This window comes from Camellia sinensis, chromosome 14 (genome assembly GCF_055761805.1).
Source record: "Camellia sinensis isolate YWXY chromosome 14, ASM5576180v1, whole genome shotgun sequence".
NCBI lineage: Eukaryota > Viridiplantae > Streptophyta > Magnoliopsida > Ericales > Theaceae > Camellia > Camellia sinensis.
Genome location: NC_138974.1, coordinates 10,075,163 through 10,136,110, shown reverse-complemented (window position 1 = coordinate 10,136,110; position 60,948 = coordinate 10,075,163). Strand labels below are relative to the sequence as shown.

Below are 60,948 nucleotides of genomic sequence, written 5' to 3'. Positions count from 1 at the left end.
CAAATTGCTTAAATTGGGATAATGCGTTAAAGCTATATTTGTTTTAAGCCCACCGGATAGTGGCAAAACCGTCTTCTCCAAAAACCCACTTGAGGGTGGCAAAATCTGCGTTTTAGCCTACTTGCGAGTAGCAAACCATTTTCAAAACGAACATGGAATGTTTTGTTCCAATTTGGGCAATTTGGTCTATACTTGTTTGCTGCGCGCATAATATAGTAATTCTAGGCTAATAAATGGAATAAGAACACATAAAGTTTTCAAATATGGATATCACGGTTAGTAGAGGCCGGTCTTCGGACCGGGCGAAAGGGGGTGCTCATAGCTGACCTTCCCCGATCGTACCCAAGCTCCCGAGCCGAGACAACTCCGGTGATGACGGACATGTGGCCTTCGGCACCGAGTCAGGGTTTCCTAAATTTTCCCATTTTAAAAATATTTAGGTGGCGACTCTGTATCTGGCAAAGCAGTCCATGTTTGGCACTACTTTTTCAAAAATCTGTTTCTCAAAACGATTTGCCAGATTTGGACTCTTTGGTTCAGATTAAGAACCGTGACAAAAAAAAATCGAGAGTCCGAACTGTAGCGAGGTCCCCCCGCGGGCGCGTCTACAGCCGAGTTAGGGCGTGGATGTATATGTGAGAGCACAAGACTCGTATTTTTTTGTTGTGGTATTTTGCTAGCCATGGGCTATAACTGTATGGATTCGAGAAACCATTTTTGTGTAATCGGGTTTAAGCTTTAGAATTTGTAAGCCCTTGAGGGCATTTATTTACTTTTGGATTCGATGTTCTAAATGCTATAGATTCATGCATTAGGAATTATTGAATGTATAATTCGCATGCGGAACTATTTTGTACAAACCTCATGATCAAGAAATGTAAAGGTTAGAGAATTACTTATTCTCTTATAATGAACGTTGGTTGATGTACTTAATAGGTGTTATAAATTTTGGGGCGTTACAGATATCTATAAACACATCCCAAATCCGACCCATGACTATCTTTAATTGCACTACCTCCCTCTGCCTTTGCCTAGACCCATCACGGGTTCCATTTTAATAATGTGAATTGTTCATTTTGTAAGGTCATTTGTGTATATCATTCATAAAAAAAAATTAAATTGATTTGATAATTGTAACTTTTTATTTTATTACGTTTGTCTCCAAAAAAGTAGATGACAAGCATTTTTTGAAATAAACGATCTATTCTTTTGAGACAAACGTTCTAAAATGAAAAATATATGTATATATATATGTAATTATCAGATCAATTTGGATCATCAAAATAAGACTTACAATGGCTCTCACAAACCTGAGCACAATGATTAACTTCAAATTTAAATTTAAAATGAGTCAAACCGATTTGAAAATACAAAATTGAAACCCTTCACTATCAATATCTAAATTGTTTTCTACATTTTTTTTAACAACATCAACCTGCATAAGCTGACACGGGGAGGAAATATTTATCGTCTTCTGTACTCCTTGTGTCCAAGCTCTGTGTCGCTCCGAACAATGTCTTTCAGCTTGTAAGCACAACGACAGTGAGCTATCCGGCGGGTGTGTTGCCAGAAAACCCCTCCGATGGTCAAGTTAGTACCCTTAGAGAGAGCAGAAAGACTAAGCAAGGATAGCTCTAAGTAAAGAGAAATTGCAAACCTTTTGCATAAAGGCGTTGCAGGGCTTATAACGCCCTCAAAATAATACGTAAAACCCATCATTTTAGACATGCAAGGATATAAGAAAATAACCATCTTTCCATTAATCAGGGTAGTTCTTATAAAAGTATTACATGTTAACAACAAAAGCAAATGCCCTACAGGCTTACAGCTTTCCAAGTTAACACTTGGTTACAAAAAAGAAGAGTGCTAACTCAATACATATCAAGCCATTAGCTTGAATTTACATGTAATACATCAAAAGAAAGCAAACAACAAAAGCAGTCTGTCTGCCTCTAGCCTCCCAAGCTATGTCCTTGGAGGTGGCATGCTACCTGTACCTGAAAATGATGTCCCATAAAGGGTGAGCCACAGCCTAGCAAAAATACACTAAACCAGCTATGAACAATGACTAAAAGATTAGCAGTTTATAGATGGTCAACACCGATACATCCACTTATATCACATTCATGTTTCATGACATTTAAGTCCATGTTACATTTCCTTTCTCATTTCTTTTTCAACCTTGAGTTTGACAACAAGGCTCAAACATACCAAATAACTTAATGAGGATAAGACTCATCTTTAAAACACTTTTGAAGTTCATGATGGATACACATTTTGATGCTGTATCAATAACACATAGACCACTTCCATACTGTGCGAACGATACACATTTTGGTGCTGTATCAACATAACATAGAAATACTTCTATACTTCACAATTGATAATGATATACATTTTAGTGCTATATCAAATCAATTTAAACACTTCCATAATCAACACTTGATACAATTGTAGTGTTGTATCAATGTCACACACAATCCGGTTTAAAGGTCCATCCCCTATCTTCTCCTAAACCGTGGAATACATCCCATATCTCCTCCCACACACACCATGCATATAAATATAGATTATATACATAAACAACCAATACATAAAGTTGATGTATTATTCGGACCGCTATGTTCGATAGCATACTCAATCAATTAGTTTTAGTTTGCCTAATCATGATGCATTGTCTACAACAATCAAGATTATCCTCCACCGATAGCCCAAAATAGTTATTTCTAAACAGAAAATAAATGCATTAAAAGGATATATCATCAACATTCAACCTAGGTGAGTGATTAAATGAATCCAACTACACCCTTTAATCCCATAATCTTTCAATTTGAATATTCTCAATTCAATTCCTCATTTCTCAAAATTAATTATACAAATTAATTTATCCAACTAATTAGGGCATTTTCCCATAATTAACATAACGACCTCAAGGTTCCATTTTCATCCATAATTCATTATCTATCTCGTTTCTCTATGCTAAACATGCATGTAGGTTTAATTATAAATAAAACTCCATCTTTTGTAAAATTACACGAAGACCTAAACTTTCTCAAAATTACCCAACAACCCCCAACATATCAAAATGCTAAAATTCAAAGACAAAGCTTATAAAGAGGAGTAAGGTATCCCTACCTCGAAGTTAGAGCTTAAACGGGGAAGTTGAAGAAAACCAAAATGCTCCAAATACCAAGATCCACGGATCAAAATGAAGCCCTCGACGATCAACACCCTTTTTACAAAGGCCGAAGGATAGGGGGGCACTCTAACTAGATCAAACTCTAGAGAGAAGGGAGATCCTAGAGAGAGAAGTTCTCAAAAAGTGTTTTTAGAAAGTAAGAGAGAGAGAGAGAGAGAGAGAGAGAATGAAAAAAGTAATTTTAAAACGCCCAGCTGCCAACTGATATATGACATTCTCGCTTGAGCGGAGAATAGAACGCTCGAGCGTTAAGAACAAAAATCTGGACATGCTTGAGTGCAAGGAGGCCCACTCGAGCGCCAAGAAACAAAAGCAAAACACATCCGCATGAGCGCGAAGAACCAGTCCGCTCGAGCGTAGATTTTTACCTCTCAGAACTTTTTCAGAAAAGAAATACCCGCTCGAGCGCCAACAAGCCCGCTCGAGCGCAAGAAACCCGCTCAAGCGTAGAAAACACACCTACAGAAGTTTTGCAGGGACACGAAATGCTGGAAGGGTATAAACCCCGCTCGAGCGCAAAATGATCCGCCCGAGCGGACCATTCAAAAAAAACTGGGCAACAACAATGGGAGCCAAAGCTCTACCAACCTGTAACAACCAAGCCCAACACATTCTAAAACTCAAACAAATGGATTTAAAGGACGACAACAAGATAGATACAACTACCAACTCCACGGAACCGAGTCCGGAATACAACTGAACAGTAAAGGGACAACCGAGATCGTTATATAGCTTGTGCGAGCACACCTCTGCTGTCCTATTTTGGACAAGTGACAATACTGTCATCTCTCTTGTTTACATGTGTGTGCGTCAATACTGCCAAAGCGTTGGCCAAACTGCCAAACGGTATTGACGTGTATGGATGGCGGAATCCGTTCTTTGCATTCCCATTGGACCACGTGGTACTACTGCTGTACTGCCTTTAGCCCGGTGCGACGCCACAATCCAAGATCAGCTACTACCAATCGGCTTAAACACAAAATGCCCAACCGAACATTTTCAACTCAGTCGAACTCGGTGAGGTCTTTTAAGCTGACTTCATCTGGCTTCGAATCACGGCCAACACAATCGGTCCGTTCGCAGCGTAGTTGTCGGCCTCGACTATTCCTTAGCTCGGTTGTATTGGTTCATCCAGGCAAATTTCGCCTAGTTCTTCGGCTCGGTCGAGATCACAAGCCATCCCTTTGCCCGGTTGAAAGTCATGCTATCATTTGATTGGGCCGTGACTTGATCCAAGTCGATTAAGCATCTCGGTCCAACACTTGGCCTTCTCTCTAGCCCGGCTATAAGATCTAGGCCAGTGGCCTAGATTTCGATTATGCTTGGCATATTTGCTCGTCACAAATCTCCCTCTCAAATACCGTTATTTGATGTTGCTTTCATATTCCCAACAAATATTAGAGCGTTAATGGGCCATTGATTAAAAAAAAAAAATTCAAATTGTTTTAGAATAATGTTATATGCACTAATTAGTGTACTAACTAGTGTACTAATTGATAATGTGGAATAATTTAAAAAGTTTTTGGTATTTATAATTTGTGTAATGAGTGGGGTTAATAATAATATCATAACTAGTGTTGATACATTAGTTAGTATATTAATTGGTACATGTACCATCATCGATTGTTTTAAGGGCAAATTACAAACACCCCCCTTGAGGTTTGGTAAAAATAAAGATTCTTTCCTAAGGTTTGAGAAATTACAAATTGCCTCATGAGGGTCAAATTTTCATAACAAATTAGGAGAAATTAGGAGGAAATCTGTATGAAAATAGAAACCTCAGCGGGCAATTTATTATGAAAATATAAACCTCAGGGGGCGGATGTAATTTCTCAAACCTCAGGGGAGAATCTGTATTTTCACCAAATCTCGAGGGGGTGTTTGTATTTGCCCTTGTTTTAATATTATAACAGCTCAATCCATCAATATTTTAATTGTGTTTTTCAAAAAAATTAGTTTAAGAATTATGTATGTATTAGAATCTTATATGTTTTTTTTCCCCAAATGAAATAAGCTTTTATTTTTATAATCCAAATAAAAAAAAATGTATGTAGACAAATATATTAAAAAGTTATTAGTCTATTCGATTTAATTTTTAAAATTGTTGTTAAATTTTCTTATATATTTTTTTAATTAGTAGTACTTTTTTTTATTTATTTATAAAATGCATATAATTTAGATGTACCTAAAACATAAAATATTTGAAAATTTATTGAAGACAAAAAAAAAAAAATGTGAAAATGTGCCAATTTTTTTATTTATTTTTTATTTTTTTAATTTTATTTTGAAGGCAGCTTGTCTATAGTCTTTCAAAGAGTACTGAACCATACAATTTGGGCAAGTGGGCTAACCATGGGTAATATTTTAATGATCATTTCTGTTGATACTTTAGATTCCTCTGTCTAGATCATTCATATCACCTACTGCTTTGGGAGTAAATTTCAGGCAACCTTGAGGCCTATTCATATGTTGTTTTGGGCTGCTGTCTTGAGCTTCAGGTTCTTCTCAATACAATGTCAGGATGGGGTTGGTTCTGGTGGTTGTTGGTCTGCATCTGCCTGTGTTCTACTCTTGGTTTTAAGATGTGGGTATGCATCTGCATCTGTCATGGCCTGCTGAATCTCTTGCTACTGCCCCTGGAAGTGTTCTGATGGTGTGTGAGGAGCTGTGTGCAGGTCCTTGTTCTGCTTGTTCTCTTCTTTGTTTTTTCTTTTCCAGTTTGGGTTTGGTTCCTCTCTAAACCCCTTGCTCTCCTTTTTTTTGATGTAATCTCATCTTGTATGGTTTGATCATCAATCAAGGTTTCTTTTTGCTGTTTCAAAAAAAAAAAAAAAAGATCATTCATACAAAAAATAAATCGATTTGACAATTGTATCAAAATAATTTCATCAAAAAGTGAATACTAAAGTGTTACTATATAAAGGAAAAATTTCACTTTACTTCCTATGATTTGAGTTATGTATGATTTACCATCTTAACGTTTGAAAATGACCACATAAATCCTTCGTAATTTGTGGACTTTTTTTTTTTTTTTGATCGGCAAAGAAAATCTTTATTGATGAAAGTAACCAAAAAAGATAGACTACATCAATAAAGAGGAGCTTGGAGCTAACACAAAGCTCCAAGCGCCAGTTGTTGAGAAACCAACAGAAAGAGAACAAAAGAAGCAGAAGAAAAAAAAACACAAAAACCAGAAAGAAAACAACTAAAAAATAGCACACCCAGCCAAACAACTTCACCACAAGGCCACCTACAGCCAGCAAAACAGCACTTTACAGCCCAATCAACTAGCAGACCACCTTGCCTTCAGCCCGGACAACCAGGATACTTGCAATACGGCCCGTACAACCAGAACCCAGCATTAAAGCCCATACAACTAGCAGACCATCTTGCCTTCAACCTGGACAGCCAGAAGACCTGCACTACAACCCATTCAACCATCCAATACATCAACATTCAACCCATACAGCCAGCAGGCCAGCAGACCAGCATAACAGACACTCAACCACCACAGACAATCTGCCACCCAGACACTCAAACTCAGCAAAGCATACCAGCATCACAGCAAATATCCACTATACTTTCCAGATTGAATCTTCATATAAACAAATTATACACTAATGGTCCCTTGACAGCAATAGCCTAGTTGGCATCCCCAACCCGTGTTCTAACTTTCTCCAAGTCATTGGCTTCTAACTGCAGCAGTTTGCTAATAACCTCCTCATCCTTGCCTTCAAAATCAATGCCGAGAGATTTACCCAATTCCAAAGTTACTTCCGCCTCAGACAGATCAATCCTCCCTCTACTGGATTTATTTGCCATGGAGAGTGAAGTGGCAGCTGCTGCTGATCTGAAGACAGCTCCCTTTCGCAGGTTCAATGTTGATTTCCCGAATCTAGAAGGTCCAAACTGTAAACTTTTCATCTGCCGATGCTTTTTGCTTGCTGCTTTCCTCTGTAAGCTTAAAGGAGTGAAACTATTTGGGGGTGAGCTAGTGACACTCAACCCCCCTATATGTCGGGGATGAAGATGACCCAGAACCCCATCACTTTGGAGGATCGGAGCAGAAGGTAAACTTAGGTTGCATACATCCAAAGGGGCCAACCCAACATTGAGAGGAGCTAGCTTACTTGGGCCGACAACCGAATGGTCCAAAACTAAGCCCACACCAGATCCATTAGACTCATTGGTTGATTTCAGATCCACTACTAAATTAATCCCTCGGCCCATAATTTCAGTCCCACACAAGGTTTTGATCACTCCAGAAGTTTGAATTTGAATTTCACCTTCGAAACTCCCACCGCCATCAACGGCTCTCACCTTGGGACTCACCAGCAGTCTTGCAGAGCTATCCTGGCATGCGTAGAGTCCGAATCCTCTGCCGTGTTTGTCTGCGGCACTTCCTGCGGCGCTACCAAAACGACGTCGTTTTGGTTTTTTTTTCCTCTTGCTTTCTTTTCTGTTCCTTTCCCTTGGTTTCTTCTCTCACAGGTTGAGAACCCTAACCCACCTAACATAGCAAGAACAGAGACAGAATTTGTTTGCTTCACTAGGCGTTTTGGAGTTCAAGCTTCACTAGTGGGCCCAAATTTGTTTGCTTTCCGAGAAAATGTAGAATTCCTTTCCAACTCAACTCAACTTTGGGGAAATGGGTATGAACTTGAAAAAAAAAAAAATCATCACCAAACCATTTCTTATTTTTCTGGTGAAGTAATTCTCTTTTGCAATAGCCTGAAAACATATTAACATATATTTTTTCTGGTGAAGTAATTCCCATCACTCGCAATATAATATTGGAAATCTTACCAGATGAGTCAAGATTAGACCCATTGAGAAAATTAATAAAAGGAACACATGAGAAATCATACACAAAAAATCAAACCCAAGAAATCTTTTTTTTTAACAGAAAACCCAAGAAATCAAACATATGAGAAATCAAACCCAAGAAGAAATCAAACCCAAACCACCACCACCTCCCCCAAAACCAGTAATTTTGAGCTCACACCTTGAATTCCTCAAAATCACTTCATGGGTTATTGGGTTGAGGAACTCACTGCTCCCTATAGATCTTGGGCTACAACTTGGGGGCTTTTCAATGTGCCTCTTGCTTCAATGTACCAGAGATATCCTCAAAGAAAACCACACAATGGGAATTTTTTCTTCTCTCAATCTCGTTTGCAAGTTTCAAAGATTCATACCCATCAAAGCAAGCCCTAGCTTTTTCTTGCTCACAACTTTCTTTAACTCAAGAAATCTTTTTTTTGAACAGAAAACCCAAGAAATCAAACACATGAGAAATCAAACCCAAAGGTTTGCCGACTCACCGACTGATGTCGTTTCACCTCCGTCCGATCACCTGTCTCCTCTTCGCCTCTCTATTGTGGTCTCTCAAACAAACCTTTGAGACCTTTCATAGCAAACAATAAAGGAGGAAAGGAAAGGAAAAGAAAAAAAATAAAAAATACCAAAACGACATCGTTTTGGTAACACCGCAGGAAGCGCTGCAGACAAACACGGCAGAGGATCCGGACTCGCATGCGTAGCCGTTATCTTCTGACATACCTATTTGCAGACCTGATTCAGCCACCACCGAAGTGTCCCTGAGCTGGTCATCCTCCACCATGACGTTACTGCTCTCACGTGCTTCCACAGCTGCTATTCGTTCCACCTCAGCACTCGGGTCCACCTCATTGCCATCAAGGATAGCCACATGGTCATCATCTTCCTCATGCTTGCTCCCTCTATCAGCAATCTGATTGTCCTTTTTTACAAGAGTAGCATTTCGATTTCCACCAAAATACCCTTCAGATGAATTGCTGAGACCAGACAACTTTGTGTCTTTGATGAAGATGACTTGCTCCTCACACACCCTAACTGGGTAGAGAACACCCTTGCATTCTAAATTGAGGATTTGATTAATGGGTTCCATAAAGCTTGTCGTAATCTTCACTTTTCCATATTGAAAATGGTTTAAGTTACGAGTGTCCTCATCTAAAGCAGACACAACACCCCACACCTTGCCAATGTTAATGAAAGTGTTACAATTCCAAAGATTTAGTGGAACTCCATAGCAACTAAGCCAAACATGCCGTTCTTGAGCCAAGGACATCCCCTGTTTCCATTCGAGGACTGAATCGCACCATTCATTGAGCCAGCTCTTCATAGACATAAGTTTTTCCCTCATGACCTCCGTTGATGGGAAAGATAGGACCAGATCTCGTCCACTACCGACTCTAACTTGAACCTCCTCAACATAAGTTTTTCCATATTTAATTTATGGACTTAAGTCATTCTATTTAACAACATAATTGGCTTGAATGCTACGATCACCCAAATATATAAAGAACTGATTTATATTACGATAAAAAATATCAGAAATAAGCCGTAGCTCGAATCCAATGGCTCGAATTGGCTCGAAAGAGGGAGAGAAGAGAGGAGGAAGAAGCAGAGGAGAAAGAGGGAGAGAAGAGAGGAAGAAGAGACGAGGAAGAACAGAGGAGAAAGAGGGAGAGAGGATCGTCGCTGCTCGCCTCGCCATCGCCACCGTCGTCGCCTCGCTGCCGCCGATCGTCGCAGCACCAACGATCGCCGGCTCTGCCTCGCCTCCGCCCCTCGGCCCCCGCTTCCAGCCCCAAATGTTGGGCCCCCTCCAGTCCCTCCTCCTCCTCCTCCCCCTCTAGTCCCTCCTCCTTCCTCCTCCTCCTCCTCCCTCCCCTGCTTCTGGTTCTGCTTCACCTTCATCTAAAAAACGAGGCCGTTTTTGAATTCGAGCCATTTCGAGCCGCTCGGTTTCGAGGTACCTATCACTGCCGAAAAAATATTCATTTAATATGTTGCGTCATTACATAACATACATATTTTAAAGACAAGGGAGTGACTATAATACACATGAAATAGTCTAGATATTATGCGAATTCTGTAATTAATACACGCTTAGATAACTAACAACTCACACATTGGAATGCTAAGAGACACATATTGGCACGTACTTGACAATGGACTAGATCTTTTTCATACCAAATTGTTTTTTGCATGAAAAATTTCCAATTATTTCCGATAACAGACTTCTCCATGGGCTTTATTTGTGACTCGACTTCAATGACTCAAATCAAAGTGATTTTAAATTTATTTTGTAAACTCAAACTGTTTTAAATTTTTTAAAGCCATGTTTTGAAAATATGATTCAAAACATGACTTCAGAAAAATAAAACAAGTTTAGAAAATAAATTTAAAATTACTTAGGTTTGAGGAAAAAAACATTTTAAGAAAAGCTTGATAACCAATAATACTACAGATTAAGAATTCAAACACAGAAAAATAACAAAGAAAACAGTGTGTCATCCAAACTCAAATTTTATATTGGAGCTTATATTTAGAATGAGTATGAACCCTACACTGTTTTTCTTAGTATTTTTTTTGTATCTGAATTCATGATCTGTAGCATTAAACAGGCCCTTAAGCTGCAACATACAAACTAGCTGGAAGCCAGGGATTCACCATAGCCGAAAGAGGCACAGCCTTCTGCAGTGCAAGACCAAAAGCTTCATCCATGTTGAGCTCAGCAGCCCCATGAGCTAGTTTCCAATCAAAAGAGTGCACCAATGTGCCCAAAATGTACTCAACAAACACAACCCCCATTCTAGCACCGGCACAGATCCTCCTTCCAGATCCAAATGGTATAAGCTCGAAATGGTTTCCAAGCGGATCTATCTTTGTATTCTTTCCGCTCAAAAATCTTTCAGGGATAAAATCTAGTGGGTTTTCCCACACATCCGGGTCTCGCCCTATTGCCCATATGTTCACAGCAAGTCTAGTGTTCTTCGGAATGTAGCAGCCATTCACTTCACAAGCTTCGGCCGAGACTCTAGGAAGATTGAGAGGTGTTGAGGGGTGCTTTCGAAATGTTTCCTTGCATATGGCTTGTAAGTATGGGAGTTTGGGTATGTCGGATTCCTCTAGCCTTCGGTTTCGGCCTATAACTCGATCCATCTCTTCCTGAGCTTGGTTTAGGATTTTTGGGTTTTTCAACATCTCCGCTAGTGCCCATTCAATAATGCTCGATGATGTATCTGTGCCTGCAGTAAATATATTCTGGCAAAGGAAATGAAACTGTATTTATAGCATGGAATGTGAAAATTAAGTACATGCATACAAATGTAACAATTTGATATCAATAAAGTTAGGATTAAGCCGACAAAGCAATCAAACTATTTATAAACAATTTGGATTCGACTCATTTAAAACTCGTTGAAGTTCAGTTTGTTTTATAAATGGACAAACTTGAACTCAATTTTTAAGCTCCTTTAATAATTGAGTTGAGCTCGAATTAACGCAAGCTCGGTTCAATAAGGTAAGTAAACCTCAAGAGAACAAATTAATATTTATTTATAATAATATATTAAATCTATTTTGAGTATTTATTTTATTTTATTATTTATGTTTGCGTATATTAATATAAGCATTAATTTACATTTTGTTCATAATTTTGTCTTTTTTATTTAATAAACAAATTAATTTAAGTGTTTTTTTTTTTTTTTTGAAGTCCAAGTTTAAGTTGAAATTCAACTCATTTATATAATTTAGTTGACTAAGTAGAGTTCGAGTTTCTCGAATACTTAACAAGCTGAGCTCAAGTTTGATTATTAAGATCGACTAATTCTTAGCAAAGAGGCATCAACACCCAAAATTTCTGTCCAACTTTGCTCATTTGTAGCCGTAGGATAAAATACTTTTATCATGTATAGTGAATAGAGTATTGTTAGGAATTCCAAATGTTTTACTAACATCTTTACTAAATATCTTATATGAGTGTGAGATTGACATGATGTAAGACTTACATATAAAAAATTTAGTAGAAATATTAGTAAAACATTAGGAATCCCTAATTGAATATCATTAATGAGTTGGTGTTTCGGATGCTAAAACTGTTAAAATATGTTAGTATTATATGTTAGTGATGTTAGTATTCTATGTTAGTATTGCTAGTGTTATCATTATGTTTAGTACAGCATTATGTTAGCTTTAATAATTATCCTTTGCTTTATGCCACCCTATGTATCTTTGCCTCTCTATAAAAGAGAGTGCACATCTCCTTGTAATATACACAGAATATCAACACATTAATCAATAATACAATTCTCTATTTCTTTTTATACATTGAATTTTAACATGGTATCAGAGCAAGGTTAAGAACCTAGTCATTCTGCCTCACCGGCAGGCGGCAGCCTCGCCTTGGCCGCCCGCCGGACCTCTACACATGCCTCCCCCCTCCTGTCTCTCTCAAATCCAACCAGGCACCATTCCCAACCCCATCTTCTCTCCTTCCCATATTCACAGAGGAAGACCAATCTACATACATATATCCACATACCCACACACACACATATATATCACCATTGATTCACCAAAATGGATGGACCCAGATTTGTGATTGCAGCATCAGAGGCCTCATCAATGGAGACTAACTCAGGCCTCTCTCTCCTGCAACTCCTCCCTACCTTCGTCTAATCAGCTCAAACCCTAGCTCGCCCTCCTCTCTCCACGTCGGCGCCGTCAGATTAGGATCCGACGGTCGGATCTTCGTCGGCGTCAACCTTGAGTTCCCTGGTCTCCCCCTCCACCACTCTGTCCACGCCGAGCAATTTCTCGTGACCCACCTCGTCGTACACGGCAGAACCCCCAGGTGTCACCGGTCAAACCACGAAGTCCTTGTCCAAAGAGCAGCTTGGACAAAGGGTTGAACTCAAGCTTCTCAAAGGACCCACTCTTATCATCTCTGGTTCGGCTATAGCCAACCGAGGCTTTGGTCCAAACCAGTACAGAAATGTCTTCCCATAAGCCCTTGACCAGTTGTAGTAGTCCGGCATCGCCCTCTGACCAATGTCATGGTTGACAGTTATCGGCCTCGATTCGGCTTCGGCAATCATGCGCCGACTGATCTCGGCCGAGTTTCCGAGGATCGGACGGTAGCTAGGCCCCCCTATGCCTTGCTTCCTAAAGTGTCGTTGAAACTTCAATGGAACCCATATGATTGAGTGTATGAATTTTATTAAGAGGACTGAGATGTGGAGTAGCAACATCCTCATCAGAAGTAGAATAGCCATACACTTGAAGCTGTGTGTGTGTGAGAGAGAGAGAGAGGTTGGTTCAGTCATTCCTTTCATCATGGTCTCCACTTCTTTTTTTCCTTCCTGTTCCCCACACCACTTTCTTTTCTTTTTTTTTTTTTATATTTATTTTAATCCATCTTTTGAAAAGCAAACAAACCCCATACCCTTCTCTTATTTTTCCATTAGTGTAGGACCTGTCCAACCACATTTGAATCTCACATTCCTTTTTAATTTTTTATTCCTTTCACATTCACCCATTTCTCTTCAATTTTCTTTTCTTTTATACTTTATTTTCTACCTCTCTATTTTTCGCCTTCCATCCGGCGAACATGGGTCTGAGTAAAAAAAAAAAAAAAAAAAAAAAAAAAAACCACACAGAAGAAGATTTGCACACCAAATTCATTTTATTCATATCGGGATCAACCCCGATCCACATTTTACACCAAAAAAAAAAAAAAACAAAACAAAATACAAACAAACAACCACATTCACAGGTGGGATTTTTCTTCTCTACTCTGCCGCCGGTCTTTTCTTCTTGCCTCCGTCCTGGCCGGCCCTTGCCGGTGTTGCCTCCGTGTCACCCACTCCACTGGGCATGATCACTACTCCCTGCTCCTCCACTGCAGCATATGGCGGCCCTCTAAATCGGAACATCACGGTGGCCTTCCGCTTCAGCTCCTTGTTTTCCGTCTTTAGCACGCTTATCTTTGCTCGCGCATCCTTATACATGCGTTGGAGCAGAGCCAGTTGGGCGTTTAATTGCTGCACCTCATTTGTTCTACTCTGCAGCCGGTGCGACAAGTTTGTGACCGCCGTCATGGACTCCACACATGCCTTCAAAGTATACTGATTAGCCTCCACATCCGTTTGCACTGCCATTTTTTGCTCCACCGACTGCATCGGAAAGTTCAACGGAGCAAACCCAGTGGTGTTTGGTTGAGGTTCACGGGACACCGCACCAGTTATCTCTCTTGTGGACTCGTTGAGGTCGGGAAAGAGAGTAAGCAGAGGGCGGGACGAAGAGGCCATTTTCTGGGCAACAAAGTGTTACAGAATATCTCTCGCAACAGAGTGTTACAGATACTCTCTCTCAACACAACGAAGAGTTTTTTCGAGTTTTTTAGCGGGTTTTCTGCCTCAGCCTCAGCCTCCGCTTCGATTTATAAAGACCTTGACGAAGAGGCAGACACGCGCATCATGCGCCGCTCGGCGCTCGCCGACAACTTGGCACGCCTTTTGATGGCACGTCTTTTTATGGATTGGGCACGCCTTTTGACAGATTGGGCACACCTTTCGAGGGCGCGACTTTTGAGGGCTCGATATATATATCCATGTATATCTTTTGGGCAGCCTATATACACCCTCATACAGTGTCTTCTACACCGGTCAGCTTTATCAATTCCTTTTCAACCTCAAATAGGTTTCTATCTTCACACCTATTTGAGTTTGAGGAGGGGTTATACACAGTATCATGTTCAAGCCACCTCATGGTGCACTCCCTAAGTCGCCCCCTTGGTGCACCACCACAACCTGCTACAACGGTCCGACATGACCCCGTAAACTGTCCTGCTACATCGGTCCGACATGACCCCGTAAACTGTCTTCTACAACGGTCCGACATGACCCCGTAAACTGTCCTGCTACATCGGTCCGACATGACCCCGTAAACTGTCTTCTACATCGGTCCGACATGACCTCGTAAACTGTCATGCTACATCGGTCCGACATGACCTCGTAAACTGTCCTGCTACAACGGTCCGACATGACCCCATAAACTGTCCCGACATTTGATTCCGGTTAGCATACAGTGTCCTCTCCAACGTTATGACACCACCATACAGTGTCCTCTACAACGTTGTGACACCACCATACAGTGTCCTCTACAACGTTATGACACCACCATCCAGTGTCTTCACCACCGGTCTGACACGACCATACAGTGTCTCCTATCCTCTTTTATTTTTATTTTGTTCCTCTCTCCAAACTCAAGTTGGTTAGTTTCTATCCTCATTGAGTTTGCGGGGGGCTGTTAAAATATGTTAGTATTATATGTTAGTGATGTTAGTATTCTATGTTAGTATTGCTAGTGTTATCATTATGTTTAGTACAGCATTATGTTAGCTTTAATAATTATCCTTTGCTTTATGCCACCCTATGTATCTTTGCCTCTCTATAAAAGAGAGTGCACATCTCCTTGTAATATACACAGAATATCAACACATTAATCAATAATACAATTCTCTATTTCTTTTTATACATTGAATTTTAACAAAAACAAAAAATGAAATTTTTTTTGTAGGTGCACCGAATCCAACAAAATCTTTTTACAAGAACTATGGCATATTATATATATATATATATATATATATTTTTTTTTTCTATTTTTTTGTGTCGTGACGCCACTATTCTGCATCTTTTAGAGATAGAGAGAAAGAGAGAGAGAGAGAGGGAATAGGAATGTTCGTGGCTATATTTATAATATGGCACGGGGGAATGAAATGGATAAGAAAACATAGATACTCTCAGGTACACGAAGGTGATTGTGTTTATGGTGGATTTGTTGTGTATTTGGAAGTATTTCATTGTTAAAATAAGTTAAAAAATATTTTCATATCAATTTTTTTTATTAAAAGTTTAACATATCATTTAGTTGAAAATGAGTCAAAAGTGTTCTTGCATATCAAAATTTTGATTAAAATATAATAAATTAAGGTTAAAAGAGTAAAAAAAAATACAGAAAATTGAGTTTTAGAGGGATTGCTAATGATTTCTAATATTTCACGACCGGGACACCCGATTCCCAATACATACCAGTCGATACTATCGATACCGATACTCCGCGATCGATACTATTACGTTACCCGATACCGCGATTTAGAACTATGTTATCATGTATAGTGAATAGAGTATTTTTAGGAATCTCAAATATTTTATCAATATTTTTATTAAATATCTCATATAGGTGTGAAACTTACATAATGTGAGACTTACATATGAGATATTTAATAAAAATATTAGTAAAACATTATGAATCCCTAGTTAAATATCATTAATGAGTTGGTGTTTCGGATACTATAACAAAAATGAAAAAAAATTTGTAGGTGCACAGAATCCAACAAAATCTTCTAACATGAACTATGGCATATTAAATATAGGGAAATGCTAAGTTTCATGAAAAAGGGATCATGAAAACCATCATGAAAGGATCTGCACTGTTAGATCATGAAAATCATACCTGATCGATCTGACGGTGCAGATCCTTTCATGATAGTTTTCATGATTTTTTTTCATGAAACCTAACATAACCCTTAAATATATGGATGCCATCATGTATGAAAGAGTTGAGTGTAATTCTATTATAATATTTTGTGCATGTAGAAGGAGAAAAAAAAAACACAAAACACGACAAATCAAAAAATGTAACTACGGAAGGGCCTTGAAGAAGAATACCAAGAGTACAGCCTTAATATTGGTCACGCTGAGCCTCTCATCATCCCTTCAATTTTCTTGTTCAGCCATAAGAACATCTAGGAAATCCTGCTTTTCCTTGTTCTGCTCATAAGATTCAGCCTTGTGTTCCTCACACTACAACAAAAGTTACCTATGGTGACGAAAAGTAATGAAAAAAATAAATTTCGTCACTAAATAAGAGTAATTCATGACGAATTATAAATTTTTGTCACATATAATAAAAAATAAAAATAATTAGTGACGAAATTTATTTTCGTCAATAAATATTTCTTTTTAGGTGAGGAAAAATTAAATTTCGTCATCGAAGGTTTTCCCGCTAAATTTTTTTGGTGGCGCCAAAATTTTGAGACTTTTGATGAGAAATTTTTTTATCACCAATTATAAAATTTTTAGTGAGAAATATATTTTCGTCACCAATAATTTTACATTTTTTTTTGAAAACTCAATATTGTAAATTTTAAGATTATATAGTGAGAAATATATTTTCGTCACTAATCAACTTGTTCGGTTTTGGTTTTCAAAAAATTTACTTTTTTATTTTTCGAATTATATTTTCAATGAATTTTTTTAATATTCTAAGTTTTTTTTTTTTCAGACACGCATAACATAAATATACTTAAAAAGTATAATATTTATGAATTTTTTTAAAAAAATAAAAATTCCCCCCCCTCTTTTTACACTTCAAAATATGAATTTTTACACTAAATAGGAATTCACTAATTTTGAAGGGAAAATTTTGACAGATTAGACAGAAAAAAAAAATAGACTACTAATTTTTTCCTTTGTTTTTTTGTTTTTTGGTTTTGTTTTGTTTATTAGTTTTCCTCTCATATCTCTCTCACAAAACAAAACACAAGTTAGTCCTCATTCAGAGTGTTCTCCTCTAGCGCACCGATGTTGCCTGTTCTCCTTCTTCAGTGCCGTCGTCGACGTCGCATCTCCGAGCCTCTCCACCTGTCTCCTTCGATGCCTCATGTTCTCTTCCATCAGCGCCTCCTGATGACGAAAACTAGTGAAGAAAATAAATTTCGCCACTAAATAAAAATTTATAAATTTTGTCACATATAATAAAAAAAATAAAAATGATAGGTGATAAAATTTATTTTCGTCAATAAATACTTTCTTTTAGGTGAGGAAAAATTAAGTTTCGTCACCAAAAATTTTCTCACTAATTTTTTTGGGTGGCGCCAAAATTTTGAGACTTTTGGTGAGAAAAAAATTGATCACTAATTATAAAATTATTTATGAGAAATATGCTTTCGTTACCAAAATTTTTTAATAGTTTTGAGATCTTCTGGTGAGGAAAAAATGTTGTCACCAATTTTGGTGGGAAAATTTTGATGTATTAAGCGACAATGAAAAAAATGAGTAGGGTTTTAATTTTTTTACCCCTTTTATGTTTATCCACTACAACAAAATTGGGTTTTTACAGCTTCATATCAACGACATATAGTAAATGCAAGCTGTGGTTTCTTATTTTTATAACTTGCTTTTTTTACATATCGTAAATAATTTCTCAACTGCGATGTGTGTATTGCGTAGGTCGTAAATGTTAATAATGATGATTTTTTTATGACTTGCAATGTTAACTGTAAATAATAAAAAAATTTATAACGTGCATATGACATACCGTTAATACATCAACTATACACAACACGCATCTATAAATTGATAAAAATATTAAATATTTCACGACACAAAAAATTAATCATTAAAAATTATACTTTTCACGACCCACAAAAAATTAACCATTTAAAATATTACACTTTCCATAATACACAATGCTATCCTAAAAAATGTGACCAAAAAAAATAGCACCAACATAAAATTTCAGAGTGTCAAACATTACCTGGCATTAGCACTCTCTGTGTCTGTCTGTCTGTTTGTTTCTCTCCATAGCTTTCGTCTCTCTCTCTCTCCATCATTTTTTCTTTGTTTCTTCTCCAGAACGACCATCACTACAACCACAAACCCTAGATTCTCCACCGCCCGCTTCTCTAACCCCAACCCTCTTTCTAGCCAAACCCTTACCTCCGACATCTGGCAAAGATCAGTCCCAGTTGGAGTGCTCCATCTCTATCTCACCATCTCTCTATCTCTATCTCTATCTCTATCTCTGCCTCACTATCTCTCTCCATCTCGATCTACCCTTTGAAACCCTCCCAAACCAAAACCCCAATTCAAACCCTCGCTGAATTCTACATAAGGCGATCAGATGATGAGTTATATATATGACAATCCACTCTCACAACCGATGATGAGTTCTCTGCTTTATCAGCTAAAATTTTAAAACCAAAAAATGATTGATGAAGGGTTTAAATAGTCATCTAGAAGGCCCTAATTTGTTGGGGTTCAAGATCAATTCCTAGGGCTGGTTGATTTTTGATGGTCACGACAGTAATATGGCATCATTTGTTTCTTGATCAGCTGAGGTTAGTTTAGTTGGTCTACATTTTTTGCATCTCATTGGAATTAGATTTCAGATTGTATCAAAAATAAAGCTTTTTCATAAGATTTTTCATAAATAGAGTCCCATAAGATCTTTCATCCTAAGAGTCGTATGTTCTTTGCTGGAATATGGACTGTCACTTGAGAGGTGAGTTGCTTTCTATTATGGATTTTAAAGATGGGAAGCTTCCTATGAGGTATTTGGGGGTTCCTTTTGTCTCTACTAAGTTGTGTAAAATAGATTCTGATCAATTGGTTGCTAGGATTACTAAGACGATTCAATCGTGAGCTAATAAAGTGTTGTCGTATGCTGGTAGAGCCCAATTGATTAAAAGAATTTGTATTAATAGAATTCTTAATTTTAATATATAACAGAATTTGTATTTGTTCAATTCCACTCTCTTAATAGAATTTGTATTTGTTCAATTCATTTCTTAATGGGTTTGAATTTTGTTTTTTTTAATTATAAATAAATCTTTGGGTTTAGTGTTATTATTGGATTAAAAAAAAGGTCAAATGATGGTGTTTGACTACAATCCTAGATTCTAGATTATTTGATTTTTTTTAGCTTATTTAACTCAGAAAAAGTGAGATTACTTGTAATTGTTTTCAACTTAAGAATGTGCCTGAATTCATTAGAAGCTAAATAGTATAATGATAGGAGAAAGAAATGAGATAAAGAGAGATTATTTTTAATTAAATTCCATGTATATATAATAATTTAGTTGCCATTTTTTTTTTTTTTAAATATTAGCAAAGATATGTATCAATACTAACATTGAGAACACCAAGAAAATGAAATCTTAGAATACCACCATAGGTTGTGCCTCTTTGGGTTGGTTCAGACCATGGTTGTTTTGTTGTGGTTATGCCTCTAATTTGGTTGCTTCAAGCCATTATTGTTTAGTTTGGTTGTCAGGTGGCATGAGAGGTGTCACACTCTTCATGGTTTTCATGAAAATGTTGTTGGCTTTAGAATTTCATTCTTAATTTTTTTTTAATACAATTCCAAAAGGATGTAGCCATGACTAGAACTCTGTTTTTGTGTATATAACCAACTCTACTATACAACTATATCAATATGATATTGAATAAATGATGGGCATGACAACCCAATACTACACACACATAAGGCAAAGAAGATTTCATTCCTATGAGGTATTAGTAAGTTTGTTGTCCCCTAGTACATGGGACTAACTAAGGATGTCATTTACATACTTTTCTAAACACAGACAGCATAGGATATCCATATGTATAAAACATTTCAATAGAGTCACTACTACAATAATGGTTAAAAGTCCTACTTTTCAGATTGAATTTAGATAAGAATCATGCTTAAAAGTAGCAAATTATGAGTACAAAACTCTAAAATTTTGCTCAAAGCATGCTTTAGTCTGAATTTGTGTTCAATGTTAAAGAAGTATAGATGAGGAACATGAGGTTGCTCCTTCCATGCTCCATTCTACAGACTTGATGTATAGATTTTATAGCTTTCTTTTGTTTTATTTTAAAGCTATTAAATATATTTTATAGTTTTTTTTTTTAAATTAATTTTTTTTTTTAAATTTGACAATTCTAGTGTCTTCTCTGAGCTGTGTTTGCATTGCTGAATATATCTATTGAATTGTGGTTTTAACTTTGCATATCTAAACATCATTTATAATTTTTAGATTAGATATCACTCTCTTGAAGAAGAAATAGCCTTTGGACCTGGTTGTTGGTTGTGGGATTATTTAAGAAGTGGGGCTTCTAGTTTTCTGCATCCACTTTCTAGTGGTGCTGGGTTCTAAGGCACATAAGGGTTATGTTTACAAAATTGGAATTGTACGTGGTGTTTTTATATTATTTTTGTTACTCTATCAATGACATTTTATTTTGCATGTTGGCCAGCTCTTTGGTTTGGTGAACACACTTTTGGAAAATTCCAGAAACACTGCAGAGAAGGATCTTTCTATTCAAAGATATGTTATCATTCCATTGTCTCCAAATAGCGGATTAATAGGATGGGTACCAAATTGTGACACCCTGCACCATCTCATTCGGAGTAAAGAGATGCTAGAAAGGTCCGCTAAGGTTCATTTGATGCTTTGTGTGTGTGTGTGCGCGCGCGCGCACGCGCATTTCGTCTAATTTTTTGTGCATGTTTCTGGTATATAGATCACCTTAAATCTAGAGCACAAACATATGCTTAATTTTGCTAAAGATTATGACCATTTGCCACTTATAGCTAAAGTGGAGGTGTTTGAGTATGCTCTGCAAAATAGTGAAGGAAATGACCTGACAAGGGTATGTTTTCTTCAAGAAATATGCTGCATCTTTGGCTCTCTCCTGGGAATTCTTTTTTCAATTTAGTTACATTGCCTCTTGATAGGTGTTTTAGTTAAAAAGTTGCACTTTTGAGAATTGGCTGGACAGGAGGACAAATTATACTAGAAGCTTGGCTGTCATGAGCATGGTATCATTTTTCTTCTCGTATTATTTAGATCTTTTTCTTAAGACAAGCAAGATCCAGCTATATATGTTTCCACAAAATCGACACAATATGGCTCCCGTGTATGATCTTATTTGTCAACCTTTTATGCTTTAGAAATGTTTAGATAAGAGAATTTTTCGAAGTAAATGTATGTTAATTGATTATACTTTTCTTTCTTTGGTTAGAATGATATACTAAGAAGGAACCCTGCAAATCACTAACTTAATTTGTGAATATATACGCAATACAATTGTGTGATTAGGTGTCTAAAGTATTTGAATGCTTGTGTACATATCTTTCATTGTGTAGATATATGATTTTTGGGTACTGATATTCTTTTCGTTGTATACAGGGATTCTTTGTTATTCTTTCATGGATGCCTATATATTTTAAAATAGTAAGGCCATAGCTAGCCTAAAAGTTGTAGTTTATTAGCAATTTATCACATACTCAACAAGTGTACTGATTTTATGAGAAAGATGAAATACATGTCTCTTTGTTATAGATATATCATGTCCACCTCAGACAAGCAGCTTGGTCTTTCAAAAAAGTAAAAACATAACCAAAGACAACTATTAATGTTGTTTCCAAAATGTATTTACTAGTAGTCATGGTCCACACAATGGACTCATGAACATCATGTATGGTTGTCCAATTTTTTATTTTTTAAAATTTCTTTCTAATTTTGATTCAAACAGGCAATAAACAATCATTGATGCTGGTTTCACAAAATTGCATGTAACCTGGAAAACTAGAAGTTTGAATTGAAATATTTCTGTCTACATTTGTTTCTCTTGTTTTACTTTTGGATTTTCCTACTAATCATGTGATACAGTAAGCATCAGGTATATCCTTACTTGCAGTCAATTCGTTTTGTTGGTCCTGGGATTGCGCTCAATGGTCTAACCATGGCAAAGCACACATCAATAGCATCTGCTTGGCTTACTTTAGCAGTTGGGCTAAAATCATTTAGTCATTGTGGGTTCCTTCTGAATCTTTAGGTTAGTGTACTCAGAAAAAAATCACTTGAAATTAAGAACAGCATAAATTCTGTTTTCACCCACGTCTGACCTTATTTTCATTCTTTTCTACGAAGCAAGGTTTCTTAAGAAGCAAGGTTTCAAAGGACAATTTAAAGGAGGAGGTATCCCATGAACTCGTAGATCGCCGTTTTGCTAAGTCCCGCTTGTTTTATGTTTTTATTTTTCAAATGTTGGTTAGTATATACTAGTTAAAGCACAACAATTTCACTAATTATTAACTAAGATTTAACAAGTTTAAAGATGTATTTAATGAAAATAGATTCATTAGTTACTTCTTACTTAGCATGACCCTTATTAAAATACACATTAACCAAAATAGAGACAAAACTACGTGTATATTTTTTTGTGTATTTTTGCTAGGTAGTGTTCATTGTGTACACAATTTGTATTGACGTGGATAAAGAGATCTATACAATGTAATTGATAATATTTTAATATATGTACATTTTTTTGTTTATTTTCTTTACAGATTGGTTTTTGATGACGTTTGGAAGCATACTTGCAAATCAAGATCAAGTGTTAAATTTTTTTTTCCTGAACTGATACTTGGTTCTAGTTGCAAATCAAGATTGAATGTTGATTTTTTTTGTGAACTCCATGTGAGTTCATTTTTGGATTTGCTTTGATGGTTTTTTTGTTATACTTAATGGATTATTATTAAATTTGTTTGATGGATATATTTTGATTTATAATATAACTTTTTTGGTGAATTTTTTTATGGAGTGGTATATAATAGCTAGTGGATTTCTTAGTACATTTAAAAGGTTATTGGGATATGAGTAGGGATATTTGTAAAATAATAATTTAAATTGAAATACAAAATATGGGACAAGTTTAGTGACGAATTGTTTTTGTCATTTGTATTTGTTATTATGACAAAGTGACTATTTGTCGCTAATAAATATTTTTTGTGACAAAATTTACTATAGTTTATATATGAAGGTTTTCATTAATTTTGTTGTTTGGTGATTAAAAATTTCGTCATGTATATATATTTTTGTTACGAAATATATTTTGTCACCCATGTATGATATTTGGAGACGAAAAATTTTGTCAACTTTACATCTTACTGCGACGAAATTATTTCCTCATCAATGATCAACATGCGTGACAAATTTATTCGTCAACTAAAGTTATAAATGTGGTACTGAATAACTATTTGGTGACGAAAATGAGGATTTTTGGTGACAAAATATTGTTTTATTGGTGACAAAAAGTTTCGTCACTAAAGTAATTTCATTGGTGACGAAATTATTTTTCGTCACGATGCTTTTTAGTGACAAGCATTCAATGACGAACCCGGTGACGAAAATATTTCCTCACAAATATCTATAGTGACGAAATTAGCTCTTTGGAGACGAAAAAAATTCGTCATCCAAGACCCAACTTGTTGTAGTGTCAATCATCGTTGTTAAAAACACATCAAACTTCTTACGTATATGCTTCGTCCCAAGCTCAACTCCTCCAAAGTTGAGCCATGACGCAACAGACGAAGGCACAAAATCACCAAAGTTGAAAAACCTAGCCTTAGTCATGAGCTCCACCACCATGTCCTTAAACTCATTAGACTCCAAACCCTGTTTCTCAAACAATCTCCGGCCGAGCACCACTTTCCCTATCATATTTGCCATCGCAAACGACAGCATCTCCGCCACCACCATTGCCTCACCACGACAACTCAAATCGTGCATAACTTTCAACACGTAGCCAAGCTCAACCGTGCGAAACGGGGCCCAACCCTCAAGAGCCTTCACGCCAAGAATGTGTAAGTCACCTAATTTCCTAAGCAACTTCCACCTAGGTCCGTAATCGGGAAAAACCAAGCCCTGGGATCTATAGGCCGTGTGGGTTGCACCCGCGTTGGGTGCGCGGTTAGAGAAATTGGTGTCCAGCGCTTTGAGGAACGCTATAGTAGAAGCTTTTTTTTTGGATAAGTAAGTCATATTATAATCAAAAAAGAAAGATATACAATGAAATTCAATACACAGCTTTTGATGGGAGCACAAAAATAATCAAAATAAACTACTCCATCAAAAGACAAACTGAACTTATAGAAAACAAGCACAACATTCCCAACAAAATAAGGATTCAGAATTTCCTTCTAGCATTCTTCAAGTCATGAAGTTTCGCTTTAAGTTTTCTTCTGTTATCCTCTTTTGAAGTCTCCCCATAACTAGGATCACTTGGAGATGGACTCCCTCTGTTTCTCAACTCTTGACTTGAATCTCCATTTCCTAACTCGTCCATATCACACGATTCAAGGACATCAAAGGCATTAGATGTTGAGGGGACAGAAGACTGCGTCTCTTTCTCTTTGTTGATCAATGACGTTGAACCTTGCCCACTATCTCTCCCCTTTTTCTTCACCACTTCCCATTTAGTCGGAATTTGTGTTTTAGTGTCCTTGACTCTCCACTCATGTTTGAAGGAGGGAGGGTTCAAAGACTTTGGCTTTTGAGGGCACAAATTAGTGGTATGGCCAAAAGTCTTACAACCATCACACCTTTGAGGCTTCCATGGTACCTCAACTTGAATCTCGTATGGGTCACCATAACCAAGATTTATTTTGAAAGACTTAGGGATCTCTTTATTTGCTAGCACTTCAATACAAATTCTTGCAAATGTAAGTCTGCTTCTCTTGAAAGTTGGCTCATCCAAATAAAGAGGAGTTCCCAAGATGCTCGAGCGGAAGCTGGAGTTGAGGCAACCACCATACCACTAGTGCCTATTTTGAGGTAGATTATGGGTCCATATTTTTTAGCCATTTTTGCTAGTGTAGCATGTGGCATGGCTCCTAGGAGGGGAAGGGCGCCAATGAGTGGAAGCCCTCGTGGGCCTGGAGGAAGCCGGTTAGTGCTTTTTGAGGAGAGGGATTGAATGAAGAAGTGGGTGAGGAGGAAGATGAGAAAAGCCATGACGAGCTCATGGAGGAAGACAACTGAGTTCAGTGCCATAGGGGTAGTGTTGCACCAGTGTACATGTAGCCTTGTTGGATTAAATAGCCTTCATTCTTTGTCATGTTATTGTGTCACATTAAAAATAAAAATAAAAATAAAAGTCTTTTTCAAAGCCTCCCATTAAGGGCCATACAAAATTAAAAATAGTAAATATATAACAAAATTAAAATTTTCTTACAAGTTAAATTTTACGAAATGAAATTATTTAAAGAATATTTGATGTCAACTCAATTCATTTCTCTAATTTTAAATAGTCACACCCTATTATCATATTTTTGTACAATATTGACTCTAAAATAAATAATTAAAAAATACAATATCTTAAATGAAAAATAAAATAAAAGTTATATTAACCTCAAAACTTGTTTTACATATTTTATTTGGATGGATGGAGTTACACAAATACTCAAAAAAATTAATGACACCTCTTAATGGAAATAATTTTAAAATATACAGTTAATTTTCATTAAACAAAAACTTAATGTTACATATATTTGACACTAATTTAACATATTTAATATTTATATTATTAAGTCATGTTATATTCATATTCATATCAATAAAATAATTATTACTCACTAATTTCATGCATAATTTGAGTCTTCTAATCGTGTTGAATATTTTTACGGTTCCCATTAGTTTAAATCATTGTCATACCAATTTTTTAAAAGTTATTTGCAGCCCCATGGTACAAAGTACAAACAAGTTGAGCCACAAACCAAATATGATTGATGGAAAAAGTGAGCCCACATTAATTTATGTTGATAATTGAGAAATGATAAGAACTTATGACAAATTGACAATTAGTAATTAGTTGTTAGCAAAGTCATGTGGTACCTGGAGCACCAAATAACTTTGGGGATATCACTGTTCAATAATTTTAGAAAAATTTTATTACAAATTTATGGTAAAGTTTATAATTTTAATTATTAAAATTTATAATATTTACTATTTATTTGTATTTATTTTTGGATGAATTATACTATCAGCTCATATATATATATATATATATTTGATCAGTAAAGAAAAATTTAATTAAAAATATGAAATTAACGACATAGGAAGATGATAAATATCGAGAGAGATTTCAAAAAGTACAAACTATCCCTACTACTGCTACCACAATCATCAAACCAACCTCAGCCTCATAATTTTTTTAAAACAACAAAACAACAGAACGAAAAAATAACCAGAAACAAAAATAAAAAGAGTTAAGAACTTAACTCTAACACACCAAACCCTAGATCACGCTTTTACACCAAACCCCACCCCACTAACAAAGATAATTCATCAACTATTCCCCAATTAGGACAAACACCATCCACTGCTAACCATCACAACCCATCAACCCTCTAATAAAATATTCCCCCTTTCAAACCAAAACACACCACTAGATCACACCAGGGAAAAACACCATACCCACTGTGCATCACATCCCAAAACAGATCTGGGTGCTACCTTATAGGTTCATTTTAGGATCCGATTTAATAGTTCGAATAGTTTACATTTTAGAGTATATCACGTAAAATATATCTATAAAAAATTAAATTAATTGAATATCGTTAACATTTTCATCTATTCACATTTGTATTAATTTTAATACTTTAATTCACAATATCATTTATTTTTATAGATACAAATGTGAGTAGATGAAAAAGTTAACGATATTCAATTAATTTGATATTTTATAAGTATGTTCTACTTGATATACTTTAAAATGTGAACGGTTCGCATTATCAAACCGGACCTTAAAATGAGGCCATAAACCAGCACAATAGGCACCCCAGATCCTCCCAAAACCCTTCTAACCTCACATTAACCGTCCTGAGATTTTAATTATAATATATTTAATTTTAAATTTTATTCTAAATAAGAATAATTATTTTTTTTTGTCGATAATTTATTTTAAGGGTAAAGTCGTCATACAATTTATTTTTTATTGATTAACTTGTATGCTATTTAAAATATAATGGCCTTTTTTTAAATAAATAATGTTGGTACTTTCTTAGTTATAAAATTCTGTTTAGTTCGGTTTTCAAAATTTATTTTCTAAAATTTTTTCGAAGAAACTAGAAATTAAATTGGTAAAAAAAATTAATAACATGTGAATATATAATTTTATCTTTTAGGAGGGTAGAAATAATTTTTTTAAATAATTTATTTTTATTTTTATATTTATTTTCGTTAAATTGGTTTCTATTTTTTCAAAAGCCAAACATGGCTATAACTTTAATATCACTATTAAACCAATTTATTAAATCAAAAAATTCATAACTAAAAACGTTTCCTATATTAAATATATCAATTACACATTAAAAGCCTAATAAGCCTTCATTACTTGATAACTATCTAAAAATATCTGTCAACAACAAAAATAATCATATAGTACATGATAACCGTCTATAAATATCAACAAAAGTAACCATATATTACATGATCATCATCCAAAACACATTCTAAAAATTAATTTGGTAAAAAAATTAAATATAAAAATGTAAAAGATTTATCATTTTTATATAATTTAATATTTGGTGAGTAGAAATAATTTTTAAAAATTCAAAAATAACTTTTTGACATTTATTTTTCTCAAACTAGTTTATATTTTATCAAATTTTTTTTTTTGATCGGCAAAATAAATCTTTATTGATGAGAACATGAGAAGGATGATCGAGTACATCAATAAAGAGGAGCTTGGAGCTAACACAAGCTCCAAGCTCCAGTTGGTGAGAAACTAACAACAAACAAGAAAAGAAGAACCAGACAAACACAGACACCAGCAGATACCAACCAGAATTGATCAGCAAAATTTAGCAGAACAGCTACCAGCAGATACCAGCCAAAATTGAACAGACAATCTACAAAACCATGAAATACCAACAACAAAGCATGAGCATAGCAGAGGCAGCCCCAATCGTTGACCCAACAGCATCCAGACAGTAAGCATTACCACCCCAAACTTCAACCCATAACATCAACACAGCACCTGGAGCAAACTGGACAGCAGCATTACAAAACCCATTGCAAAACAGAATAGCAACCAGAACTTAACAAATCCAGCATTACAGCCATACCAGCCATACCAGCATAGCTGCAGCCAAAACAGATGCAGACCAGCACAGAGCTTTCTCACAGCAGACCACCAAAAACCCAGATGCAGACCTCACCATCTCAGATGCATTCCACCAAAAGGCACCCTTCAGATACAGTCCACCAACACACACCAACACACCCCATAGTAACCCATTACACATACTGCCATGATGTCCATTAAATACACCAACCATTCAGTTCATCAATCAATGCAGGTTTAACTGGGCTCAACTCAAACTCACAGCATCACTGCACCTCCAAGGCACAATCTGACCTGCCTTATGTTACAAATGAAATCATTAATTGCGAAATTAAAATCCTTCAGATGTGGATTCAACCACATAGCAATCCTTGTCTTAATCAGCTCACACACCTCATACCAGTTTGGGTTAACAGCCATAAAAACACACTCATTTCTAAGTATCCAAATTGACCACAGCACAGCCAACGGAATAGCACTCCAGATCTTTCTTTCCAACCTCTTCATTCTCCCACCTGCCCACCACAACAGCAGCTGATCCACAGATGCAGGTAATGCCCCTTGAGTCCCCCACCAATTCAGCAAATCAGTCCAAACACTCCACACAAAAGGACAGCAAATTAACACATGATTGACAGATTCAGTGGCAGCCTTACAGAACACACACAGGTTTAATTCAGACTCCTGAAGCACACCAATTCTTTGTAGGAATTCAATTGTCTTGATTCTCTTTGTCCAAGCTAACCACCCAAACACCTGGACCTTAGGAGGGATAAATCTCAGCCACACCAATTTACAAATTGCAAGTGTTGGGCCTAAATTATGCACAACTACATTGTACATTGCAGCCACAGAGAACTGTCCTGACTTAGATGCTGACCAAACAGGTCTATCCACCTGGTCTAGACACATTGCAGGGCCTGCTGCCAGCATGTTTAACAGATTCTGTAGCTCTACCTCTTCCCACACATACAATACTCTCCTGAATGACAGATTCCACACCCCTGCTGCACTTTTCCTATCAAAGATATCTCTCAATGTGTCATTTTTCTCTAGAGACAGCCGATAAAGGCCTGGAAACACAGCTTTCAAACACAGATGCTGACACCACTTATCATTCCAAAAGCTTATTCTTCTACCATCCCCTACCTTTATTCTTCTATATTTTATCAAATTGATGACTTTGCCCTTGAAATAGAGCATTTTTCGTTTGAAAAGGAAATAGTATCTTTAATTATCTTTATTTGGAACTAGATTCAAAATTTAGGATCAAATATATTACGATTGAAATGTTAAGAATCAAAGTGATACAAATTCCTGTAATAATTCACCTTTTATTTTTGTGCTGATATACTGTGGTGTAATTTCCCCAATAACTTTCCCTGGTAAACTTCATACTTTTTATTATATTTGCCAACTTCCCATCTCAAAGATGTTGAATAGAGAAATTCCCCATTAAAAGGTGCTGAAAAAAAAAAATAATAATAACAATTTCCCATCAAAAGGTTAATTGACAAAAATTATCTTTTGAATTTAATATACTTCAAATAATATCATCTCTCAACAAATTTCCATCCATAAAGCTAACGGAAATATGAATGGAGGCTTGTTAAAAGAAGATATTACTTCAAGTGTATTAAGTTTAAGGGGCAATTTGTGATCATAAATCTTTTAATAGGTAATTTCTCTATTATCTTTGAAGGGGCCAATTTACCACTAAATTAAAAATCAAAATTTTTGTTGCAATTCATTAAATCAATGCAATAATAAAACAATTATGGATTGTTTTGAGAAGTGCCTTATAAGCTAATTTTTTTAACTTATTACGAAAAAAATATATAAAAAATAAAGAGGTGATGTGAGTCAAATAAACCAATAAACTAACTTATAAACAGATTCCCAAAAGAGTACTACATAATAAAAAAGTTTGGCAAAAAATGTGAGATTTTGTTAACGTATGTATTCTTAATGAACATATTAATAAGTTTGAAAAAATTGTATATTTTGTATAAAAATATATGAATTAAAATAATTTTTTTTAATTTTTAAAAAATATTCTCCAATGCCACAATTAATAAAACTGAAAAGTATAATCATCACAACATTAATACTACATACCATAAAAATTACTCACAAAAATATTGCTAATAATAAATCTACAATATATATATGCATTGGAGGAAGATTCCCTTCAGTCCAAAATCTGAATTGGAGGGGATTGTTTGGGCCCATGGGGCCCACCACATGCCCTATTTTGATAATCCAAACCGTTTATTTTGTTGAGTTCTTCGTGTATTTCATTCATACAAAAATTAGGTCAATCTGATAAGAATACACTACAACAAAATTGGGTTTTTACGGCTTCACATCAACGACATACAGTAAATGCAAGCTGTGGTTTCTCACTTTTATAACTTGCTTTTTTTGGATGTTGCAAATAATTTTCCAACCACAACGTGTCTATTACGTAGGTCGTGAATGCTAATAACGATAATTTTTTTACGGCTTGCAATGTTAGACGTAAATAATAAAACTTTCTATGACGTGCATATGACATGCTGTTAAGCTGTTAAAAATATTAAACATTTCACGGCGCACAAAAAGTAAGTCGTCAAAAATTGCACTTTTCACAATGCACAAAAAGCGAGAGGTTTAAAATATTGCACTTTTCATGACACGCAATTGCTGTCGTGAAAGGTGTGACTGAAAAAAAAAGTAGCACCAAAATGAAAATTTTGAGCACCAAATACCAAAAAATTAAAAAAAGAAAAGAAGAAACAATCATAAGGCCCAACTCTTCATCCTCAACATAAAAAAAAAAAAAAAACACTCTGGCGCCAAACACCAAAAAATATACTAGGAAAAAAATAAATCAAAATAGACTCTTTAACTCTTTGAACATAGAAAACTGCAGAGGAGAAAAAATTGACTCGAAGAGAAAAAAACAAAGAAAGCAGGATGAGAGAAGAACAAAGAAAAATGCAGATGTGAGAGAGAGAGAGAGAGAGAGAGAGAGAGAGAGAGAGAGAGAGAGAGAGAGAGAGAGAGAGAGAGAACGATGAGAGAGAAAATGGCTCGAATAAGATAGAAGAGACGAATGCACGAGAGACTCGGCAAAAAATATCACTTCCACCCTTAAACCATGTTTGGAGATTAAAACTAGGGTTTTGATATGGGAATTTCTATTGAAAAATTAAGATTTTGATTGAGGAACTGAAAAATTAGGTTTCTATCACCCTTAAACTAGGTTTGCAGATTCAAACTAGGGTTTTGATTTGTGAATTTCTATTGAAAAATTAGATTTTGATTGAGGAACCCAAAATTAAGATTTTGTCACTCTTAAAATTAGGTTTGAATTTCTATTGAAAAATTAAGGTTGTGTTTGGTAAAGTTTTGTAAATATGATTTGAGAGTATGAGTTGTATTTTGAGTTTGTGAGTTGTGGAATTATGATTTGAGTGTAGAAAATTTGTTTGGTGATGATTTTTGAATTGAGTTTTGAATTGTATGTGGAATTGAGTTTTGAAAGTTTGATATGACATGTGAAATAAGAAAATTTGTTTGGTGATGAGTTTTCAAAATAGTTTTCAAAACTTAATTCAACTTATAATTGACAATCAAACACACAACTCATAACTCGATATCCGTATTTTTGATCAACAGTCATAACCAAACTATTTTTAAAATACTCAAATAAAAAAAATAATTTTTTTTTCAATTATTTGTTTTTGAGTAATATTTTTGAATAAATTTTTTTTTCAAATAACTTCTATGTCAATTATTTTATGTCAGTTAATTTTTCTGTCAATTCATTTTTTAGGCTATATAAACAATAAAAATATTTTAAAAATATTTAGAAAATTAAAATATTAAAAATATTCCGAAAAATAAAATATTAAAAATATTCCGAAAATCAAAATATTTACAATTAAAATATCAAAATATTAAAATTAAAATATTAAAATATTTTTATGAAAATTAAAATATTAAAAATATTCCTATAAAATAAAATAAAATATTTAAAATAAAAAAAATAAAAAAATAAAAATATTTAAAATAAAAATTAAGTTATTTTTGAGTTTTGAGAAGAGTTTTGAGTTATGTGTTTGGTTATGAGTTTTGAAAAGTAATGATTATAGTTTGAAATGAGTTTTGAGAAATGAGTGTAGATTTATGATTTGAAAGCTGCAACTAAATACCACACTCAAATCAGTGGTGAAACTATGTTTTGAAATCTAAACCAAACAGAGCCTAAGATTTTGATTGAGGAACTCAAAAATTAGGGTTTTGTCACCCTTAAACCAAGTTTGCAGATTCACACTAGGATTTTTTATTTGTGAATTTCTATTGAAAAATTAGGATTTTTATTAAGGAACCCAACAATTAAGATTTTGTCACTCTTAAATCAAGTTTGAAGATTCAAAGTAGGGTTTTGATTTGGGGATTTCCATTGAAGAATAAGGATTTTGATTAAGGAACTGAAAAATTAAGGTCTTCTTCTCTATTTTTCAATCATTCTCTATTCTTCGATTCTTCTTTTTGGTTTTAAAATTAGGGCATTTTCATTGTTTTTCTCGAATAGAAGAAAGGATAGTCAGGGTGAACTTGTTGGTTACTTTGAACTTGTTATAAAGGTATACGACCTCTAAAATGTTCCATTAGTTTATTTACTACTTTGGATTTAGTTTTATCTAGTTCTCATTCTTTTTAGATTGCTTTTGGGTTTTCGAATCTTGATATTAATTAGATGTATCCACAAGGATGGATGTTCTATCATTTTCGGGAGATGCATGAAGGTGATTACTTAACTGTGAAGGGACCTAAGGTAAATTTTCTTCTTCTTTCTGGTATAATGGTAATTGGAATATAGATTATTACGGTAATGTGAAACAAAAATGAGAACTTGATATTGCACTTGTTATAAATGTGTGATGTCTGATAGCTTTTGGAAAACTTAGTTGCTGGAACCATCATATGACTTGTTGCTATTTTTTTAAGTGCTAAAATGGTGTTCTAAAGTAGAGGCAATGTGTCTTATTATTGGAATTGATACTTAAAGGGACCAATGTCATTCAATGTTGAAATTATGGATTACGAACCTAAGAAACTCATAAATTAGTGGCAGGTAGATAATAGTTAAGTAGAGCAACTTATTAATAATAAAAAGGAACATGGCAGAGTCAAGCTTTGTTATGTAATTTGCCCATAAGTTGGGCAATGACTTTAGCTTGCTTTTCATGCTCCTTTCGAATATGATACTCTTACAGTTCGAAAAATTGATTTTGCAGGGAATCAAACCAGTATAGTTCTGGGGCAAGATGCAAATGATATGTACAAAAAATACTTTGAAAGCTGGACTCACACGCTTCGCGAAGCCGGCTATTTTGAAAACTCATGATCATGCAAGATGATGCACTAAGCAATAACAGATGCAATAAGCAATAATAGGAAGTCCAAACACGTTTCACATGGGAAGAACTAAAATGCGCACTCTAACCACGCGCCAAAGCCGTGAAAAGAGGAGAGAAAAACCGCTCAGGGTTGCATTTCACGTGTCATGACATACTCTAGTCACGCTGAAATCGCGCGAAGAGAAGAAAAACCGCTCTGGGTTGTGTTTCACGCGTCCTGAGATACTCTAATCACGCTGAAATCATGAGAAGAGGAGAAAAACTACTCAGGGTCACGTTTCACGCATCCTGAGATAAAAATTGCTTAGGGTCGCGTTTCACGCATCTTGAGATAAAGACCGTTTAGGGAGATAAAGACCGCTTAGGGTCGCGTTTTATGCATCATGAGATACAAACCGCTCAAGGTCGCGGTTCACATGTCCTGAGATAAAGACCGCTCAGGGTCGCGCTTTACGCGTCCTGAAATAAAGGCAAAAGGTACGAGATTGTACAATAAATACACAATGTAGTGAAAGTGTGCGATAGATACACAAAGTGAACAAGTGCGATGGATGCAAAAAGTGAACAAGTGCGATTGATGCACGAAGTAAACAAGTGCGATAAATGCACAGAGTGAACAAGTGCGATAGATGCACAAAGTGAACAAGTGTGATAGATGCACGAAGTGAACAAGATTACATATCAATACAGTGACAATGCATGTTGCATGCAAGATAGACAACTGACGTATGATGTTAATTGAAAGCGTGTTCTATGCAAGAAACAAGAGCATATTCTATGCAAATTTGAAAACATATTAAATGCATAAATCATGAACGATGCAGGGCACGTGTGCAACATAAGTATATATGAAAACGCACATTCTATGCAGCAGAAGAGAACAAATATGTAATTTAATAGAACGAACAAAAGTGATGTTCGGTGACAACCTCCGACTTACCTCTCGGAGACTTTGCAACATGCTCAAAAAGGATACACCCTATTCATATTGGCAATTGGAGAACGTTCAAGCACTGGAACACAACAAGTATTAGGAATGGCACAATCAGAACACAGTTTCGAGCTCCTCAAAAATCGATCTGGACCCAAGAAAGAACCTTCCATATACTTCTAGGGCAAAAAAGGAACAAAACCGCAACTGGCCACAAGTGAGGACTGCCAACCACCTGCCAGCCACTAATGTAAAATCGGGGCATATTCAAAATTTCACCTCGGGTCTCCATTGAATACGCATCGAAACCTCATTTGCTCACACACCCAAGTTCGAAAACACTCTCCCGTTTCTCTCTACGTGCTTCCTCTCTCTAGATTTGTGCTTTGTACACATTTTTCAATGCCCCACGCAAACTTTATTCGTAAACTCTCTTTAATCCTCTACACTTTGAACCGAACAGATTTTTTTTTTTGTTGAATTTTTATTTATTTATTTATTGTGTTTTCACCACTTCGGGCTTGTTCCCCTTGAGTTTCTCTTGGGTTTTGTAAAATTTCCCGGGTCTTGACTTTTTCTTTCATTTTCTCTCTCCTAAGGTTGACTTTTTCAAAGTTTTCCCTATTTTCTCCATTGTTCTTCATTCTCACCCATTTTCACCCACTTTTCCAAATGGCAAATGATGTTCCACATGATGGTGCTCCTCATGAGGTTCTACCTCCACTATCACCCTTGTCGAGGTCGAGGGGCCAGTGGTCACTAAGGCCGGCAAGGCGGCAGAAGGCCTTGTGGCCGACTTCGAGGCAGAGTTCTCTCCAGGACTCGAGCCTGAGCCACTACTACTGAGGATATGACCCTTTGATCCGGTCACTTATCACCTTTGCACGCATATGCTGGCGTCTGTCTGCATGATGTGCTTTGACGATTTTGTTGGTGCATGCCAGAGGACGTTTTGCTGAGAGAGTTGTACTCCCACATTTCCTCTGGCACTTCTGAGGTACAAACTTTATTTTCATGCTTTCTTGCCTTTCATTTGACTGTATTTCTGACACTGCCTTTCATCTGAATGCTCTTTTATCTTATTCACTCTTTCTTTGCCACGGGGGGACTCCCGTTCTTACAGGGGTTATGGGGCAGTGACAACTAGAGACTAGTATTATGAGCTCCCTCCTGAGGTCCGCAACCTTGTTGATGAGGCTGGCTTCGGCTTATTCTGTACCGGACTCTCACGACATATGGCGAGCCGGGCTTCACTCGGAGCATTGGTAGAGAGGCGATGACTCGCTAGGACATCTCCATGATCACAGGCTTAGTAGTTGGGGGTGATCCGATCCCCTTTGACATGGATATGGGCGAATATGAGGTGACTTAAATCTACCTGCTTGGAGTGCGCCCACCTCTATATAGGCCAGTGATGGCGAGAGTGAAGGAAGTGAAGGAGTGGAGGGAGAAGGCGGGACTGAGATGAGATGATCTCATTAAGCCCTCGGCCTTGTTCACCTTGAACTTGGGGCCTAAGCCTGCCGAGGAAGATGTCACTTCTGAAGAGGTGGAGGTAAGGAGGAAAGCCTAAGAGGTAGAGGACAGATGGATCTTGGCGATAGTAGAGGGGTATAAAGAGAAAGAGTTGGGTCCAGCACCTAAGCTAGTCGCGAAGAGGTCTGTTCGCCCGCGACCCAAACCCTTGGTAGAGAAGGACTTAAGAAATTTTGTGCCTTTGCGAGTGCCAGTGGATCCGCTAAAGGAGAGGAGTAGGAGGGAGGTGGAGTTGGTGTTGAAGAAGAAGAGGAAAACTGCTTCCGAGGGCGGTGAAAAAGGACTCATGTTGAAAAAGGCTAAAGAGATGGCGGTGGAGTTAGCCCAAGAAGTTGATGGGGAGAAGCTAGGCCCAGAATGAGCACAGAAGGAGGACATGGCTGAGCCTTCAATCACTGAGATGGTAGACCTGACTGAGGAATAAGGGGGGAGCCAACTATTGAGCGATTGACAGACCTGTCCCCAAGGCAAGAGGTGGGGGGGTGGTTGGTGAGCAAGTGGGTACTGTCCCCAAGGCAAGAGGTGGAGGGAGCGGTTGGTGAGCAGGAAGTGGGAGAAGAGCGAGCGAGTGAATCAAAGTCAAATGCCACTTGGGAGATAATGAAAACCACCACTCGCCACCTAAACTGTCACGACCCAAACCCGTCCCTATAGGTTCAGCATCGTAACCGGCCAGTAATCTTGGGATTACCGAAGGCCTCTGAGACAAATTAACATAATGTTAGGGGCTAGCGGAAGCAAATAACAAATATACAACATCCATTGAGCTGTGCAGACTTATATGAGACAGAAAAATTTTAAAACTTTTTGTATACATATATACATATCATCCCTACGTCGTAATATATATACAGATCAGACAAAAAGGACTTAGCCCCTTTTTCAAAATACACAAGACTTGTTTAACTAAACAAGAAAACAAAACTTAAACTTTAAATCACATAGCGATAATCACTTGACATATTCGGAACCTCCACGGGAGGCACATAAGTTGGCAGACAAAAACAGATTCTAGGCAGATGCCTCTAAGCCTGGTCGTGCGTCTGATCACCTACATACATAAATAATACAGTGAGCTAGAGCCCAGTGAATAATAACAGAGTAAAGGGTTTTAATGAATGAGTCTGTACATATTCAAAACTCATAATTCAGTTTCATATCAAATTCATAATTTGTCCAGATCATATATAGAAATCATAAGTCATGCGTAAGTATACGTGATACATCCATAAGCGCTAACAGAGCAGATACAGAACAGATGCAGACACGTGAGGGTTACGAATAACCAGTTCCATAAAGGAACCTCCAGATCCGGGTAACAAAAAATAAACATGCTGAGCCCCATGATGGAGCCTCCAGTACGGGTACCAGAGTGCAGACAGATTAAGTTCCATGATGGAACCTTCGATACCGGGTAACAGCCAACACATATCACATAATACTAAGGATGTCACGAACACATATAAGAAATTGGACAATCATTCATTGTACAGAACATAACATTTCAAAAAACAATTCTTATTTCATCATACAGAAAATAAATAAGGTTGAACATAGATTTAGGCCAAGTTTGGGAAGATCCAAAAAAGCCAAAAAGTCAAAAAGTTACTCAAAAAGCTAAAAAGTTAACACTATTCACCAAAAGTCAACAATTACGGCTGCACAACTCCCAATTCAAATTTTTCCCTACAAATCAATTTTTACAATTTTTTATTACACATTTTTCAATAAAAAGTCAAAAAGTTAACCCAAACATCCATATTTTCAACCTCAATTTTTTAGTCCAAAAAGACAAAAAGTGCACTTTTTTAGTCTTCCCAAACTTGGCCTTACTATGTTATTACTCACAGATAGCTGCAGAAGCAATTCAGACAGACTAGACATATCAGATAAATTAGGCAGACCGTGGCGCGTGACCTACACAAGCACATAACATATACACATTGAAATACAATATTACTTCCTTGGTCAAACTTGACTTTTCTGGTCTTTTTCCATCTAAATAGTCCGAAGTTCTACTCCGCTTATTGTTTCCCATTCAAATAAACCGGGTTCTTATTTCACATATTCTTTCAGTACTAAGTCCTTTTTTTCCAAATAGATTGATCTTTTACTTGGCTTCTTAAACAATGATCAATGATTCATTCTTTAACTAACTAATTTATGTTGATTGATAGCTTATTAATCTTTATTGAGTCATAAATCATGTCTAGAATGCTTTGGGAAGAGATGAGGATAAAAATATGAACTAAATACAACTTTCCAAAATATGCTGAAAATGGGGTCTTCGCTCGAGCGCCACTTTGGTCGCTCAAGCAGACTGTAAAATTTTAAAAACTTCTGGGAGCTCAATTTTCATGCTCGAGCGAGACTTTCCTCGCTCAAGCGGACATCGTAAATTCTAAAATTTTCAGAATTGCAATTGAAGTTTAAATTTGATATTCAAAGCCTCAAAGCATAAATTTTTGGTACACAAAAACGGAGAACCATTGTATAATTTAGTAAACACTTTCAATTGGAAATCATTCATTCAAAATCATGCTCTAATTGTCGAAATTTAGTTTTAACTCATCTTCTCCATATCAAACCCAATTTTAAGCCCACTAATTTCAAAACACGAATTAAACTTTCAAAACTCTTGAAAAATTCATAATGTACATACAATTGGAACTCAATTTTATGTTAGGACAAATAAATTCAACTCAAAGTAATTAATTTCTATGTTAATTTTCATACATTTGACCATAGCTTCAATTTCTCATTTTCTCTTTAATTACATAAAGTTCTTTCTATTTTCCTTGAAATCATGGAATTGGAGTCATGAAACTTCTTATAAATTTTCCAACTAATTTCCATAATCTTAAACTCAACTTAATTTGTAACCTCAACTTAATTCATAATCAAAATATGTTTAATTTAAATAAAATCTTAAATTACATTACATGCATGGATTAAAAATCTAATTATAAAATCAAAGCTTCATCTAGCATTGGGATTAATTCTAATTTTCCATAAACTTGATGTTCATAAAACATTTCCTTTTTCTCTTCAAAATATGAGATTGAATTAATCTAAATCCTTCAAAATCCATGATGTATGTATCATTAGAGTATTAAACTTGTAAAATTTATTCATGCATGTAACAAATGGAACTTAATCTCATACAAGATTACAAAATTAAAGTCAAAATAATTGATTTCTAATTTAATTTCCATAAATTGAACATAACTCCATTTATTCATCATCTTGCTAACTTCATCTATTTATATGAAATTGAACCCAAGTTTAACAAATTTAAGAAATCATAATTCATACTCTTGGTCCTAACTTGATTTTACATGCAAACCCAAATTTAATCTCATAAGTCTTTTTACACATGAATTAAATCTAAAACTTTGAAATTCTAACATGCATGTAAGGATGAACCTTAAATTTATGAAGAATAATAAAAAATCAAACTCAAACTAATTAATTTTCAAATTTATTTCCATAATCCTACACTTAACTTGATTTTCTTCATCTTCTTTTTTTCCAGCTTTAAAGTGATTAATCTAAAAGATTTGAACTTAAATTCCATACCTAGAGTTCTTGAGTGGTGAATTTCCTTTGAATTTCCCCTTTCCTTTCTTTAAACCCATGCTTCCTTGAGCTCCATCTTTCTCTTCTTGACATAGAGCAACTCCCCCATTTTATTTTATTTTCCAGCAACTAAGTGCCTCGAACACTCTCTCCCTCTCTCACACGGGTTTCCAGTAGAACACCCAAATAAGCCTTCATTCAAATATTTCAACATATACACACACACAAGCACACCTCTCTTGTCGACACATATTGCACACGTGCACCTTGGGTCAAGCTTCCAGCACATCACTTATACACATGCACACAATTAGATTTCTCAATACCCCCACACAAGTTTCTCTGCACACCCACACACAATTCTAATTTGTTCCATAATTTAATTTATGTCTAGGATTAATTAAATTAAGCATCACTTAATCTTAATAAATCATGATCAACACATAATTAAATTAATTATAACAAATCATAATTCCTACATAATTTAATTAGTCTAACTTGACTTCTATTAAGGCCCAATTATTATGTTTAATTTTATCAATCCGAATCAGATTTTTAGTTAGACTCCCAAAAGGCTTCAAATATTAAATTAAACTTATTTCCATCCTCAATTTTGGTTTCTCAAGCTATTTGGGCCTTTAGTTTCTAATCAAACCTCAAATTTTCGTCAATAAATTACATATCCAAATTGGACACCCCATAAATAAATTTAATTCGTAATAATCACAATTCTCAATCCTCATAATTTAATTAACTTAATTTTCTCCAATGCGAACCTAATTAATCGGATCTCAATGTTACTAAACTGAATCGAATATTTAATTAAACTCCCAAATGGGTCCATAATTAAGATTAAATTGATTCAACTTCTTAACTTTACTTCCTTAAGCCATTTGGACCCTCAATTTCTAATTCCAAAATAAATCTTTAATAGAATCATATATGAGTCAGATACCACAATCCTCATAAGTCCCAAATTAAATTATAATATGCGGCAATTAAATTTCAAATCCTCTTAATTAATCAAATCCTAATCATTATACGTGATGGGGTTGTTACATAAACGCAGTGGTCGGCCGCTCAGTGGTTGATGGGGGCAAGTTTTCTAGGGTGTTGTGTGAGGCTAAGGTTGGTGCGAACTGCCTGCTATGGGCCATTCAGGATGCGGCCGTGCAAGATGTCTTACGATTTGCGGAAGCTGAGAAGGTTATGCTTAGCATAGGTGGAGGCACTGACCTTGGCGACCATTTTGTTGGGCAAGGTAATGGGGGCGAAGATGGAGGTGAAGTCGCTCAAGGCCCAGATGGAGGAGGTCCATGCGCAATTGCAAAATGTTAGGGTAGAGACCGCAGGCTGGAGAAAGGCAACACGAAGTGCTTGCGCGAAGGGTCTTGCATACACCGAGAAGGCGAAGAAGATGGAAGTGTCGGTAGTGGTGCAGAGTTATATGGCTGAACGTGCCAGAATGGATCAGGTTGGAGTTGCTACCGAATTGGCGGTCATCAAGGTTGAGCTCGAAGTTGCACGTCGAAGGGTGGTGTCGCTAGAATTTGAAATGGAGAACGAGTAGAAGAGGGCTAGCGAGGCCTAGGAAGCCTGCACCACTGCTAGTAGAAGGTTAGAGGAGGCCTTCACCAATAATGAAGAGCTACATGATTTGGCCTAGAAGGGAAATGATGAAGCAGATGTACGGGTTGTCCAATTGGAGAGGGCTTTTGCTGTTAAGAAGGAGGCTTTGGAGGAAAAGAGGGATAAATTGACAGAGTTAGCCAATATCTCGACGTCAAAAAGAGTGGCTTACCCTGACCTGTGTGGCACAACTGTGGAGCAGTATAAATAGTCAGCAAAATTCCAAATAGCCATAGATGCTACTGTAGCCACAAGTCTAGCCAGAGAATAAGGAGATGAGGCTGGCCCTCAAATGGGGCGGCGGCTGAACTGGTAGAGGAGTAGACCAGGGCAGAAATAATAGAAAACTTCCAACAGTCTGACAACTTCAAGCATCAGTTAAGCATCTATTGGGATAGTGGGTGGGTGAGCTTCCAACAAACGATAGGAGAGGTCTTCCCAAACATCGACTTTGCCTTCATAAAGCCAGGAGAGGGAGACATTGCCCAGACCCTACTAGATAAGGGTATTGAAGAAGAAGATCTGGTGTCCAGTAGGGAAGAAGGAGATGAAGGCGGAGCAAGTTGAGTTATTAGGAGCTTAGTACTTGTCTATCTTGTTTGTTTTGTTTTAATTTGTCTTTGTAAAGAATTTTACAGTTTGTAAGAAATTTGTGTTATAGTAAAAAAACCTTTTTTGTAAGTTGTGGAGTAATAAATTGTTGTTCATTTTGCATTTTTCACTATTGTGTAATGAACTGGCCCTGCACATGTTACATTAGTTGAAATGAATAACAAAATGGAGTTTGAAAAATATAAAATGTAAGGGTGGAGGTGAGGGTTCAAATGTTAAGTAAAACTAAAAAGGGGACACTTTCTGGCGATTTGCAAGAAAGGTTGTTAGAATGGTCACCAACCATGTGATTGCATAAAAAATGGACTTGTCCAAAAACAAAAGGTAAATTTTAATTTTAATTAGTCAAATTTTAACAAATGAAACAATGTTGTAACTAGTGAAGATTTTGTTTGAGAAGGAAGGTTGAAACTTGTAAACAAGGGCCTAAATCAAAGGGGGTGGGACCCTTCTTGTTGTTGTACTTTTGGCGTTAAGGATCGTTGGCTGACTATAAGGTAGGTTGGCTAGGCATCCTGGTCAGTCAGTCTGAGGTCTGCATGTTTAGTTTGGCTAAGGTTGTTTGGAATTCGGTCGGGATAGGATCTTTAGACTTTTTTAACTTAGTCTGGTTAAGGACTTTGTACTCAGTCTGGTTGAGGCTTTTTTGAACTTAGTCGGGCTGAGGTTTTTGTGATCAGTCTAGCTGGGGCTTTTTTGAACTCAGTTGGGTTGAGGCTTAGGAGGGCTTAGTTTGGCTGAGGCTTAGGGGACTTGGTTTGGCTGGGTTCTTCATGCTCAGTCTGGTTGAGGCTTGGAGGGCTCAGTCTGGCTAGGCTCTTCATGCTCAGTTTGGCTAAGGCTTGGTGGCTCGATTTGGCTTGGCTATTCATGTGCTCAGTTTGGCTGAGGCTTGGAGGGCTCAGTCTGGCTGGGCTCTAAATGCTCAGTCTGGTTGAGGTTTGGATGGCACAGTTTGGCTGGGCTCTTAATGCTTAGTCTGGTTGAGGGTTGGTGGCTCAGTCTGGCTGGGCTCTGCATGCTCAGCCTGGCTGGGTTCTTCATGCTCAGTCTGGCTGTGGCTTGGAGGGTTTGGTCTAGTTGGGTTTTTCATGCTCAGTCTAGCTGAGGCTTGGTGTCTTAGTCTGGCTGGGCTCTTCATGTGCTTAGTTTGGCTGAGGCTTGGAGGGCTCAGTCTAGCTGAGCTCTGCATGTCACAACCCAACCTCAGGGGCTTAGGCTGGAATTGCAACTTACTAATTAATTCTAATCTTAACAAATAAAATAGTGTAGACAAAGGCAGAATGGAATTAAGAAAATAATTAAACAGAAAATTTACTTTATTAATGATTGAAAATACATCCGTGGGGCTTTTATTATTTTACTATGTGGTGACAAAATTTTTGGAAAAAAGAAAGAAAAACAAAATGCAACAGGTTGGCATCAAATTCTGTACGGGTCCCACTATACGAGGTTACAGTTCTTCTTTATATCTTATCACCTAAAAGGGTAACAACTATAAGCCACAGCAGAGTGAGAAATATTATGCAAAGAGTATAGGGGACATAAAATAACCATAGATAGTTATTTAAGCTAAAACATTAATATAACTTAATTTGAATAAACAAATTATTTAAGTGATAGAACTGAAATACAGAAACGATGCAAATAAATAACCATAACCATGGTACAAAATAGAACAGAACAGAGGTCACTGGAGTGGCAGTTAGAACAGAAGTCAATAGATCCATCTCAAACAGAGGGCCACAAAGTGACCAAACAGAGGCCAATGTTTATTTAAGTCTCCCAAGGCATGGGACTACCGTGGTGGTACTTACAAAACATAATTTTTTATAAAATTATTGTCAAATAATTATTAAAATTTAAACAAACATATCCATGGGTTTTAATTTAAGCAAATAGAGTTTAGAAAATAATTAACGAAATCGAAATATTAATATAATTTATAAAACACAAATTGAGTAAAATAAATTATAGTAACTCGAAACATAAGTAAAATATATTATGGATACGCGGAATATATTATGGTGACTCAATGTATAATATAGCTCACCTAAATATTGACCCTTAGCCTTTACTTTCCTACTATAGACTCCCCGCTACTAGCACGCTGCTCCTTAGTTATTTGTATATTTCCTATATTTTCGAAGCTCCCTCAGTTGCTCACTGCTAATAGGTGGTGATTGCATGGTTTCTAATTAACTATTATGTGTGGCTTGCTTAAAATTGGCCACCTGTCTAACAGGTGCCATTTCCCGCTACCCCCACGTGACCATCTACTAGGATCATTCATCAAGGTTATATGGCCTAGGCTGGTGATTCACCTTGGCTATATTCCTTAGTTGCCATCCTATATATTAGGATGGTGATAAACCACCGTACTCTTTTTTTTTTAAAAATCTTTGATTTAATTCTAATTTGGCCCAAGTTTTAAACTAATTATATACTTTTTTTTTGATAATATATAATCTCTAATTAAATTTCATTTTATCACATACAACAATAACATTCACTATTTTATTTTATTCTAATTATACATGGTATTTAATTAAACAATTAGGATGTCACATTTCTCCCCTCCTAAAAAGAAATTTGCCCTCAAACTTAACATACATTGTTTTTCCAAGAGGTATAGGTATTTGGCTCACATTTGAATTTCAGTTTCCCATGTCGCTTATTCGACTCGATGATTTCTCTATAAGACTTTTACAAGAGGTATAGTCTTGTTTTGGAAAACTTGATTACAATGATCGAGAATCTGCACTGGTTGTTCTTCATAAGAGAGATCTTTTTGAACTTCCAAGTTCCCATAATCGACAACATGCTTTGGATTTCAGAGATACCGTTGAAGCATCAAAACGTGAAACACACTGTGGACATTGGATAGTTCAGGTGGCAATGCAAGGCAATATGTCACAGGACCAATCTTTTTCAGTATCTCGAATAGCCCGATGTAACGTGGGTTTAACTTTCCTTGCTTCCCAAATCGGATAACCCCTCTTGTTGGTGAGATCTTTAGGAACACATGATCTCCTATTTGAAATTTCAAGTCCCATCTCCGTGTATCTGCATAGCTTTTCTAGTGGGTCTGGGTAGTACGGATTCGCTGTTGGATGAGTTGAATTTTATCACTCGTCATCTGTACGATTTCAAGGCCTAATAACCTGCAGTCTCCGACTTCCGCCCAACACAAAGGTGATCGACATCTCTTTCCATACAATGCTTCGTACGGTGCTATACCAATGCTTGCTTGGTAGCTGTTGTTATATGCGAATTCTACTAAAGGTCTAGCACGCAGACACACAACCTATCTTCAAAAGTCTGGAATGTTTTTTCAGATTGTCCATCAGTTTGCAGGTGATAAGCAGTGCTAAACTTCAGTGTTGTTCCCAAAGCTTCTTGCAATTTGTTCCAGAAGTGAGATATAAAGCGGGGGTCTCGGTCAGACACGATCGAAACTGGGGTACCATGCAAAGGAATGATTTCCTTAATGTATAAAATGACAAACTTAGTAAGGGAGAACATGATTTTGATTGGTAAAAAATGCGTCGATTTCATTAATCGGTCTACTATAACCCATATAGCATCATTCTTCGAGACTGACTGTGGTAGCCTGACCACGAAGTCCATAGGGAGTGGTTGCAACGTTCCTGCAGGTCTCTGATGTTCTACATTAACACATTGACAATACAGACACTTGGAGATGTGGTTTACTATGTCTCTTTTCATTCCTGTCCACCAGTAGTGTTCCTTCAAATCGTGATACATCTTTGTATTACTAGGGTGGACTGGAAACCTCGAGCTATGAGCTCCTACCAATATCTTCTTCTTGAGCGCTGGAACGTCAGGTGTGTAAATTCGATTCTGAAATTTTAGCATCCCATTGTTTATAGTGAAGTTAGGATTGGGTGTACTTCTTTGCTGCTTGTACTTTTTCTTCAAAAGTTTACCTTTACATTGGTGTGCTTTGATTTGTTCAATCAATGCGGGTTCCACGATTATGTTAGCGAGCAGTCCATTGATCTTGTAGGAAATGAGAGTACATGCCAAACTTCTGGTCGTCTTTCGGCTCAGTGTGTCTACCACCACATTAGCTTTGCTTGGATGGTGATGGATTTTTACATCATAGTCCTTCATAAATTCTAGCCACCGTCTTTGCCTTATATTCAGTTCCTTCTGTGTGAATAGATATTTAAGACTCTTGTGATCAGTGTATACTTTGTAGGTTGCACCGTAGAGATAATGACGCTAGATTTTGAGGGCGAAGATTACTGCAGCCAATTCCAGATTGTGGATGGGGTAGGTCTTCTTGTGAGTCTTTAGTTTATGTGAGGCATATGCAATGACCTTTCCATTTTGCATAAGAATGCAACCCAAACCATTTTATGAGGCGTCACTATAAATTACGAACCCTTCCGTTCCCGTAGGGAGTGCTAGTATAGGAGCTTTGGAAGCAACGTTTTTGCTTGTCAATCCATTCAAATGGTGTGTTCTTCTGAGTAAGTTGGGTCAAGGGTGATGTTATTTTTGAAAAATCGTGAATGAAGCGTCGTTAATAGCCTGCTAGACCCAAGAAGCTTCAAATTTTAGATATGTTAGTTGGTCGTGGCCAATCTACGACTGCCGCAACTTTTTGGGGGTCGACTAAGATGCCATCCTTATTAATGACATGATCGAGGAAGTGTACACTAGTGATCCAGAATTCACAATTCTTCAACTTGGCATACAATTTGTGATCACATAGTGTTTGCAAGACCGTTCGCAAGTGTTGCTCATGGTCCTCCGATGACTTGGAGTATACGAAAATGTCGTCAATGAAGACAATGACGAACTTGTCAAGATAGGGTTTGAACACTCGGTTCATGAGGTCCATGAAGGCTGTTGGAGCATTTGTGACGCCAAATGGCATGACGAGAAACTCGTAGTGCCCGTAATGGGTTCTGAAGGCGGTCTTTTCGATACTTTCCATTTTGACTTTTAGTTGATGGTAGCTAGAACGTAAGTCGATTTAAAAGGATACTTGGGCACCTTGCAGTTGATCGAACAAGTCATCAATTCGTGGCCGAGGATACCGATTCTTGATGGTAACCTTGTTCAGCTCCCAGTAATCGATGCATAACCTCATCATGCCATCCTTTTTCTTTACGAACAATACTGGAGCTCCCTAGGGTGAGGGGTCGAATGAAGCCTTTGTCTAGTAGTTCCTAAAGTTGGGTTTTCAGTTCTTTCAATTCTGTCATTGACATGTGGTAAGGAGCTTTTGATATTGGTTGTGTACCAGGTTAAGTTTCAATGGTGAATTCTATTTCCCGGTCAACGAGGGTACCAGGTAAGTCTTCGGGAAAGACATTTGGGAATTCTCTAACCATGAGGATTACATCAACGGTGGGGGCCTCTTTTTGTGTATCGATCACATAACAGATATAACTACGACAACCCTGTCTTAGAAGTCGTTGGGCTGTCATAGAGGATATAAGACAAGGAGGGGTGGAAATTCTGGTTCTATCAAAGACAAGCTCAAGTTGGTTTGGTAGCTGGAGGGAGACCTTTTTTGGCTTTGCAATCAATAGAGGCGTAGTTGGCAACCAGCTGTAGACTCGACTTTCTTCGCGCGCTCCCCTTTCGGAGAGGTGCGAATTGGTTCTCTACAGTTCAGACTCCTGTCACAGTTCTGAATCTAATCTCACAAAGTGCAATGTGAAACTAATAAATACCAAAGAGTCCAATCCGGCAAATCATTTTGGAAAATCAGATTTTGAATCAAATAATGCCAAAACTGGACTACTTTGCTAGATTACAGAGTCGCCACCTAAATATTTTGTCTTTGGGAAATTTAGGAAACCTTGACTCACGTCAAAGGCCACGTGTCCGTGATCACCAAAGTTACCTCGGCTCGGGAACTTGGGTACGAGAGGGGAAGGTCGTGAAATGAGCACCACCGCTCGCCCAATCAAAGGATCGGCCTCTACTAAACATGATATGTTGTTTTATAAACCTCATGTGTTCTTATTCTGATTATTAGCTAACATTACAATGTGGTGCGCACAACATACAAGTATAGACTAAAATCGCAAGAATTGGAACGAATTCGATTCATGTTTGTTTTTCGAAATGGTTTGAAAGTGCCACACACAAGTGGGCTAAAGCGTGGATTTGCCACCCTCGGGTGGGCTTTAAAACATGATTTTGCCACTTCGCAAAGTGGGCTTAAAACCCACAATTATCTAATTATCCCAATTCAAGTAATCAAGCCTTCATCCACAGGCATTCATGCAGTTTATCATATAAGCAAATAGCCTCATGGCAAGCATGCTATCATGGCAACACTCACACTCATGCAAGTATACTAAAGCGTAAAACTCACAGTGTACTCCAAGCCAAAACAAAAGCTAGTTAGAAATATGCATGATCCTAACTATAGAAGATGCTTAATGCAACACATGCAATAACGCAACTAAATAGGCTCGGCTATCTAAGATGGCATATGAATGCAACACTTTGATACACGTATTCAAAGAAGTATTGAAGTACAATGCAGTTTGAATGATGCGTCGAGCCCGGTGCATGCAAGACAAATAAATGATGCAGACATGCGAGCAAAAGGTATGCTAACTGAAAATGTCCCTAATCTAACCATCGAAAGCGGGTAAATAAAAGGGAGAAAGACATGGGGTTGGAAGACATGCACATACACACGCACCCTTATTACAACATTGTGCCCTCACGAAAGAGGGTCTAAATGAATAATAGCTAAGCTAATCTAAGCTAAGCTAATCAAACTAATCTAATTAAACTAATTAGACTAATTATTACCAACCAATTGAATAACTAGTAAACTACTTACTAATTATTACAACACAACATAAAGAAATAGCTAAGCTAAAGCTACATAATTATTACAACACATAACTAATTAGCAACTAGTTAATTAGATTACAATACAAATGCTAACTAACAAGTAAAGCATTTAATTACAAACTACACTGCCTCAGCTCTGGTTCGGATAACGGAGGATGCATGCACTCGGTTGTCGCCCTGAAACGCCCTCCGGTTTGCTCTTGAGAGGCTCTGTTTGTAGGGTGTCTCCAAGAACTTTCTGCTCCATTTTACCAATTTCATGCTGGGAAATGGACCAGTGGCCTGTCGGCCATGAGGAGCTATTTCCGACCATCTGTCGGCCAAATATGTGCACTGCCAGCCAATGATAAAGCAGTACTGGCCATCAGTGAGGCACTGCCGGCCACTGGTGTGCTGTATCACCATTCTGCAACAGAGCTCAAACCAGAGGAAAATGGAGGGTCTCCTAAGGGTACATGTGTATTGTGCACCTCCCTATCATCTCAAAACATCAAGGGAGAGGCACCATTGGATCCAAAACCATCAATCAAGCACCTCAATGCATGATGGCCAAAGATCCAACTTGTACAAATTCAATAAATACCACAAATACAAGACACTAGGACCACTACCTTATCATGGATGATCAAAGGCAATGGAGACAAAGGAAGATTGGCTCATTTTCATCACTTTGAGTATGAAATGGACCAATCTACCTTGTGTTCAATATAATGTCCGATTGAACACAATGCAATGCAAATAACAATGCTTATCTTGGCATGTTTTACTTGATTCCATTCTTGTTTACACATTTTAAGTTACCAAACCATTCCTTAATTGATTTGTCCAAATGTGAAAGTCCTCTAATGAGAGAGAGGTCAATCAAAAGAATGGTTTAAGACATGAGAGAGACTGTGCCTTTGACTAAGAGGAGATCTCAAAAGAGGGTTAAAGCCATTTAAGCATAAGCCTCAGTCCCAAGCTTAAACACAATCTCAAGACTAACCAATCCTCAAAACAAATAGAAAAATGAAGAAATGAGGGAGGTGGTAGAATTTCAGTGCTGAAATGGCATGAAACACAAGACTGTAACATGCAAACAACTCATGTACAACATATTAGGAGACTTAAGTATCAAAACTAGTGAAGAGCTTTATACCAGGACCATGCAATAACAAACTCAAATGGCCAAACCAACTCTGGACAAACCTCAAACATGCCAAAATAGAGGCTAAAATATGCTGAGATGGTAGCATGAAACTCAAGAAATGCATGCTCACGTATTGGCTCATAAACAAGGCATACAGCACAACTCTCAAAAGTTATGAAAGAGTGAAATATGTGAGAGTGTGGCTACACTATATGCAGTGAAATTACATGCTAAATGATGCCAAAACATGCAATCATCACATACATAACATGTTAAGGGCCTTAAAACTCAAAACTAGCAAAGGCCTTTGCACTACAAACATGCATAATAAGTCTCACATGCCCAAGACCACTCAAGACAGAGTTAAAGCATGCTAAATCGGTGGCAAAAACATGCTAGAATCAAACTAACACAAGCTAGAGTGATAGGCTAAATCATCAAGTATGCTAGGCTAGGAAAGCATGATTGCACTACAAGTACCAAAAGCAAGCAAGAAGTGTTACAACCAGCCAAAAACAGAGTTGAAACATGTTAAAACAAAGCCAAAATCATGCTTGAACTAAGCTACAAAAGGATAGAAAAGCATGCTCAAAGGTTAGGCCATCTATACAAGCAAACAAGATACAAGGAGGGGAGGTCACCCCCTTCCTATTTTGGACCTCAAAACCAACTTTCTACCACTGAAATTCCTCTGAGTTTCAGTGGTTAAAAGACCAAACAAAGGGTGTTTCAAAAGCTATCAAAGATGGCTCAAAAGGCTTTACAAAGGGAGGAAACCATCCTCTAACCACACAAGGCCTAAACCAACATTTTAAGACCTTAAAATCAGAACTTTCTAGAGGCTAAAACCAGCTTCAAAGTAGCATACAAAGATGGGCAAGCTATGAACTAGAACAAAGCTTAAAAGAGGTAGATTCTTACCCTTGAAGCATAACTCTAAAATAACAAGAAAACAACAAAACTTCTGAGCCAAAACCACTCCAAGGAGCTCCAACAAGGCCTCCAAGTACCTCAACTCTAAGGTGAAGCTGTTTGGCTATGGGTGCTAGTGAAAATGTGTAGAGAAAGCACACTTTCAAGCACAAAATGTAGAAAGAGAGGATTTTAGAGAGAGAGAGAGAGAGAAATCTTGCTCAGCTCAAGCTTTGTAACCTTTTGCATGCATATAGATGAACTCTATATATAGGAGATTCAAAGGCCCCTTGAAGAGATCCAGCCATCCATGTGGGTGCAGATGAGCTTATCTGTGCAAACAGCTGTCAAAATATCTGTAAAAATATCTACTAATGCATTGGTGGCCGGCCGGCCATCAGTGGTGGCCGGCAGGGCCTCATTGATGGCCGGCAGGGCAAAGACCATGGCCGGCAGCCCTCTATGATGGTCGGCAGGCCATCAAAAACATCCTTCTGAAAAGACCAACACATGGTCCAAATATGAGACAGAATGAAAATAGGGTTTGGAAAGATCAAACCTGGAGCATTTTGTAGCGGGATTCGAGTGCTCGACGAGCAATCAAACTTGTCGTTGGATGTACCTGCAAGAACATCCAAGTCTTGAGGACGGTAAATAATGGGGTGTCTATAGTTGCCCCCTTTTGATAGAACTCGAAAGTCATGAAATGATAGAAGTGAATGGCAAAGCCCAGAGATGACACATTTTTGACAAGGCCGAAGACTTGGACAGACATTCAAGATAACAAAATAAATGCGCTCGTAGGCTGGGGCAAGATGCAAATGATATGCACGATGCCGAACATAACTTATGATCATGCAATGAGGGTTGTAATGAAACATCTAGATGCAAATGTTATGCAAAGAAATGCTACAACAAACTCGTACACAAGCAAGTTAACACGAACCAAACTACATTTCATGCAGAAAGGATGTAAGAAAATTATGTAATCTCAACTGTGCCTCATGCAGAAAAGGTAAAGTACAACAACTGTCAGGCGCACTCGAGGCGACAAACAGATCCAACGCGTGGCACACGCGAAGAAAGAAACAGCGATAACAAGTGAAACACATCTAACTGTCATGCAATCAAAACAAAAAGTGGTGTAAGCATCGGGATACGTCCAAGTGCATTTAACCAAAGCATTCTAACATGCCACACGCGAAAGGGAAAAGGGAGCGGTGCAAGCACCAGAGGGTGGTATAAACATTAAAGCATGCTCCAATGTTTCTAACCAAAGGAGAGAGGTATAAGCGTCAAAACTCGTTCCAAACGCTTCTAACCAGAAAGGGTGGTATAAACATCGGGCACACGACCCAATGCTTCTAACTAACAAGATGGTATAAGCATCAGACACATGTCCTAAACACTTCTAACCGGGAAGGTGGTATAAACATTGGGCACACAACCCAATGCTTCTAACCAACGGGGTAATATAGACATTGGTCACACGACCCAATGTCTCTAACCATTAAGGAGCAAGGTGTTATAAATGTCGGGCACACGGTCCAAACGTTTCTAATCAGAGGGTGGTATAAGCGTCGAACATACGATCCAAACGCTTCTAACCAAAGGGGAGAGGTATAAGTGTCGGACACACGGTCCAAACGCTTCTAACCAAAACAGAGAGGTATAAGCATCGGGCGCACGGTCCAAACGCTTCTAACCAAAATAGAGAGGTATAAGTGATGGGCGCTGTAGACACCCCATTTTTGACTGTCCTCAAGACTTGGACGCCATCGTTTGAACACTCGATGATCATCCATACTCGTGTTCGTTTTGAGTTCTCAGGGGTCTCGGCTACGCGCCTTGCCTCAAGATCTCTTAACTTATCTTTTTTGTGCTTGGTTATGGACCAAGCACTTGGGTCTTTGCCTCTGAGGGCAGGGAATGGCTTGTTGGCCATCCCCACACCTCACCGGCCATGGGTTGAGGCCACCGGCCCTGTTTCTTGCTACCAGGTTTTGATCAATCGGCCACTTTTTCTGGCCGAGACCTTTTCTTAAGGAGGTTTGAACCTTTTGAACCCTTATTTTAGCTTCTTGAGGAAGTTTGAACCTTTTGAACTCTTGGTTTTAGCTTCTTGAGGAATCTTGAACCTTTTGAACCTTTATTTTAGCTTCTCCAAGAATCTTGAACCTTTTTTGCTTCTCCAAGAAGCATTGACCCTTTTGTTTTGGCTTCTTAGAGAAACTTGAACCCTTTGCTTAGCTTCTTGGAGAAGGTTGAACCCTTTGCTTAGCTTCTTGAGGAAGCTTGACCCCTTTGCAAGCTTGGCCCTTTTGCTACAAGTTTCTAAGAGAAGCTTGGCCCCTTTGCTCCAAGCTTCTCCAAAAAGCTTGGACCTTTGTTCCTCTATAAAAGAAGAGCTCCTCTTCCATTGCAAGGGTTCCAAAAATTTTGCTAAGGCAAACAATATACATCTCTCTATGTCTCTCTATTTTGAGCTCCAAATTGCATGGTTCTTGGCCCCTTTGCACACCAACTCTTAGCCTAACACCTCCATCATCAACCTAAGCATCTTGGAGGCCATTTTCAGAGGCTAAGGGACTAATTTTTGGTCCAAGAACCTACTGGTCTCGCAGCTGTGCATCAAGGGTGAGAAACACCCTCTTTATTCCCCATTTTTGCATAGACTTTTAGCATATCTTGCATGCTATTTTGAGCTTAACTTATAATTGTTAAAAGTTCTATTTTTGCATGCTTTTAAAGTTTTTTTAAGACCACTTTTGTGTTTGGGGTTGTCTACCCCCTCTTAGCCCTTGTTTGGCCTCATTTGTGTGCCTTTTTTGTGAGCTTCGGGACCACCTTGTATTGGCCCCCTCACCACTGAAATCTAGAGGGATTTCAGTGGTGGGGATGGTATTTTGAGGTCCTAAGAAGGACAGGGGTGATCCTCTCCTTTGTTGTCTTGTTTACTAGCATATTTGGCCTTCCAAAGGGGCCTATATTTGCACACTTCTTGAGCCTGCTTCAGGCATTTTTTAGTGAGTTTTAAGGCCTGCATAACCCCTTTCCAAAGTTTTTTTTTATATGTTAGATGTCCTTCTTGCATGTGTAGAACAACCCCTTACATGGCCTTTCAAAGGAGCACCTCATTCTAGCATGTATTGGACACATTTCAATGGGTATTTGGTCATATTATGGCATGCCAAGAATCTTTTTTTGGCTGGTTTAGTGGCCCCTTGAATGCTTCATATACATGTAGTGTAATCCATACTTACTAGCCTATGTTGCATGTTGTTTTGGACCTCCATTCTAGCATGTTTTGGCCATACTCCAAACATGTTTTGTTCACATTTTGGGCTTCCTTAGCTCTGTTTTTAGGCCTCTTGGTCGATTGGTACTTGCCATGCATGCTTGTAGTGTAATAGCCATGCTTAGCTTTGAGTTTTGAAGCCTATTGCATGCTTATATCGAGGTGTTTGCATGTTTTAGTATCATTGTGTATGATATTTCAGAGCTTATACTTGTGCCATACTCCCCTATTTTCCATGCTTTAAATGTGTTTGAGAGTTGTGCTTGTATGCCCCATTTATGAGCCTTTGCATGAGCTTCATTTAAATGCATTTCGAGCCACCATCTCATATCATTTTGCCACTGTTTTAGGGCTGCATAAGGTCTATTTAGGGTTCGTTTCATCATTTGAACATAGCTTTGCATGACTATAGTGTAATGCACTTCACTAGTCTTTGGTGTTTGAGCCTTCTAGCGTGCATAGCATGAGTGTTTGCATGCTTCAGAGTCATTTTGGAATCATTTAGTATGCCATTTCAGAGCTGGAATATATGCCATTGTATGCCACGTTTCATCCTTGCATTGCTCTTGGAAAGTTTCATTTTGAGCCTTAGGCTTGGAGCCCTTGCATTGTGCATGTTTGCATGAATCTTGGGCCTTGTTCTCATCTCATATGGCCACTGATTTAGACATGGCTGAGGCTTGTCCATATTAGTTTAAGTCCATCTTTTGCATGCTGCTAAAATGTTGTTACATTGCTTCACGTTTGCATGCTTTGGTTGCATCATGTCTTGCATGCTCATTGTTTGAATATTGTCACATACTGGCATGTTTGTGTGTTTGTCCACATGTTCATGTTGCATACTTAGCTCGCATGCTTAGGTTACATAGCATATCATTTATCTCTTGCCTCTTGATCAAACCATGATAGAGGTTGGAGGCGTCTTGTTTGTTTTGTGTGCATTTCATTTGACATTGAAATTGCACACTTTGGCTTCTTGGGCCATCATGCATTGAAATGCGTGATTGGTGGCCCAAAGACCGAGGGCCACACTCCCTTGAGTCCATAACAAGATGGGAAGGGTGGTTGTGCAGACATTTGCTTTAAAAATGCATTGCCATGCCTTGTCTGTCCTCTGCTGCTGTCAAACAGGGTCCTGCAGGAAAAAATGGCTGACCGACCGCATTCAGTGCCGGCCGGCCATGTATTGTTGGCCGAGAGCCTCACAACTGGTCGATGACCACTTTTCCATAGCCGGTGACCATCTCTCTTGGCCGGTGACATCCCACAGTGTTCAGGGAGTGTTCCAGAACCAACCTTGGGACTTGTGCAATTTTTAGAGGCATAAAACAATGAAAACAGAGGCAACTGTGGCATGGCGATGGATTTCCGAGCGGAGACGAGCATGCATACATTCATCCCTCTTCCCGAGGCAGCTTTACTGCTTTAGTAGTTTAATTAATCTGTTAATTAATTACGATTTTGTAATATTTAATTAGTTTGTTAGTTAGTTAATTTGTATTATTCTTTCGGACCCTCCGAGAGAGGGCAATGTTGTAATAAGTGTGCGTGTGTGTGATGCATGTCTTCCAACCGCCATTTCTTTCTCCCTTTTATTTAACCGCTTACAATGGTTAGATTTAGGGCATATTTCAATTAGCATCATTATGTTATGCATGTTTGCATCATTCATATGTCTTGCATGCACCGGGCTCGACGCATCATACTAACTGCATTGTATTTCAATTCCAAGTTGAATACGTGTTAGTTGTAGCATCTCACATGCCGTCTTAGAATAGCCGAGCCTATCTTAGTTGCATTTTGCATGTGTTGTATTAGCCATCTTAACATGAACTAGGATCATGCATTGATTACTAACTAGTTTTTTGTTTTGGCTCGGAGTACTCGGTAAGTGTTTATGCTTTAGCATCCTTGCATGTGTGTGAGTGATTGCCATGATAGCATGCTTACCATGAGGCTATACGCTTATGTGATATAACTGCCTGAATGCCTGTGGGTGAAGGTTGGGTTGCTTGAGTTGGAATAATTCGTCGAAACTCGTGTTTTAGCCTACTTGCGAGTAGCAAACTTCAATCCATTTTTTGAAACAAATGGATATATGATGCTTTGTTCCAACTTAGGTAATCCAGTCTATACTTGTTTTGCTGTGCGCATCACATAGTAATTCTAGGCTAATAATCGGAATAAGAGCACATAATGTTTTCAAAACTCGATATCATGATTAGTAGAGGCTGATCTTTGATAGGGCGAGCGGGGGTGCTCACGAAGTGACCTTCCCCAATCGTATCCAAGTTCCCAAGCAGAGGCAACTTTGGTGATGACGGACACGTGGCCTTAGGCACAAGTCAGGGTTTCCTAAATTCCCTCAAAATAAAATATTTAGGTGGCGACTCTGTATCTGGCAAAGCAGTCTATGTTTGGCACTTCTTTCTAAAAATCTATTTCAGAACGATTTACCGGATTTGGACTCTTTGGTGATTTATCAGTCTTGCATTGCACTTTTAAAGACTAGATTCAGAACCGTGACAATTTGAGTCCGAACTGTAGTAAGCCCAAATGAACAGAACGGGATTTCCTCCAGGGACATCTACAGTTTCTGGCGACTCCGCTGGGGATTTAGAGAGCTTGACTTGAACTCATGATATCTTGTTTTGACTACACTTATGTGTTTCTTTGCATTGCATTTGCATTGGTGCGCCTAAGTCACAGTGTTTTCTGTCTGCTATTCCTGAACAGTTTGCCGGAGGCTCGCTTTGAGAAGCGTGCCATAAGGCTGACCGATTACGGGCTCCGCCATGATGGGAACACAAACCCCAGTTTTTACCAGGGCACCCCTTTTGACCATTCGACCTAGTGCATATTCGGAATCCATAGTGACCATTCCAAACTAGGACAGGTTGCTTACCCGATTATAGGTTGTTTGAAGCCGTAGGGTGCGTAGTGAAACCCTAGCTCCTGACAAAATAGGACAGGGAAACCCTACCCCCAACATAAGGGTGTTTTGGCTCTTACTTGCTTGTTATGTGCTTTTAGAGTATGTCTCTATAGGGAATGCATGTATCAGTTTGCAAGTCTGGGTATCAGGCCTGCAGACATCAGTATTTGGAAGAATTAGTTTTACCTAAGGATATCAGTTTACAGGGCAGGATTTTGGGCAGAATTCTGTAGGGAGTGCAGTCATTCAGCTTCGCTCATGATGGTTCTGGTAAAATCAGGCTGAGATGCTGTCTGTTTTCTCTTTTGCTAAGTAGTCTTGGAACCATAGCTTCAGAAGGGTCTGATATTCCTTGGGTACTCTGGACCTATGTTGTTATGTGATCAGGGGATGAACCACCTACGGGCGGCACTCAGTTTACTCCAGATATGGCGTATGGCATGCACTGTTTTGAGCATTTGTGAATGCTGGTTTTTGTACTTTTTGACTCGGGTATTGAGTTAGTTTTGTTATGTCGTTTAGAGTCTGTCCCATTGTATAGAGTCAGTCTTTTCATATTGAGTCAGTTGGGTCTGTCTTGTTGTATCGAGTCAGTCTGTTTTGTTAGAGTCGGGTGATTTTGGGGGTGTTACCTCGGAAATCACTTGCTTGTTTTGTGTTTGTCTTTTCGTTTTCTTTTGAGTCTGTTTCTGCCTTGGAGCCAATTGTGCCAACAGATTTTGAATGAAACAGCAATGATTTTCACACTCTTGTGTTTGCTTCTGCCTTGTACTAGTTATGCCAGAAGTTCTGAATAAGATGGCATCATTTGACCAGAACTGTGTCTTTTCTGTGCTTTTAAATCATTGTATTGACCTGAGTTTTTTTCAAAATTTTTTGAACATTGTGATGAAAACAAAGAGGAAGGATTTTCTCAAGATTTGTAAAAAATTTGATCAATTGAGAGAAAGAAAGGCATGCTAAGCCCTTAATGAATGAAATCATGTTTGTTAACGTGAGTATTGAGAAGGACTCTGGCTTGATCCATATTGGTTCCACACTATCTTCAGTGCGAGCGATTAGTCGCTTTCTTAAAAGATTTCAAAAAATGTTTTGCACAGTCCTGCGGAGACTTGTGTGGAATCCCTCTTGAGATTGTGCAACTTAGGATCGCTCTCAGCCCCGAGACTCAACCCCTCACTTTCAAACCTTGAACTTGAAATTCAGAATGTTCAACGGTCAACTACAATGTGAGGCCTGTGTGGCCAGATTTGAAGCAGCCCATGAACTAGGGGCAAGGAGGTTAGGAATAATCAAAAGGAATCTTGCGAAGCTAGATGAAAAGCCCTCGAACTAGGGGCAAAGATGTCAGATGTGCTCGAAGAGTAAAAAAATTGGGATGTTTCTCAAGCTAACAAAGATTGGCAAGAATGCCAAATCCCAGAAGGGAGGAAAGAAAAAATATTGCTGATGGATAACTGAGTTCCTACCCATAACACTAGGGGCAGATTCAGCCCCCTTTTGGATGGACTCCTGGATCGTCAGCAAACAGCAGCCATTCTCCTGGATTTAGATGACTTCAGGATCTCAAAACCATTTGACATGGACAAAGCTACACTTTTACACTTGAGAGGCTCGCTGGGCCGAAAACCCAGAAGGGCAACCCAGGCAAAAGTTAGAGCAAGAAAAAGAAGAAAAAGAAAAAAAAATGCAAAGAATGAAGAAAAGAAAAGAAGAAAAATGAAGAAAATAAAAAGAAAAGATGAAAAAACAAGAAAAGAAATGAAAAGAAAAGAAGAACAGAGCTCGCAAGGTTGAAAACCCCGGAAGGGCGGCCTTGGCAAAAGTTAGAGCGCAAAAGGAGAGGTTAAATACACGAGTGTACCTTAACCCAACCACGTAAGGCTTGATTCCCATGTTTGGGACACGTAGGCAACTTCATCCTGAAGTCCAGCCGCAAACACTTCTACAATTGATTGTGTCCATGTAATGGTTTTTTCGTCTTTGCCTTCTTTGTATCCGAGAGTTCGGTTGTGATCGTCACTCTGAGGATTGATTGCAGTGTGCTTTGGTGCTATCCAAATAAGGGGCAACTTTCCGTTGCCATTTAATGCGCTACGGTGCCATTCAAACAAGGGGCAACTTTCCGTTGCCATGCAGCTCTCTTCGAGCAAGGGGCAATTTTCCATTGTTATGGATCCGAGGTTACGCATCTCAAAAGTAGGTTCCGTGCTCGTTGAGCAGTGGCTGATTTGCAAAAATAGTTTTTGAGAATTTTTACTGAGGTTGACTAATTCTCTCGAAAATTATCCCATTTTTTCCAAAACTGAACCATTTCTTGGACCCCAAAAAGGAAAAATTTTCAGTGCTCATAACCTAACTTGCATGATTTTAAATCAGAAAATCGAACAAGCATGTTAATCTAACTCTCATGTTGGTCAAAATTGTTTTAGTAGAAAACCAAAAACAAAAAATGGTCAAAATGATGAACTAGGGGCACAGTTGAGTCAGATGTTCTGTCTTTTCCCCGTTGTCAACATACTTGCCAGAAAGGGCACTGTACCTGTCGAAAAAGGGCACCATTGAAGCTGACCGCAAAAAGGCAGAAAGCTCTCATATCCTCCACGCAACGAGGTATCAAGCCAAGTGTGAAGCATGAACTGGAATGGAGCAAGGTATTCCACTCCCTCATCTGGACAGATCTGGTCATGTCCAAACTCCCCAACAGAGCATCGTCAACCGATGTCAGCTGCAGATTTGCTACACACACAGTTGTAGCACAGTTCCTCTGTGGAAGAAACTCACTGTTGTGAACAAGAAGAAGAATCTAGCGGAATGCTAGGGGCAAGACCCCGCAACTTTCTATTTATCTATCAACCACCCAGGAGAGGGATAAAAAATGAGAGATTGAAGAATAGAGTGATGTGCGTTGAGAGAAAAAATGAGAAAAGGGCTTTTTCAGAAAACTAGAGATTGAATGCCAAGTGATGTGAGAATCACAAGTGAGAAAGGGTGGGAAATAATACCCGGTGAAACAGGCTCTCTGTGCATGTCTGAGTGTCGTGTCTTTTGTTTTGTTTGTTTCAAATCTTGTTTTCAATCGTTCCGAGCGTGTCTTGTTGTGTTTAGGTTATTTTACCTTTGTTTTCCATATTTGATTCGTTTTGGCTGTGGTCAGTTGTAGGCTCAATACCCGGTCGAGAGCTCATTCTCAATTTCAAAAATGAATCGTTTTGTGCTTAGAGTGCTGTGCCATTCTCCACATTTGTGCAAAACAAGATTTGTTCTTTCAAAAAAATCGCAGGGTTCAACCCAGGTCATGTGAGAACAGTAAAACCAGGCCCTATCTGAAGCTATATAGGTTCCAGA

At 37.7% G+C, this 60,948-nt stretch overlaps 2 pseudogenes; one reads left to right on the top strand and one right to left on the bottom strand.

The window, feature by feature from the left end:
- Window positions 1–10,654: 10,654 nt before the first annotated feature.
- On the bottom strand, window positions 10,655–25,697 carry LOC114309335 (flavonoid 3',5'-hydroxylase 2-like; annotated as a pseudogene).
- LOC145807849 (serine/threonine-protein kinase TOR-like) lies at window positions 19,357–22,701 on the top strand (annotated as a pseudogene).
- Window positions 25,698–60,948: the final 35,251 nt, after the last annotated feature.